This window comes from Ctenocephalides felis, unplaced genomic scaffold, assembly GCF_003426905.1.
Source record: "Ctenocephalides felis isolate EL2017-DRISC unplaced genomic scaffold, ASM342690v1 CF-g0.4_SCAFFOLD_03571, whole genome shotgun sequence".
In the NCBI taxonomy this organism is placed as follows: Eukaryota; Metazoa; Arthropoda; class Insecta; order Siphonaptera; family Pulicidae; genus Ctenocephalides; species Ctenocephalides felis.
Window position 1 is genome coordinate 19,334,600 of NW_020539725.1, and position 72,089 is coordinate 19,406,688.

General features: G+C 29.4%; 3 protein-coding genes and 2 long non-coding RNA genes across 6 annotated transcripts; 2 read left to right on the top strand and 3 right to left on the bottom strand.

Moving 5' to 3' along the window:
• Positions 1 to 1,678: 1,678 nt before the first annotated feature.
• LOC113385385 lies at positions 1,679 to 20,233 on the bottom strand. The gene is made up of 3 exons (XR_003367990.1): positions 20,109 to 20,233; positions 19,674 to 19,791; positions 1,679 to 1,792 (listed from the first exon to the last, which is right to left on the bottom strand). It is a non-coding gene; the product is annotated as an uncharacterized LOC113385385 (long non-coding RNA).
• A 1,081-nt stretch (positions 20,234 to 21,314) lies between these two features.
• Positions 21,315 to 22,157, top strand: LOC113385384. The gene is made up of 3 exons (XR_003367989.1): positions 21,315 to 21,664; positions 21,735 to 21,845; positions 21,929 to 22,157. It is a non-coding gene; the product is annotated as an uncharacterized LOC113385384 (long non-coding RNA).
• A 1,611-nt stretch (positions 22,158 to 23,768) lies between these two features.
• Positions 23,769 to 25,534, bottom strand: LOC113385205. Of its 2 annotated transcripts, none has more exons than XM_026623031.1 (5): positions 25,386 to 25,534; positions 24,985 to 25,322; positions 24,798 to 24,878; positions 24,669 to 24,725; positions 23,769 to 24,502 (listed from the first exon to the last, which is right to left on the bottom strand). In XM_026623031.1, exons 2-5 carry the CDS (start codon positions 25,319 to 25,321, stop codon positions 23,889 to 23,891), a joined length of 1,089 nt encoding a protein of 362 aa, XP_026478816.1. In that variant the 5' UTR covers position 25,322; positions 25,386 to 25,534; the 3' UTR covers positions 23,769 to 23,888. The 2 variants fall into 2 exon arrangements, with proteins under 2 accessions (XP_026478816.1, XP_026478817.1); XM_026623032.1 differs by having other exon boundaries at positions 24,985 to 25,331.
• A 1,731-nt stretch (positions 25,535 to 27,265) lies between these two features.
• LOC113385390 (ubiquitin-conjugating enzyme E2-22 kDa-like) lies at positions 27,266 to 28,809 on the top strand. Its single transcript, XM_026623236.1, has 2 exons — positions 27,266 to 27,727; positions 28,588 to 28,809. Exons 1-2 carry the CDS (start codon positions 27,350 to 27,352, stop codon positions 28,807 to 28,809), a joined length of 600 nt encoding a protein of 199 aa, XP_026479021.1. The 5' UTR covers positions 27,266 to 27,349.
• A 979-nt stretch (positions 28,810 to 29,788) lies between these two features.
• Positions 29,789 to 34,144, bottom strand: LOC113384962 (serine/threonine-protein phosphatase 2A regulatory subunit B'' subunit gamma-like). Its single transcript, XM_026622741.1, has 8 exons — positions 34,013 to 34,144; positions 33,574 to 33,943; positions 32,370 to 32,538; positions 31,701 to 31,889; positions 31,475 to 31,611; positions 30,492 to 30,705; positions 30,059 to 30,186; positions 29,789 to 29,923 (listed from the first exon to the last, which is right to left on the bottom strand). Exons 1-8 carry the CDS (start codon positions 34,056 to 34,058, stop codon positions 29,809 to 29,811), a joined length of 1,368 nt encoding a protein of 455 aa, XP_026478526.1. The 5' UTR covers positions 34,059 to 34,144; the 3' UTR covers positions 29,789 to 29,808.
• Positions 34,145 to 72,089: the final 37,945 nt, after the last annotated feature.

A 72,089-nucleotide genomic window follows, 5' to 3' on the forward strand; every position in this document is an offset into this window, starting at 1 on the left:
GGTTTTGAGAAACCTAGAGTGCTTTTTAATATACCCTTATAAAATACTACAAGGACAAGATCAATACATAGTCTTTCTAGAAACATACTCTAAGCTTCAACTGTTAACTGCTAATGCTTACAGTTCAAATAAAATATGTAAAACTAATCACATAATTATCATATCTCATAATAATTAAATATTCAAAATATTTGTACAAGATTTATTATATAGGCTCTGTATTGATACTTTTTTTCTTGATACAGGTTGCTGATGAACCACAATTAAGGATGGCAACCCATAAGAGACGATACCTGCTGTGGAATCAAAAAGACTTTTCTGTAAACTGAATTTATTAAACTGAATACGCGTAGAGACTTCAAGGTATGCAATTTATTTAATCATTTGCTTATTTATTCATCTTAATATTTTGATATCGTCATTAAGAATTTATTCATATTTTTTTCATTTTATTTAATTTTTTTTTATATATTTTAACTTTCCATTATTACAATAATACTTATAAGTCACTCAAATTAATTTATTAAGTCAATTATTTACACTATATCGCAAACATCATGTAACGTGTCTTAAAATACCGCTTACAAATACTTCAATGTTTTTTATTATTACTTACTTATTCATGAGTTTAAATCATTCATTTATTTATGCATACAAATGATATTTTTTGCATTTTACATTTTTTTACTTACCCATTTAATAATTATAAACTTTCTGTAGTTCCTCTACGATTATTTTGCATATCTGTTTTTGAGAAAACGTCGATTTACGGCAAAAAATCTGTTCACACACACATGCACACATACACACATACTCACACACACACATACTTTTTCCAAATTTGGTCTCATTCCATTCAGAATGGCTTGAAACGTCGAGAAAACATAAAATTAGCGAATCGGATTTTTTGATGAAAACATAAACTTCTCCTTCGGGAAGTTAAAAATCAAAAACTGTTCGAAAGATATTAGTTGGGAATGACACTGATTAGTTTTAGGGAAAAATCTACCGAACCATTTCCTTGTAATTAACTGTTGAAAAAAATTTAATCCGATTTTTATGGAACTTTTTTTGATGATATATATCATGGCCTTATAGAACTTACTGAAATATTTCGGCCTTACGACAAGTAGTTTAATTTTAAAAATTCATCAAAGTTTGAGAAAATGAGTAGTTGTTTGACGTTTGTTAAAATTAAAATTAGACAATTTACTTGGTATAACGATAGAGTACTTGGTCTCGATGAACACACTAAATCATTAAATTCCTACAGAAATAGGTTCAATTATAAAAATTGTTGATTTTTGAAAATTTGTTTTTAGAAAATACTCCGAGTTAACATGTTTGCTATGTGTAATAAATCCACTCGGAATACTTTTAACCACTCATAAGTTAATTTATTTTTTATTAAATCAATTATTTATACATTTGTGGAAGTTCATGTAACTTGCCTCAAAACAAAATACCAATACCAACTAGCTTAGTTTGTTCTTTTCAATTTTGCGATTTTTCATATAAATTATTTATTTTTTTATTCATTTATCTATTTGTTTATTTTTATTTTTATATATTTTTAATTTTAATTAAAAATCAAATAATATAATTTAAATTAATTTTAATTTTATTGATAATTGTCTAATCGGACCAATTCGAATTTTTTTGCGCAGGATGTCATTTTTGAGCCGTGTCCAATGGCTCCGCCGGCGACTTGATTGGTCCACGCGATTGTCAAGTTGTTCATTTGCGTGATGGGCAGTTACGCAAGAGGACCTCCAGGACGAAGGGAGAGGACCTAGGGAAGTACCCAATAATAATAAGTTTTTTTTTTTTTATTTTATTTTCATTCTGCAATCTATAAAAATAATTATATTTAGCAGAGAATGCTGACAAGTGTTTACAATTGGTTGTTTACAAATTAGTACATACGCCCAGTGGTGTATCTACTATAGTTTATATATAAAAAGAAAAAACTAAAGACAAATATAGAGAGAGAAAAAAATATATATATATAAAAATAAACTATAATAAATCTCGAGGTATTTTCCTTTTGAGCCTGGTCGGCTGGCCTTCCTGGTATAAGTTGCATGCTAGTTGGTTTGGATGTGCGTCAATTCTATTCTTATAATTACAGGCAAACATTGATATATGTTCTTGAATTGTAGGTATACCCGTGTCTTTGTGGAGAATCCATGTTGGCGTGTAGTGAGGAGCGTTTAATATTTGCCGCAGGAAATTGTTTTGTGCTCGTTGTATTATGTTTAAATTGCTCTTTTTAGCAGTACCCCAAATTTGTAATCCGTAGGTCCACACGGGTTTGATCACAGCCTTATATATAAGTAATTTGTTGTAAGTTGATAATTCTGATTTTCTGTTTAAGAGCCAATAATAATTTTTGAAGATTAGATCTATTTGTTGTTTTTTGTTCTTTATGTGTACTTTCCAGTTGAGTTTCCTATCTAAGTGAATGCCGAGATACTTTATTGATTCTTTGGACGGAATAATTTCATCGTTAAGTACAACTGCTGGGCAAGTTTGGGTGCGAAGCGTGAAAGTTATATGGATTGATTTTGTGTTATTTACTTCTATCCTCCACAACGAAAACCATTTCTCAGCTAAGCTGAGATGGTGCTGAAGGCTGTTGGAAGCTGCAGTCGGATCTTTGTTTGTGGCGATGATGCACGTATCATCAGCAAATGTGGCTAAACTCGTGTCAGTTGAAGTTGGAAAATCAGCTGTAAAAATTAAAAATAGTGTTGGGGCGAGGACACTCCCTTGAGGCACTCCAGAATTAATTTTGGTAATATTTGAGTCCGTATCGGCGATGCTGACAAAAAAGTTTCTATTTTGTAAATAGAATAATAGGAATAATAATAAGTGTGTTATGAAAACGAGCAAAATTAAACAAATCATTGTGTCGGGTTCTCATTCATTCATTCGCGTTCGCTTCCATTGTATTTAAATTTTGTGCAATTTCTTTTAACAATTTGTGCCATTGACAGTAGATTGTGAACGGCATACGTAGTTTGGCGCGATCGTATCATTTTTTTTTTAAGTACTACTTTGTTAGCATATATGTAATGTCATGATTCAGATAATTACTTGCATGCTAATATAATAGTTTGGGGTAGTAGTAAGTTATGTAGGTATCATTCGTAGTTCTAGTTTTGACTGACACACTAACACAATAATCCACTATTAAACAAGAATGTAATAATCTGAATCATTCGACATTATGTATTACTTATGTAATTATTAAACTATTATCAATTATGAACAACTGCTGCTGTTTGCAATCCATATAGCATTGCGCCAATTTATTCATATTCTGATATGCATAAGTTGTTACATTGATGCATTAACTTTGTTTCATCACTTTTAGGGCGTTCTTGGAGGCCACGATACAAAAATCAATTAAGGACAAAGTGTGAGCACTAAATGTTATCAATCCATGAAATATGTAGTTTGAATCTGGGTTTTCTATATTTAATTTTAACCTACACATAACTTTACCTACTTCAGCAGTATGTGTTATTTATCAAACATTTTAAAAGATGTATTCTAATCTCTTGTTTTTTTTTTTTGTTTCAGATTAAATTCTCCACTACTGAATCAACTGCCTCATTCGACCCAACCGACTCTAGTCAATCAAACAGTAAGCTCTTATCAAGTATCTATCAGGCTGTATGTATCCTTTCTAAAACATTTTAAGAGATGTAATCTAATCTTTTTTTTTTATTCCAGATTAAATTCTCCACTACTGAATCAACTGCCCCATTCGACCCAACCGACTCTAGTCAATCAAACAGTAAGCTCTTATCAAGTATCTATCAGGCTGTAGGTATCCTTTCTCAAACATTTTAAGAGATGTATTCTAATCTTTTGTTTTTTTTATTTCAGATTAAATTCTCCAATACTGAATCATCTGCCCCATTCGACCCAACCGACTCTAGTCCATCAAACAGTAAGCTCTTATCAAGTATCTATCAGGCAGTCTGTATCCTTTATCAAACATTTTAAAAGATGTTCTAATCTTTTGTTTTTTTTTTATTTCAGATTCAATTATCCACTTCTGAATCAACAGCCCTCATCGCCTTTAATCCATCAAACAGTAAGAACTTATTAAGTATCTATCAGGCAGTCTGTATCCTTTATCAAACATTTTAAAAGACGTGTTCTAATCTTTTGTTATTTTTTTATTTCAGATTCAATAACCCACTTCTGCATCAACAGCTTTCATCGCTTATAATCCATCAAACAGTAAGAATTTATCAAGTATCTATCAGGCAGTCTGCATCCTTTATCAAACATTTTAAAAGACGTGTTTTAATCTTTTGTTTTTTTTATTTCAGATTCAATTATCCACTTCTGAATCAACAGCCCTCATCGCCTTTAATCCATCAAGTAAGAACTTATCAAGTATCTATCAGGCAGTCTGTATCCTTTATCAAACATTTTAAAAGACGTGTTCTAATCTTTTGTTTTTTTTTATTTCAGATTCAATTATCCACTTCTGCATCAACAGCCCTCATCGCTTATAATCCATCAAACAGTAAGAACTTATCAAGTATCTATCAGGCAGTCTGTATCCTTTATCAAACATTTTAAAAGATGTGTTCTAATCTTTTTTTTTTTTATTTCAGATTCAATTATCCACTTCTGAATCAACAGCCCTCATCGCCTTTAATCCATCAAACAGTAAGAACTTAAGTATCTATCAGGCAGTCTGTATCCTTTATCAAACATTTTAAAAGATGTGTTCTAATCTTTTTTTCTTTTTTTTTATTTCAGATTCAATAACCCACTTCTGCATCAACAGCCCTCATCGCTTATAATCCATCAAACAGTAAGAACTTATCAAGTATCTATCAGGCAGTCTGTATCCTTTATCAAACATTTTAAAAGACGTGTTCTAATCTTTTGTTATTTTTTTATGTCAGATTCAATAACCCACTTCTGAATCAACAGCCCTCATTGCTTATAATCCATCAAACAGTAAGAACTTATCAAGTATCTATCAGGCAGTCTGTATCCTTTATCAAACATTTTAAAAGACGTGTTCTAATCTTTTTTTTTTTTTATTTCAGATTTAATTATCCACTTCTGAATCAACAGCCCTCATCGCCTTTAATCCATCAAACAGTAAGAACTTATCAAGTATCTATCAGGCAGTCTGTATCCTTTATCAAACATTTTAAAAGACGTGTTCTAATCTTTTTTTTTTTTATTTGATTCAATTATCCACTTCTGAATCAACAGCCCTCATCGCCTTTAATCCATCAAACAGTAAGAACTTAAGCATCTATCAGGCAGTCTGTATCCTTTATCAAACATTTTAAAAGACGTGTTCTAATCTTTTGTTATTTTTTTATTTCAGATTCAATAACCCACTTCTGAATCAACAGCCCTCATTGCTTATAATCCATCAAACAGTAAGAACTTATCAAGTATCTATCAGGCAGTCTGTATCCTTTATCAAACATTTTAAAAGACGTGTTCTAATCTTTTGTTTTTTTTTATTTCAGATTTAATTATCCACTTCTGAATCAACAGCCCTCATCGCCTTTAATCCATCAAATAGTAAGAACTTATCAAGTATCTATCAGGCAGTCTGTATCCTTTATCAAACATTTCAAAAGATGTGTTCTAATCTTTTGTTTTTTTTTATTTCAGATTCAATAACCCACTTCTGAATCAACAGCCCTCATCGCTTATAATCCATCAAACAGTAAGAACTTATCAAGTATCTATCAGGCAGTCTGTATCCTTTATCAAACATTTTAAAAGACGTGTTCTAATCTTTTTTTTTTTATTTCAGATTCAATTATCCACTTCTGAATCAATCGACTCTAATCAGACTGTAAGTGCTCATGAAGGATCAGTCGACAATCAACTGCTGGGGTTTTGGAACATTAATTCTTATAAATTTGCACAAGTGGTTCTTTTTGTAACTGTGTTTAGTCTTATGCATGTTCTTACCAGTAGTCTTACTAACTCATTAACAATACTAACATTTTAATAACGTAGTTTGATCAGTTACAATAAAAACCACTTGTTGCAGTTTACTTAGGAAGACTTAGTGAAACGGCTCAGAAGAAAACACTTGGTGAATTACATTTTTATAATGTATTATAGTAGACTGAATTATTACTAATTAAATGCTTTTGTTCACAGGGTAAGCAATGATCGCTTCAGGATGCTTACACACGTGCCTACATTGGACTTATCTTGCTGTCAGAAACATTAACTCAATGGTGTTCCTAGAGAAGATACATGCTGCATTCAATCAAGGGTTATGATTTGGATACTTATAATATATTCATCTAATTATTAAATAAATATATTGTTTTATTAGTTCAAATTGTTGTTTGAATTTTTATTAATGCTTATAATATGTTACTTATAATATGTTACTTATAATATGTTACTTATAATATGTTACTTATAATATGTTACTTATAACATGTTACTTATAATATGTTACTTAAATTATATAAATTATTTGAATTATTTTGATGTCATAGGTGTAATAGAAGAATGTCATCCGTCAGTTGTGATAAATCAAGACAAAGTAAACTGATTGGCTCCATTGTGAAGATTGCGGATACAGCAGTTTAGACATTAAAACATTCGTTGGGCAAAGAAATAAGTATTAAAATATTTTTATACTTGATATATATACTTAAGAATTATGTTAAATAATTTGTTTTATAGGCTTATTTGACGAAACTTTAGGCGATCTTCTGAATGATTTGCACTCTGGTCTCACTTTACTCGAACGTCTTGGATTTTGGTCTCATCTTGCTCGAATAGCCTGCGGCCTGATCTTGTACTTGTAAGCCCCTGGTCTTGTACTTGTAAGCCCCTGGTCACTTAGGCCCCTGCATTTTCCCTCCTATGGTTTCTCTCGCCCCTTGATTTGTATTCATGTAAATTGTTAACTAATGTTTTGTTCAAATAGTTTTATATTTAGTTTATAGTATTTTAATTATTGTACAATATTGTTTTATTACAATATTAATAAATATTTCTTACAGGTTGTATCGAATTGCTAATTTGACTAGTACTGCTGATCGTGCTGTCCCAAAACACTTGTCAAGATTCTGCTATGTGTTGCATTGAGAAGCCAATGCCAAGAACCTAAATGTTTGTAATACATTTATCTAAATATTGAATACAATTATTGTTAACCTTTTAAATTTGTTGTTTTATTCGTACCATTAATGTTTTCTTTCATTGTGAGCCTTTAGGCGCTCCATCATTTGCTAGAGATACAAACATATTAACTCACTTGCTCATGTAATTTTTTTTTTTATTCACCACTCACTGAATTACATAAATATTTATGTCTTTGTATTTTATAGGTAATATGGGAGAAATTCATTTATCAATTCTGAGCCAGAGTGAAGTGACCGGCAACCGATGAACCTCATTGTCATGTTTGGGCGTCTTAAACTTCTGGCCTCTGATGACTTCGAGGTCTTTTGTTATTAGAAAAATCAAGACAAAGTGAAGTGAACAACAACCGATTGGCTTTACATATATATATATATATATATATATATTAAATTGTTGATCTTAAAAGGAAGTCGATATTAATTGTTTGTCAAAAAGTGTAAAAAGTTTAAATATGAATCATGTAATAGGTTGTGATCTGATCTAATGTTGACACTGTTAGAAACGTTTGAGGATGAGACAACTCTCCGCGAATAACCTTCTAAAGATGCAACTTTCGTGATATAAAATCTTTGGAGTGAAATTAAATGAATGGGCGTTTTCTATAGAGTGTTGTACTAGGGTACTTTTGAAATTTTTTTGTTTATGGTGGACCACACTTAGTTCATGTTGTCTCATTCTCTTGTGTACATATTGGGAGGTTTGTCCAATATATTGAAAAGCACAGTCATTACAAGAAACAGAATATACTACATTAGTATTGAGATTGGATGGGGTGGGGGATTTAATGTTCGTAAAGAATTGGTTGAAGGAGTGTAAGGATGAGCCTGATACTAAAATGTTTTCTTCTAACAAAATTTTGGCAAAATAATAATATAAATCTTCAACGTATGGTATGCTGCAGTAAATAAGATTGGTGTTTTTGATGTTAGTACTGGTATTGGGAGAATTAATTTGTGTTTTTAAGAAAGTTCGTCTTTTTTGAATAACTGAATGAATGAGATTTTTTGGGTAACCATTTTCAATTAGAGTTATTTTTACTAGGGATAAATTTTGTGGATGGAAAGTTTGGTGAGACAACAAAATAGCATGGTCTGTAAGGGAAATAATAGTGTTTATTTTATAGTTTCTGGGACAGTATGAGGAATAGTGTAAGTATCTACCCGACCATGTCGTTTTTCTATACCAATTTGTTCGAATAAAGTTATTAGTGTTGTAAACGGATACATCCAAGAAATTAAGTCTATTGTTATTTTGTAGTTCATGTGTGAAAATTATATTATTGTTAAAATTATTGAAGAGATCTAGTACTGTGTTTATATGATTTTTGTTAATGATAAAAAAAGTGTCATCTACATATCTAATATAAAAGTTAATTTGAAATTTTAAAGTTGAGAAAACGGAAATTTCTAGTGTTTGTAAAACTAAGTCGATGATTCCGGAATATATATATATATATATATATATATATATATATATTGAGTATTTATTTAAGAATTAGTTAATTTACAAATTTACAATTAGAATTATTTAACATATTGACTCGTTTACTCGTGTAATTTTTTATTCATTGTTTACTAAGCCATGGATTTTTACTCAATATAAACATGTCAAAAGCACACATTTTTTTTCATTATTTAATGTCTAAGTCATGATTTGAATTTTTACATGTTTATATAATAGTAGTAATCATAATTAATAATAATAATGTTTATAATAGTAGCAATTGTAATTAATCTTTGTAATCAGTAAAAATTATTAATTATAAATGCTGTTCTATTGTAGTTAGAGTAAGAGTATGTTATAATAATATAATTATTATTTGTAATGTAACGATCTAACTTATATATAAATTTGTGTAATGCCATCAAATAAAATTATTTAACTTTATCTGTAAGTGTTTAATTTAATTTAATTTTTATCAATTTCAGTGATATTAAATTAGCAAGTATACACAAGTTCAATTATATATCAACTATTAACATTCGAGTCAATTTCAAGTAAGCAAATTTAGAGTTCAGTTTAGAAATCCACGAATTGAGTAAAAAGCCATGGATATATATGCATGAGTTTTTAGCATGAAACATAAAAAGAAAAAAATTATGTTTTTGACAAGTATGAGTGAAAATCCATGACTTTTTAAACCGTTCGAAGTGGAAAATATTAATATTTTAAAAGTATAGTTTGTAATTAGCTACTAATATGCTGAAATTATTGTATTATACAATGTTAATAAAGTTATTGTAATTATAATATCTTTTAATTGATATTTCATGTTTTTAATTAGCTGTATACTTTAGTTAATATGAGCACTTTATTAAATCGTCTTTGCAATTTTACTTAGAATTATTTAATGGCTCAAAGACTAATTATTTATTTCAACAACTCTGTGACAAAAAGATTAATTAATTAGTTACAAAGTAGGTGATATAGTATATTTTAAACGAAAATAAACTAACGGGACATATGGCCAAAAAAAAATTGCATTGGTATGGCATGTGTTGGCGTAATTGGTAGAGTGACAGCTTCGTTCCAAAAAGGTACCGAGTTCGAATCATACCTCCAGCCATAAAACGGAATTCAGCAGTACGACTAACGTTGTGTTGTTTATTTAATGGTTGAATAACACAAAGTTAATATTTAGATATAACAAACTAACAAGTCATGAGGCCGAAAAAAAGCAGAATCAATGTGGCGTGTGTTGGCGTAGTTGGTAGAGTGATGGCTTCGTATCAAAAGGGTACCGAGTTCGAATAATACCTCCAGCCATAAAACGGAACTCAGCGGTACTACGTCTAGCGTTGTGTTATTTATTTAATGTTGAATAAAACGAAGTTAATATTTAGATATAACAAACTAACAAGTCATGAGGCCGGAAAAAAGCGGAGTAAATGTGGCGTGTGTTGGCGTAATAGGTAGAGTGATGGCTTCGTACCAAAAGGGTACCGAGTTCGAATCATACCTCCAGCCATAAAACGGAATTCAGCAGTGCGGCTAACGTTGTGGTATTTATTTAATATTGAATAACACGAAGTTAATATTTAGATATAACAAACTAACAAGTCACGAGGCCGGAAAAAAGCAGAATTAATGTGGCGTGTGCTGGCGTAATTGGTAGAGTGATGGTTTCGTACTAAAAGGGTACCGAGTTCGAATAATACCTCCGGACACAAAACGCAAAACAGCGGGCATGTTGTTGAAGAGAGATACGCGCGACAATGCCGTATCATTCCCTAATAAACTTCGAATCATCCCCAAACACGGGAGCAAACCCGTGCTATAGGGGTGTGAAGGATCCGCTCGTGGAACATGCCCGGATCGAACTCGGCGTCACATGGAGGTCTCGGTGTGCGAGTCCCCGAGATACGCGCGACAATGCCGTATCATCCCCTAATAAACTTCGAATCATCCCCAAACACGGGAGCAAACCCGTGCTATAGGGGTCTCGGTGTGCGAGTCCCCGAAGCGTCGTTTGGTGCTTCAGGTGTAGGGGTGGAAGAGAAATGGGGTGACATAATAACCGTTGCTATGTAACCATACACAAAATTTGCGATTTTCGTTGCCATGGTAACCGTTGCTATGTAACCGTTAATCCTTGACACAAAATTTGCGGTTTTCGTTGCCATGGTAACCGTTGCTATGTAACCATTAACCCTTGACACAAAATTTGCGATTTTCGTTGCCATGGTAACCGTTGCTAAGTAACCCTTAACACAAAATTTTCTGTAAAATTATTTTGCAATTTTTGTTGCCATGGTAACCGTTGCTATGTAACCGTCAACCCTTAATACAAAATTTTTAGTAAAATTATTTTGCGATTTTTGTTGCCATGGTAACCGTTGCTATGTAACCATTAACCCTTGACACAAAATTTGCGATTTTCGTTGCCATAAAAACCGTTGCTATGTAACCATTAACCCTTGACACAAAATTTGCGGTTTTCGTTGCCATGGTAACCGTTACTATGTAACCGTTAATCCTTGACACAAATTTGCGGTTTTCGTTGCCATGGTAACCGTTGCTATGTAACCATTAACCCTTGACACAAAATTTGCAATTTTCGTTGCCATAATAACCGTTGCTATGTAACCATTAACCCTTGACACAAAATTTGCGGTTTTCGTTGCCATGGTAACCGTTACTATGTAACCGTTGCTATGTTATTATGAGTAGGGTTAATGGTTACATAGCAACGGTTACCATGGCAACAAAAATCGCAAAATAATTTTACTAAAAATTTTGTGTTAAGGGTTGACGGTTACATAGCAACGGTTACCATGGCAACAAAAATTGCAAAATAATTTTACAGAAAATTTTGTGTTAAGGGTTACTTAGCAACGGTTACCATGGCAACGAAAATCGCAAAATAATTTTACTGAAAATTTTGTGTTAAGGGTTGACGGTTACATAGCAACGGTTACCATGGCAACGAAAATTGCAAAATAATTTTACAGAAAATTTTGTGTTAAGGGTTACTTAGCAACGGTTACCATGGCAACGAAAATCGCAAATTTTGTGTCAAGGGTTAATGGTTACATAGCAACGGTTACCATGGCAACGAAAACCGCAAATTTTGTGTCAAGGATTAACGGTTACATAGCAACGGTTACCATGGCAACGAAAATCGCAAATTTTGTGTATGGTTACATAGCAACGGTTATTATGTCACCCCATTTCTCTTCCACCCCTACACCTGAAGCACCAAACGACGCTTCGGGGACTCGCACACCGAGACCCCTATAGCACGGGTTTGCTCCCGTGTTTGGCGATGATTCGAAGTTTATTAGGGGATGATACGGCATTGTCGCGCGTATCTCGGGGACTCGCACACCGAGACCTCCATGTGACGCCGAGTTCGATCCGGGCATGTTCCACGAGCGGATCCTTCACACCCCTATAGCACGGGTTTGCTCCCGTGTTTGGGGATGATTCGAAGTTTATTAGGGAATGATACGGCATTGTCGCGCGTATCTCTCTTCAACAACATGCCCGCTGTTTTGCGTTTTGTGTCCGGAGGTATTATTCGAACTCGGTACCCTTTTAGTACGAAACCATCACTCTACCAATTACGCCAGCACACGCCACATTAATTCTGCTTTTTTCCGGCCTCGTGACTTGTTAGTTTGTTATATCTAAATATTAACTTCGTGTTATTCAATATTAAATAAATACCACAACGTTAGCCGCACTGCTGAATTCCGTTTTATGGCTGGAGGTATGATTCGAACTCGGTACCCTTTTGGTACGAAGCCATCACTCTACCTATTACGCCAACACACGCCACATTTACCCCGCTTTTTTCCGGCCTCATGACTTGTTAGTTTGTTATATCTAAATATTAACTTCGTTTTATTCAACATTAAATAAATAACACAACGCTAGACGTAGTACCGCTGAATTCCGTTTTATGGCTGGAGGTATTATTCGAACTCGGTACCCTTTTGATACGAAGCCATCACTCTACCAACTACGCCAACACACGCCACATTGATTCTGCTTTTTTTCGGCCTCATGACTTGTTAGTTTGTTATATCTAAATATTAACTTTGTGTTATTCAACCATTAAATAAACAACACAACGTTAGTCGTACTGCTGAATTCCGTTTTATGGCTGGAGGTATGATTCGAACTCGGTACCTTTTTGGAACGAAGCTGTCACTCTACCAATTACGCCAACACATGCCATACCAATGCAATTTTTTTTTGGCCATATGTCCCGTTAGTTTATTTTCGTTTAAAATTTACTATATCACCTACTTTGTAACTAATTAATTATTCTTTTTGTCACAGAGTTGTTGAAATAAATAATTAGTCTTTGAGCCATTAAATAATTCTAAGTAAAATTGCAAAGACGATCTAATAAAGTGCTCATATTAACTAAAGTATACAGCTAATTAAAAACATGAAATATCAATTAAAAGATATTATAATTACAATAACTTTATTAACATTGTATAATACAATAATTTCAGCATATTAGTAGCTAATTACAAACTATACTTTTAAAATATTAATATTTTCCACTTCGAACGGTTTAAAAAGTCATGGATTTTCACTCATACTTGTCAAAAACATAATTTTTTTCTTTTTATGTTTCATGCTAAAAACTCATGCATATATATCCATGGCTTTTTACTCAATTCGTGGATTTCTAAACTGAACTCTAAATTTGCTTACTTGAAATTGACTCGAATGTTAATAGTTGATATATAATTGAACTTGTGTATACTTGCTAATTTAATATCACTGAAATTGATAAAAATTAAATTAAATTAAACACTTACAGATAAAGTTAAATAATTTTATTTGATGGCATTACACAAATTTATATATAAGTTAGATCGTTACATTACAAATAATAATTATATTATTATAACATACTCTTACTCTAACTACAATAGAACAGCATTTATAATTAATAATTTTTACTGATTACAAAGATTAATTACAATTGCTACTATTATAAACATTATTATTATTAATTATGATTACTACTATTATATAAACATGTAAAAATTCAAATCATGACTTAGACATTAAATAATGAAAAAAAATGTGTGCTTTTGACATGTTTATATTGAGTAAAAATCCATGGCTTAGTAAACAATGAATAAAAAATTACACGAGTAAACGAGTCAATATGTTAAATAATTCTAATTGTAAATTTGTAAATTAACTAATTCTTAAATAAATACTCAATATATATATATATATATATATATATATATATATATATATATATATATATATATATATATATGTAAAGCCAATCGGTTGTTGTTCACTTCACTTTGTCTTGATTTTTCTAATAACAAAAGACCTCGAAGTCATCAGAGGCCAGAAGTTTAAGACGCCCAAACATGACAATGAGGTTCATCGGTTGCCGGTCACTTCACTCTGGCTCAGAATTGATAAATGAATTTCTCCCATATTACCTATAAAATACAAAGACATAAATATTTATGTAATTCAGTGAGTGGTGAATAAAAAAAAATTACATGAGCAAGTGAGTTAATATGTTTGTATCTCTAGCAAATGATGGAGCGCCTAAAGGCTCACAATGAAAGAAAACATTAATGGTACGAATAAAACAACAAATTTAAAAGGTTAACGATAATTGTATTCAATATTTAGATAAATGTATTACAAACATTTAGGTTCTTGGCATTGGCTTCTCAATGCAACACATAGCAGAATCTTGACAAGTGTTTTGGGACAGCACGATCAGCAGTACTAGTCAAATTAGCAATTCGATACAACCTGTAAGAAATATTTATTAATATTGTAATAAAACAATATTGTACAATAATTAAAATACTATAAACTAAATATAAAATTATTTGAACAAAACATTAGTTAACAATTTACATGAATACAAATCAAGGGGCGAGAGAAACCATAGGAGGGAAAATGCATGGGCCTAAGGGACCAGGGGCTTACAAGTACAAGACCAGGGGCTTACAAGTACAAGACCAGGGGCTTACAAGTACAAGACCAGGGGCTTACAAGTACAAGATCAGGGGCTTACAAGTACAAGACCAGGGGCTTACAAGTACAAGATCAGGCCGCAGGCTATTCGAGCAAGATGAGACCAAAATCCAAGACGTTCGAGTAAAGTGAGACCAGAGTGCAAATCATTCAGAAGACCGCCTAAAGTTTCGTCAAATAAGCCTATAAAACAAATTATTTAACATAATTCTTAAGTATATATATCAAGTATAAAAATATTTTAATACTTATTTCTTTGCCCAACGAATGTTTTAATGTCTAAACTGCTGTATCCGCAATCTTCACAATGGAGCCAATCAGTTTACTTTGTCTTGATTTATCACAACTGACGGATGACATTCTTCTATTACACCTATGACATCAAAATAATTCAAATAATTTATATAATTTAAGTAACATATTATAAGTAACATGTTATAAGTAACATATTATAAGTAACATGTTATAAGTAACATATTATAAGTAACATATTATAAGCATTAATAAAAATTCAAACAACAATTTGAACTAATAAAACAATATATTTATTTAATAATTAGATGAATATATTATAAGTATCCAAATCATAACCCTTGATTGAATGCAGCATGTATCTTCTCTAGGAACACCATTGAGTTAATGTTTCTGACAGCAAGATAAGTCCAATGTAGGCACGTGTGTAAGCATCCTGAAGCGATTATTGCTTACCCTGTGAACAAAAGCATTTAATTAGTAATAATTCAGTCTACTATAATACATTATAAAAATGTAATTCACCAAGTGTTTTCTTCTGAGCCGTTTCACTAAGTCTTCCTAAGTAAACTGCAACAAGTGGTTTTTATTGTAACTGATCAAACTACGTTATTAAAATGTTAGTATTGTTAATGAGTTAGTAACACTACTGGTAAGAACATGCATAAGACTAAACACAGTTACAAAAAGAACCACTTGTGCAAATTTATAAGAATTAATGTTCCAAAACCCCAGCAGTTGATTGTCGACTGATCCTTCATGAGCACTTACAGTCTGATTAGAGTCGATTGATTCAGAAGTGGATAATTGAATCTGAAATAAAAAAAAAAAAGATTAGAACACGTCTTTTAAAATGTTTGATAAAGGATACAGACTGCCTGATAGATACTTGATAAGTTCTTACTGTTTGATGGATTATAAGCGATGAGGGCTGTTGATTCAGAAGTGGGTTATTGAATCTGAAATAAAAAAATAACAAAAGATTAGAACACGTCTTTTAAAATGTTTGATAAAGGATACAGACTGCCTGATAGATGCTTAAGTTCTTACTGTTTGATGGATTAAAGGCGATGAGGGCTGTTGATTCAGAAGTGGATAATTGAATCAAATAAAAAAAAAAAGATTAGAACACGTCTTTTAAAATGTTTGATAAAGGATACAGACTGCCTGATAGATACTTGATAAGTTCTTACTGTTTGATGGATTATAAGCAATGAGGGCTGTTGATTCAGAAGTGGGTTATTGAATCTGACATAAAAAAATAACAAAAGATTAGAACACGTCTTTTAAAATGTTTGATAAAGGATACAGACTGCCTGATAGATACTTGATAAGTTCTTACTGTTTGATGGATTATAAGCGATGAGGGCTGTTGATGCAGAAGTGGGTTATTGAATCTGAAATAAAAAAAAGAAAAAAAGATTAGAACACATCTTTTAAAATGTTTGATAAAGGATACAGACTGCCTGATAGATACTTAAGTTCTTACTGTTTGATGGATTAAAGGCGATGAGGGCTGTTGATTCAGAAGTGGATAATTGAATCTGAAATAAAAAAAAAAAAGATTAGAACACATCTTTTAAAATGTTTGATAAAGGATACAGACTGCCTGATAGATACTTGATAAGTTCTTACTGTTTGATGGATTATAAGCGATGAGGGCTGTTGATGCAGAAGTGGATAATTGAATCTGAAATAAAAAAAAAAAAAGATTAGAACACGTCTTTTAAAATGTTTGATAAAGGATACAGACTGCCTGATAGATACTTGATAAGTTCTTACTTGATGGATTAAAGGCGATGAGGGCTGTTGATTCAGAAGTGGATAATTGAATCTGAAATAAAAAAAACAAAAGATTAAAACACGTCTTTTAAAATGTTTGATAAAGGATGCAGACTGCCTGATAGATACTTGATAAATTCTTACTGTTTGATGGATTATAAGCGATGAAAGCTGTTGATGCAGAAGTGGGTTATTGAATCTGAAATAAAAAAATAACAAAAGATTAGAACACGTCTTTTAAAATGTTTGATAAAGGATACAGACTGCCTGATAGATACTTAATAAGTTCTTACTGTTTGATGGATTAAAGGCGATGAGGGCTGTTGATTCAGAAGTGGATAATTGAATCTGAAATAAAAAAAAAAACAAAAGATTAGAACATCTTTTAAAATGTTTGATAAAGGATACAGACTGCCTGATAGATACTTGATAAGAGCTTACTGTTTGATGGACTAGAGTCGGTTGGGTCGAATGGGGCAGATGATTCAGTATTGGAGAATTTAATCTGAAATAAAAAAAACAAAAGATTAGAATACATCTCTTAAAATGTTTGAGAAAGGATACCTACAGCCTGATAGATACTTGATAAGAGCTTACTGTTTGATTGACTAGAGTCGGTTGGGTCGAATGGGGCAGTTGATTCAGTAGTGGAGAATTTAATCTGGAATAAAAAAAAAAGATTAGATTACATCTCTTAAAATGTTTTAGAAAGGATACATACAGCCTGATAGATACTTGATAAGAGCTTACTGTTTGATTGACTAGAGTCGGTTGGGTCGAATGAGGCAGTTGATTCAGTAGTGGAGAATTTAATCTGAAACAAAAAAAAAAAACAAGAGATTAGAATACATCTTTTAAAATGTTTGATAAATAACACATACTGCTGAAGTAGGTAAAGTTATGTGTAGGTTAAAATTAAATATAGAAAACCCAGATTCAAACTACATATTTCATGGATTGATAACATTTAGTGCTCACACTTTGTCCTTAATTGATTTTTGTATCGTGGCCTCCAAGAACGCCCTAAAAGTGATGAAACAAAGTTAATGCATCAATGTAACAACTTATGCATATCAGAATATGAATAAATTGGCGCAATGCTATATGGATTGCAAACAGCAGCAGTTGTTCATAATTGATAATAGTTTAATAATTACATAAGTAATACATAATGTCGAATGATTCAGATTATTACATTCTTGTTTAATAGTGGATTATTGTGTTAGTGTGTCAGTCAAAACTAGAACTACGAATGATACCTACATAACTTACTACTACCCCAAACTATTATATTAGCATGCAAGTAATTATCTGAATCATGACATTACATATATGCTAACAAAGTAGTACTTAAAAAAAATATGATACGATCGCGCCAAACTACGTATGCCGTTCACAATCTACTGTCAATGGCACAAATTGTTAAAAGAAATTGCACAAAATTTAAATACAATGGAAGCAAACGCGAATGAATAAATGAGAACCCGACAATGATTTGTTTAATTTCGCTCGTTTTCATAACACACTTATTATTATTGGGTACTTCCCTAGGTCCTCTCCCTTCGTCCTGGAGGTCCTCTTGCGTTGCTGCCCATCACGCAAATGAACAACTTGACAATCGCGTGGACCAATCAAGTCGCCGGCGGAGCCATTGGACACGGCTCAGAAATGACATCCTGCGCAAAAAAATTCGAATTGGTCCGATTAGACAATTATCAATAAAATTAAAATTAATTTAAATTATATTATTTGATTTTTAATTAAAATTAAAAATATATAAAAGTAAAAATAAACAAATAGATAAATGAATAAAAAAATAAATAATTTATATGAAAAATCGCAAAATTGAAAAGAACAAACTAAGCTAGTTTGTATTGGTATTTTGTTTTGAGGCAAGTTACATGAACTTCCAGAAATGTATAAATAATTGATTTAATAAAAAATAAATTAACTTATGAGTGGTTAAAAGAATTCCGAGTGGATTTATTACACATAGCAAACATGTTAACTCGGAGTATTTTCTAAAAACAAATTTTCAAAAATCAACAATTTTTATAATTGAACCTGTTTCTGTAGGAATTTAATGATTTAGTGTGTTCATCGAGACCAAGTACTCTATCGTTATACCAAGTAAATTGTCTAATTTTAATTTTAACAAACGTCAAACAACTACTCATTTTCTCAAACTTTGATGAATTTTTAAAATTAAACTACTTGTCGTAAGGCCGAAATATTTCAGTAAATTCTATAAGGCCATGATATATATCATCAAAAAAAGTTCCATAAAAATCGGATTAAATTTTTTTCAACAGTTAATTACAAGGAAATGGTTCGGTAGATTTTTCCCTAAAACTAATCAGTGTCATTCCCAACTAATATCTTTCGAACAGTTTTTGATTTTTAACTTCCCGAAGGAGAAGTTTATGTTTTCATAAAAAAATCCGATTCGCTAATTTTATGTTTTCTCAACGTTTCAAGCCATTCTGAATGGAATGAGACCAAATTTGGAAAAAGTATGTGTGTGTGTGAGTATGTGTGTATGTGTGCATGTGTGTGTGAACAGATTTTTTGCCGTAAATCGACGTTTTCTCAAAAACAGATATGCAAAATAATCGTAGAGGAACTACAGAAAGTTTATAATTATTAAATGGGTAAGTAAAAAAATGTAAAATGCAAAAAATATCATTTGTATGCATAAATAAATGAATGATTTAAACTCGTGAATAAGTAAGTAATAATAAAAAACATTGAAGTATTTGTAAGCGGTATTTTAAGACACGTTACATGATGTTTGCGATATAGTGTAAATAATTGAATTAATAAATTAATTTGAGTGACATAAGTATTATTGTAATAATGGAAAGTTAAAATATATAAAAAAAAATTAAATAAAATGAAAAAAATATGAATAAATTCTTAATGGCGATATCAAAATATTAAGATGAATAAATAAGCAAATGATTAAATAAATTGCATACCTTGAAGTCTCTACATGTATTCAGTTTAATAATTTCAGTTTCCAGAAAAGTCTTTTTGATCCCTCAGCAGATATCGTCTCTTATGGGATGGCATCCTTAATTGTGGTTCATCAGCAACCTGTATCAAGAAAAAAGTATCAATACAGAGCCTATATAATAAATCTTGTACAAATATTTTGAATATTTAATTATTTTAAGATATGATATGAGTTGATAATTTTGTGATTAGTTTTACATATTTTGTTTGAACTGTAAGCATTAGCAGTTAACATTTGAAGCTTGGAGTATGTTTCTGGAAAGACTATGTATTGAGCTTGTCCTTGTAGTATTTTATAAGTGTGTATTAAAAAGCATGATTATACTCTAGGTTTCTCAAAACCTAAATAATTGGACTTGTATCTTACGAAATAAGAATTTCTTGTTTTGTTATCTTACCGATAGTTAATAAAGCAAAGAAGTCTACTGCAGCAAGCAAGCTAGTAAGATAATACAGGATTCTATTTCCAGAGTTGACTTACAATTACTTGATTATTGTCGACAGCTTCTATTTTATAGCAGAGCTGAAATATAAAAGGTAATACTAAGTTGGATTACTCTTTGTATGTCTATCTGAAATTAAATATTGCATGTATCTTTGACTAATTATTACAGTAATTCTTGTCATGAGAAATAAAATTATTTCAGTGTTTACATGACTTAGACTCAATGCATTTTGCCTAGGAAACTTTAAATCGTAGCAGCCGTCAACAATAATATATACTATGTCTTAAGTAAAAAATCAGGATCAGCACAGAATTTTCTTGTCATCAAGGGTATTATATAAAAATTCAGAGGCTTTTATAATTGAAAGAGGAAACTGCTGTAGAAATGTTAAAATGTATGAATGATAATTATAATACCTAAATATTTTTAATATGTTGAATACATTTCGTTGTGACCGTGACATTCAATTGTAAAAAGTACATTGTTTTCAAAATCATTAAATTAAAATTAATGGATCAGCTTCATTTACTTACAAAATATTTCATATAAAAAACATTGATTGTATTAGCATTACAGAATCTTTATAAAGAATTTTGGAGAATAATTGAAATACAACAATTTCGAAATAGAATCACATTATTATGGTCGAATCTGATTTATCATAATTATTTTTGTTCATCACGAGCCAGGATAGTTAAAGCAAATAAATGTTGTATTCGCTAGCGATTCAGATAAGATTTCCAATTGATGCGATATAGGCAAATATAGAAAAAATATATACACCACTAAAGCAACTCACTAATGAAATTGAAAGACGACCATCTGCATCAAAGCAATATCAATGGTCCTTCTCTCAATAATTTCTCAAACTGCATGAAAACACTCGATATTCATCTATGATCGTAAAAGATTTGACGCGCCATTTTTCTTCTCAAATTGTTACTAACCTCAATCAGAATCTGTCATTATGTAGTGTTGGGTATTTGTAGCACCCTTGGGAAAGATCATGTAAACACCTGCATAAGCTTCGAATCCACAAATAATTCTCAAGCCCATTACATAAAATGACTAATGCAAAATACTAATATATACTCGGCCATACAACCTTTTACTTTGACACGGTACAATGAATGGCAAAATAAAACGACTAACATGTGGCAAATGCACGTACGTACCACTTGATTGTCCAATGGCTTCCTATAACTGGAGTGTCTACTGGCTTCCCAAGATCTTCTTCCAGCGATGGCTGAGATTAAAATGGATTGTGCAATGACGCTCTGCGGACCAAGAAACCTTGCGCTTGCTTGAAGTGTCATCCGGTCTCATGTCACCTGTCATCAGGGTATACAACACACCACCATCACATCATTTCAAACTCGGACTGCTCTGATGGAACTATACTCTCAGACCTAGACAATATAATAATGCTCTCAGATGTCTCAAAAAAACTAGAGCTTATTATATGGATATGAAAATTTAGTTTTCGACAATGCTACAAGATACTAAAGGTAAATAACTGTTTAAATTTCTGATGGCTTTTGAGGTTTATATTTTATTATTGTAATAATTTATTTTTAGGATTGGTTTCTAAGCCTTGGTTTGCATCCTAAATTGCCTCGTATAGCTTATGTGATTAATATAAAAGAATATCGAGAGGCTTTTAACAGCAAAACAAGGAATAAATGAAAGGTATATGGCATAGTTATTAGTTAACAATTGTTAACTAATAACTATTATAAATTCTGCTTTAACCTTTCTCATTTGTTTTTAAGGTGGAATAGTACATACTGAATGGGCTACAATGAAATTAAGACAAATTGTGAATATTGAGAATGAAGATGTTGGAAGTATCTCGATAAAAAAAATATCAGAGCTTAATAATGCTCAACTATAATTCTAATAGTTGTTTGTTAGCAAAAAAAAAATATAATTGTATTTGAAAATTGTCATCCCAATTTGGAATTATGTAATAAAGTTTATGTATATTGGTGTGTCGGTATAGCTTGGTTAGCTTTAATAGTTGGACCAAAATTAGATGTTTTTATTTCCATCTGTTATTATTAATTAATATCATTTAAAAATAGTTTTATATTCAATTTGTGTTTCATTTGAAAATATGAAATTAATAATTGTAATGAATATAAATTTTATATATTTTTATTATTGTTTTCGAAAAATATTTGTTACTGTTTATTATAACATATTTAATATTGTTATTTTTAACATTTAAAATATTCTAGTTTTTTATGTTGTTTTTTTTTGTTTAATAGGTTACTTGAAATTATAGATTAATCTAGTATCTTAATTAAGATACATTTTACATTAGTAAGATTATGAGATAATTGATCAAAATGATGAACATTGAAATCACTAATAATTAAAACATTTTTGTCAGAAGCATAAGATTCTAGTAGATCAAGGAAAGCTTCAAAATTCTCAGTAGATATATCAGGTGGAACGTAAACGGTCAATACTAATATGCTTGAATTCTTGAGGATACACTTGCAGCCAACGATAACAATCATTGGAAGAGATTCACAAATAAAGTTCAATTTCAAAGGTTCACAAGTAATATATTTTTTAGCTGCAAGAAGTACACCACCACCACGATATTTATTGTTGATACCATAAGTTTGATCACATCTGAAAACATTGAAACTGTCGCAAAAGAATTCAGAGTTGTGAACACCGTTTTTAAGCCATGTTTCAGAAAAGGCGACGAAATCATAACCAAGATTACTAGATGCAAGCAGGCAGTCAGAAATTTTAGTGTTGAGTTACCACGAACATTTTGATAGTAACATGTAAAGACATTACTATTTGTGGGCGAAGTTAGTTTAAAGAAACAATTCGAGAAACGCCATTAATATATTTAATTTTAAGATTAACTTCACCTTTTTTCTCACGTTCAAGTAGCTGAGCTTTCAGTCTTTGATAATAAAGTTGTTGCCTTGGTGTCCGATCTTCAGTGATAAACAAATTCTTGAAGTGGGCATTATCTTTAATTTTCTTGCAGTTAAACAAAATTTTCTTTGATAAGTTATTATCCTTAAAGATAATTTTAAGCGGTCTTGGCTTAGTCCTTAGTGAACACAGATCACTATAACTGAAATTACAGACCATATACTTACAAAACACCATTGGAAAATTCATTTGCTCATTATCAAATCACTATTACTAATGTTTTTGTTTTCTATTTGCTCAGTTAATCTTGCTTCGAAACTAACTAACATTTCTTTGATAGTTTTCAAATTCATCTAATCTAAAACGGTTTATCTCGATAACTTCACAATTTCACACATATTTTGGCTCATTCCCACTGAATAGAGTACAACTAAAAAGCGCCAAACCAGGATTGCTATATTTTATACATATTGAATTAATTATGCACTAATATGCAGACAAAACCTAAAAATTTTTTAACATGTTTTTTTACTTTTTTCTCTCTTTATTCAAAATAATATCTATGCGAATAATCAGCCATAAGACACCAAAAAATTACAACTTCCACATTATTCAAAAGCAAAATCATAAGAAAAGTATTAAACAGATATGTCTCAATCTGATGATTAATCCATAAGTAAAAGTAAAACAGGTAACGTTTAACCTCTATTGTTTATTTTTAATGGCATAGCATAGTATAATTTATGATGGCAACAATATATAAAATATTTGAATAGCCACTAATTTTATAAATATTTTTTGATCAATAAAACTATTATAATGAAACACTTATTTATTCTCAATGCCCATTTTAACAAGCGCAAGAATAGGTTTCAATTTATGGGAAACAATTTTTATTATATCAGAACTGAGTTGATAATTTTGCAGAGCATCTGTTAATTGTGTAAGGTCTGAAACAAGTGCATTTTGTTGGTTCAAAAGTATGCCTGAAATATTTGGATTCAATGTTTCTATATTTGGCAGTTCTCCTATTGTTACTTTTTTTATATTTATGTTATGAGCTTTCGATGAAGAACTCGAAGGTGAAATTCTCACTTCTGAAGGTTCAAACAAAGTCGATAAACAAGTGTTATCAACAATGTTTTGTTTACATTTAGATTGCTCTTCAAAAATCGAATCATTAGCGTCTCGATTGGTTTTAAACAGTGGCTGCAAATTTTCTTTATGTTCTGATAATATGTGATACCTAACTGATTCTTTATATGCAAATTTTTTGCTACATAATCGGCAGCCATACTTTAGTTTATTTTTGGTTTTATTAATTGTGTTGATATGTTCTTGCTGTACATGCTTTAAAATCTCTGATTTAAATATAAATGTGATTTTGCATTTGGCGCAGCGATATTGAATTTTGCTCTTAATGATAGACGTAGTAGAAGGAGCTGAAATTAGGTTTAGAAATTTGACTATGGTAACAGTAAAGATTATTAAAATTAGGCATTCAAGGCCTTATATTAAAATTAGAAAAAACACAAAGAAAAAGAAAATGTTTGATTCTATTTATATAAAGCCAAAGAATGAAACTCTGTATGTAATGAGAACCAATACCTGTTAATTTGACAGGCACTGACATCTCCATAGTAGATTTTGCTATTTTTGTTGCAGCTAAATTGAATGGAAATAAAGTTATATAGTAGTACATTAATATTGCTAACAATTCATTTCATATAATATAACCTGTAGATTCTGCTAGCAAAATAGGTGCAGGTGCGGGTATATTTTCTGTGTGTTGTGATGGCTCTTGATTTACCAAGCATTCTAAAAAAAAATATCAAATGAGTAAGATATGATTATGATAGTATAGAAATGTGTTAAGAATGTGTAAAGAATTTACTAATAAAGTTGAAAGTTTTTATTTTAATACCTTTGGTTTTTTTTAATTTATATGTGAGATGTGTTACTTCCATCAAGCAATTTTCTTTTGCCAAAGGATCACCACTGAAACCTGGCATATTAATTGTTGGCAAAGATCCTAGTTTTAGATTTGACTTCCTCCAACTCCCAGGAAATCTGCAAGTTTCACTAAAATGTTCAGTGCAGAGTCGCTTAGCATCAATTTGTCCATGGCTCATTGCCAACAATTCTGGGTTACCAATTCTTCGAAGCCATTCTTCTCTAACATTTGCATAAAGTGGAAAACGATGTAAAAGTGCATGTTTGCGAGTATTTGTACAAGTAGAAACTATACACTTGCGACCCATACTGTAAAAACTGAAACTATTAAAATAAATAACACTATCTTTTTGAACGAAGGGTATGACTCACCTTAATTAATTTCAGTATTAAATATAGTGATATAATTTTAAAATATCTACTTAACGATAATCCAATACATCAATAAACAATATGTCAAAATATTCGAAATAAATAATCGACTACGTGAAGTTTCGCCTCTTATTGAAATAATCACAAGCCTAGATAATATAAAATTAAGTGTTATAATAAATTTAATATAAGGTATATTTATTAAATATTTTAATATAGGATAAATTTAATAAACGTAGTTTGAAATACTCATAAAGGTTAGGTCGGTTAAGATCTAATCTTTATGAGTATTTTAAAATTAAACTATAATCAATTCTAGTTAGACCATATACCACTATTATTATATTGTCTAGGACTATTATCCTCACTTTTATTATATTGTCTAGGATTATCCTCTAGAAAATATTACAAATATTAGAATTAAAGACCTTTCTCTTTCCCGATTTTTACGTTCAGAAGGGATACTTAAAGGGTCCTCCGCTCAGACGTGATGGCGCTGCTTTTGACATTCAAATTTATGGCGCAAAATTTGAAATGAAAATTAATAAACAATCGTCTTATGTTTTGTAATAATACAATAATAACAAAAATATACTTGATATAATTATATTATAATAAATATACAATCAAATCGAAATATAAATAAGTGGTAATCCAATTTTATACAGCTGGAAGATTTCTAAATCTTTTGTATTTCTTGTAGAAGCATATACATGATTGCATTACACAATTTCCTACAAATGGTCTTTTTCCTTAAAGTATAATATGATTAGACTAATCTGTCAATGCATTACGTATTATTTATGTTCTGTATCTGAGTTTGAAGCTGTTCTAATCACTTTGTCAAAAGGCTATGCGGGCTATGCATTTAAGAGCAATTTCATAATGAAAACTTTATTAACAAATGTACAAACACAAACGAAAAGAGGAAACACATAATTTGTCAACTGATACAAAAATAACACTGACGTTGCTAAAGGTGCGCCACATCTAACGAACGAACATGTCGAACAAGAAAATACAAAGAAGAACGAACAGGAACAGGAACGCCTCAAAGCAGTGAGGGCTTGAATCTTTTTGTTCGAGGATGTACCGTGAAACGTCAGATTTATTATTTAAAGTGGCGGGAAAGAGCAAAATTATTTAAAGTCATCAAATTTACAAAATTTGACTGACCAAAAATACACGAAGAACTCTAAAAGGGTGTGACCAAAAATTTTAGGTGGAAACGCCGCTTAACTGATTTTAAGTGAGGACTAATATAATACATACAATATTTTTATTATACCTTTAATATTTTAGTATGATTCTTCCAGACTGCAAAATCTATCAAAATCATTAAGAAATAGCCCGGCAGATATTCACCGAAAAATATTAAGTACGATTACGAACCATTATTTTACTTCGAATAAGCTACGTGGAACAAAAATTTTACACTTTTTTGCTAATTTTGGCCGGCCACCTCGCGCCAAACTATGATCAACGTTAGTCCTTATCGAGCTCAATCAAGCTACATCGAATAGCTTTTAAATTGAAGTTTTCCAGCCGCCCTTTAGAAAACGTCGACAAAGTGTTAAAAAATCGGCTCACATACTTTTACCAAAGTTGATCTCATTCGATTCAGAATGAGATTTGAATCAATTGATATTTGAAGATCATTTGAAATTAAGAAATCAGATTTTCTGGCGAAAACTCGGGAAGTTAAAAAAGACAATAACTTTAATAACCACATTTGATGATTCAGTCGATCGACTGAATCGATCAAATCTACTGATCAGTAGATGTGTGATCCTGGTAAAAATGTATTCCGAATATTTGCTTTCAAAATTAATAATGATTAATAATGATAGATTAAATTTCCATACGATGTTTTTGTTTTCTCTTCTGTCATTAAAAACATAAGATTTTTGAATTCAAATTAGATTAATCAGTATCAAAATTATGTGAAATTTAAAGAAATCAAAATGTCAAATATTGCATCGCAGCGCATAAAGCGCGAATTCAAAGAAGCCAGCAAAAATGTAGGCAATTCTTCGGAAACAATAAAAATAGAAATGATTCACGACAGTTTAACAGAACTTAAGGGAGAAATCATCGGACCACCGGACACACCTTATGAGGGAGGACATTTTATTCTTAGGATTGATATACCCGAATCGTACCCTTTTAAGCCACCGCACGTGCAATTTGTCACCAAAATTTGGCATCCGAATATTTCTTCTGTGACAGGTGTTATATGTTTGGATGTTTTGAAGGACGAATGGATTGCGGCGATGACTTTAAGAACAGCCCTGTTGTCAATACAAGCGTTGTTATCTTCAGCAGAAGCGGACGATCCCCAAGTAAATAAAAGATGATATTAGTCTTAATTGTCTAATGCGACAGCAATAAATATCATAGATATTAAAATTTTATCGAAATCTTATACAATATATATATAGAATTTGAATAGCTACAGAAAAAAGAGTACAAGATACCTTTGATAGTCAACTTCATATTTTCATTACTCATTATTATGTTTTCTTCAAATAATATTGTAACTTGCTATTGAAAGTCGGTGTATAACTATGGGAAACTAAATCACTTGCAACAGATTATAATCTCATTTAATAAGTAATACAGCAACTCTTATACTACTCCAGAGATTTTCTCGTTTAACACGTTCGCGGCGGGGCCGATTTTTTGGTATGTTTTGCTGTGTAGCCCGCCCCGTGCGAGTCACGTGTTAAATAATGTCATTTATATAAATAGTAGAGTTTAACTCTATATTTTCTCGATGTTTAAATCTAATTTGCACTGACGACTCCAAATCTCTTGTAGAATCTGTTTTTTCTTAAACTTCATTCTTCTTTTGTACTTAATTAAAGCAGTTCATGTCTTCCAAGGCTGGATATCATAAGGGTATCGTCATCTTATTCTGACATCATTTCTTATTCAGCAGCTTTGATTGTCATGAACCATGATTTATTTTTCAATAATACCATGAGGTCAACGGATTTTTCAAACTGAATTTACCACCGACTTCAAGTGCTTCGCTGACTAATCATTCCCCACATAAATTAATTAATATAAATAAAACTAAAAATTGCTTTGAATTGGGTCGTCAAAATTATATTCGGTATGGTTCCTTTTAAAAAAGTTTGATAAGATAAAATTAAAGACTATTTGCCATTATATTATATAACCTTGTTCTTATTTTTAGGACGCAATGGTAGCGAAACAATTTAAACGGCGACGTGATCTTTACGAATTAACAGCCAAACATTGGACAAATGTCTATGCCGGTGGGCCCCATATTTGCCCAGATTGCGATGAGAAAGTTCGTAACTTAACCGACTTGGGATTTGCAAGCGATAATGCGAGAAGCATGCTCTCATGCTGTGATTGGGATATTGAAAAGGCTCTGGATCAACTATTTGGCTAAACTCAATATATCATTATTTAATTTTTCACAATAAAAGTATTGCAATTTGATTTATATAGTGTGAAAGCGTTTTATATTTTATAATAATCAGAAGCAAAAATAAATATTTCAAAAAATATATATAATAAAAGTAATTTATTTTTACATATTAATAAAAGTAATTCATCGATCATTATGTATTTTTTATTTATTTAAGTATGAAATCATTTGGGAAGGTCAAGCAGAGAAGAATGTAATAATAACAAATTCAGAAGAATCTAATAAACTAGGTGGTCATATTTTCATTAGATCTAAATCTGAAACTTATCAAAAGATTTAAATCTGAAACATATAATGCTTTCAGAAAAACGCGCGACACAAGGAAACCCGGGACTGTCCCAGCCAAACCGGGACGTGTGGTCACCTTAAATAATTCTATGTTTATAACACATCCGCCTGAATTACATATTTTCATATAAAACCATAATAAATTACAAATTTCAATTTAATCAATACATATAAATATAACTATTTAATATTTAAATTTATTGTAATGATTTATGTTTATGCAAAACAAATTTTGAATGATTGAACGCTTTTTCATTAATTCTTATTTTGCTATAGTTTTATCTTTTCATATTTTTAAATTCATTGTCTATTATTCAAAAATGATGGAAACAGTACACAAATAATATTTGTGCAAAACTAAGAGTGACAAGATTTTGGGTATTGTACTAATATAATAATTTTGACGACTCACAGCAAAAACTGGATGGAACCTAACATAATTAATCAACTGATATCTGTGTTCGATTATGAAGCAATAGATTTCCATCAGTGTAAAAATTTGTTTGAAAAATATGGAAAATAAACCATAATTTCTTGATATATATTGAAAATCATTGAATTTCAAATATTAAAAAAAAAAGAAAGTAAAATTTAAGTTACTTAATTTTAATAGTTTAAGTTTTTTTATTATAAAATAAGTATTACAAAATGATTCCCCAATTAAATAATATTTTAAACCTGCATTGACTCCTCTTTCGGTGTGTCAGTTATAACTAGTTCCCTATTTTCATAAGCTAGAAATCCATGTAACTCTATAAGAATGCTGACAAGAGTATCACCTTGTTGGCTGAAATTTTTTTATTAGAATTTATATTTTAAAATAATATATAATAAATTGATGCAGTCATTCCATATCTTTTAAAAAAAATTAGGTTTCTAAAGAATTCTTAACATATCAAATTAATCAAAATAATTTTATTACCTGTTTATTATATCCTTTAGTGTGATACGAGTTGGATCTTCAGGCTTAACCATATCAAAAATTTCATCCTTTATATTTTCAAATAACACAGGCTCTGCTCCATGTGCTTGCATTTGTTCTTGTATTGACTGAAATCAACACATTAATAAAAATATTTGAATAAAAATTGGAAGATATATCCACATAATAACATATTTATTTTGCGTGTATTTATAATTAACCTATTTATCCAAGTTTACTTTATAAAATTTTATGAATTTGATTAAAAACGTGTCAATTCATTTGCCTCACACGATCATTTCAAAGTATATTGCAAACCCAGTAAGTATAGAATATTTATGATTTATGCACTTTTATTTTAAATAATAATATATGATATATTATGCTTTAATAACCATGATTATACAAGTTTATAAACGAAAAGTATAATTACCTTAAAGAAGTAATTCAGAGTAAAACCAGTAAGATATTTCTGGGAATCAATATCAAGTATTTTAAAAAAATATTGCAAGCTCTGTGGTTCATGCCTGTTTTCCATAGCTAGCACAAAATCTAAATATGTTTTGTAATCCATTTCGCCTTGATATGTCATACATTCTTGAAAAACTCGGTCCAAAAATGCTGATGTTAAAGTACCTGAGCCATAACTATATAAAAAAAATTCAATGAATATGATAGTTGAAAAATTCATTATATAAATATATAATAGATAATATGTATATAACATAATAAACAAATATTATATAATATTATATTATATATTATATTATATATTATTATAAGATATATATGTGTGTGTGTGTATATATTCATATACATATATTATTTTTTAGTTAAAACATATAATTATGTTTCTCGTAAAAGACAGTTAGTACATATGCAAACAAAGGAAATAAATTTATCTGAAATTCAAATGAAATGCTTTTGAATTTATTTTTTGGCTAAAGTTGTACAAAATTATTTGGTTACTGTTAATTTCAAAGAAGCATTTCGATTGATCAAGACACTTTTGAATTGAATTTTGAACTGAAAGAATTTTTTTAAAATAATATAAAATAAATTTACTACTAAAACTTAATAATGGGTCATTTCGTAGATTCCCTAAATAATTTCGTAGTTTTTATATTTGTTCAATAATCTTAAAAAAAGAAGAGAAGAAGAAACCAATCAGATGCCAGTCATCATTACTTTTTTAGTGCAAACTTTTACTATGAAACTCAGGCAAAAGGTAAAATTTACTGACACCTAGCCACAATCACTGGCACATTTTCTAATTATGCCTAAAACAAAAATAGTTACAGTATATTTACTGTTATTACGTAAGCTAATAATAAAGTTTTAGATGAATATTATATATGTGCTTGTGCCCTATTTTGCATTGAACGTACAATTATATGAGAATATTATTAAACAAACCTGGACAACTCGTCTTTACTCAACATTCCATTGTGATCTCGATCCAGTTTTAAATAATGACCATAAACCTGAAGTGCTGATGGAGCTGAAAACCAATTTGTGTCTTGGGATTCTTTTGGCAGATTATTATCACGCAACTAACAACAAAATATTAGATATATATGTCAATTTTGGAACAAAGGATAATATTTAAAACGGTATTTTATAAAACAACAATAATACATACTTCTAGCAGTTCCTCTAGAAAATTTGAAGCTAAAATATTATCAATTAATACTCGACCAGTTCTCAAAGGATCTAAAAAAAACATAAATTTACGAACTGCAGTACAAACATAAAAACTGTAAAAAGAACTTTCTAATCCCTTTAATTGTGGTAATGTAGGTATCAGCTCTTGAATATAAGCCTCCAACTCCTAAAAAAAATATATAAATATAAACTATATAAATAAAATAAACACTAAAACAAAGGTTTAAAAAATACTATAATTGATGCATTTATCCATGATCCATTGATCCATTAAATAACAAAGATAAATGTAAATACTCATTATGTAGAGGTTTTAAAATGGGAAAACTTACATCAAATTATTCAATAAGAATAATTAAAATATATAATAATTCAAGAAATTCAATATATTATAATTCAAGAAATTTGCAAGAAATTCTTAGTATTTATAAAATAAAACTTAGTTTATAAAACAAAAAACTGATAGTTTATCATATGAATAGTAAGAATTATCACATTTAACAATACAATAGTAAACATGAATAAATTCAGCATTATCATTAATTCTGTATTTTTAACAAAAAAAACTTTATTATTCTCTCTCAAGGTACAACTAAATCAATATATCCACTAGCTGTGGAAAATTATATAATATAGGTCTAGTTACCGCTTCATATAGACTGCCTTGCCCAGATACATCATAAAAATTCAGACCAATTCGAGATTGTCGTAGCCAAACTAATCTCATTATATGATTAAATAAAGTCATTATGTTAACAAATCCAGGTAAATCATCTTCCTGCAACTGCACAAAAGAACTTATGGTTAAATAATGCCTGCAACAAAATATAAATTTAAATATCATTATATTAAAACATAAAAAATTATAAATACAGAATTGATATTATTACTCAAAGCAATAAAATCAAAAAGAAATAAATATGCATCAGTTATGTATGTTTATATCACCATAAAAAAAGGCAATTTTAAACTACTCTCAAGTGACATTTTGACTTCTCATTTCATGCAATAATATAATTGTTAGTCTTTGTTTGTTAAAAGACCAAATAATATTTGAAGAAACATAATCAATACAAGTTGTGATTGATATCACTTAAATGGTTTATGATAAATTATGCTTTAAGGTTTTAACAATTAAAATAAAATCTATTTCTAGTGCTACGCATTTTTTATAAGACTATAATAATTTGTAAAAACATTAGAATATAAATGCTAGAGTAATTCTAGAAATTATTTCAGTTTTATATTGAAACACTTTTTAGATTATTAGTTAATTCAACTTTTTGTTTTATATTTTAATTTTGTTTAGGAATAAGAAATTTGCGCCTATACTGTGCATGTACACTGTCGCATTTTTATCTTGTATTGGGACAAGATTCGCTCCAGATATAAATAATACAGAATATTGTGTTAACAACGTAGATACAGTAGAAACTCGATTACCGGACTAATTGTTGCCTAATCGAAAATCCGGATAATCAAATGTATGAAATATAACATTGTGTATTTATTAAAAATAATAAATACATACATAGATATCAACGTAAATCAAAGTTTATTAAGAAATTAACTTTTACTTATGTATTTACATACATATTTTTTTAGATTACATTAAATACATTTACTAAACTCAATAAATTGCAGCATCAATCATGCAAAAATTCGACTTATAGGTTTGTACATATTTATAAATTGGTCACAGTTAGTATTCCGGATAATCACAAATCTGTATAACTGAGGTCCAGATAAACATGTTTCTACTGTATATGAGAATTCTACAAATATAGCTGTGTATAATTGACATAACTTCATTTAAAAAAATACAATCAAAATGTTACAAACAAATATACCTTGCCCTTTTATCTGCTAGCTCCATAACTCTGCAATATCCCTCATAATTTATAAATTGCTCTTCACCACAATTTCTTGTGTGGTATTTCTCCAGTAAACCATATAAAGATTTTAATTCATTATTATTAAGTACTAATGAACTTTTTTCTTGAATAAATAATGAACGGGATTCTTCATTAAATTTCTTAATAAGGTCTGATGATTTATAGTCATCACACATTATTTTGTAAAATTTTGGTATTTTTTGATAGGCACTTGAATCTTCCTTTGATAATTTTAATTTGCATTTGTCATAGCATAAGTTAAAAGTATTTTCCTCCAAAGTTTGTGAACATTCTTTGTTTTGTTCGGGATCATTCACGGATAATTCTGAAACAGATTTTTCTTAAACTATTATAAACTATTGAAAGATAAAGTAGAAACTTATTAGATTTATACCTTTATATCTACTTATTTTCTTTTTAAATATTTCTTTAATATCCATTATTATATAAAATATAAATTTATAAATAAAAATTTCGCTCACGCAACATACATAACCTAGAATTAAATCAAAACAAACACAAACCAAACAGGAGAAGAAAGTTGGCTACGTGACAGGTGCTGCATACGCTGACGATAAGATCATAGATAAATAAACATGAATGGATGCAAGAGAGTGGCAAGAACTCGACTGAAGTTAGCCGTGTATCAATGAAAAACGTAATTTTGTAAATTTTTAGAAATATTGGAATTCAATAAGTTTTTGATATTAAAATTTAACTTTTGAAAAATCTTGAAATAAGTGCAAGTGTGAAATATATTAGAAAAAAACTTTTTCAAATTATACAATATTTAAATTGTGATTTTGCTTGGTAATTAAAAACAAACGCATACTCAAAAGTATGGGTATAAACGCCAAAACTTATTTCTTTTAAACAATATTTGAATTTATGGTTCAATCCAGGGCTTCTTAAACTTTTGTCATTAGCGACCCCATTTATGACTGCAAGTTTCTTGACGACCCCATTTATGATTGCGAGTTTCTTGATGACCCAACACAAATATAAAAGAAAGATAAATTATTATTTTTAGATGATTTATTTATTAGGTAGCAATATACATATATACACATGTCCTTATATAGTTTTAGAATTCGTTAAAAAACATACAAAAAATTCAATGTGATGTTATAAAATTATATATAAATTAGACATAAAAATCTGTTGCGATCCCAAAATTTCCTTACCCATAGTTTGAGAAACCATAGTTCAATCCATTAATTGCAACATGTTTAAAAAATATTATAAAAAAAATCATATTATAAAATATTCAAATTATTGAATAAATTATAATATTGTTTGGTATTTATTATTATCAAAAAGAATCCTTACTCATTACATTTCATTTTTTTATTAGTTTCAATTTAAACTACAATTCAATTTCAATGTGTACTATTATAAAATATATTAGAGAGAAAACTATTTTATTACTTACTTATTTTATTAATAAGTAATTTCAATTCTTAATAGGTGTTATCGTAAAATAAATTAGAGAAAAACTATAATAAATTTAAATACTCACGTAGTTATACAACACAACTGTAGAAAATTATTCTAATTTGCATACATCGACGAGTAGCAATTTTAAACAAGGATTAAGTTCTCCAATAAATGCATTTTTCGACCATTTAAAAATAATTAGTCAATATATGTTATAACATAAGTAACACGAAAATGAGTTATATATATATTTTTGAGTTTGAGTTTTGAGTTATATATATATATATTTTTTTTAGATATTAATTCAAACACACACAAAAAACATTTTTACAAAAAAAAATTAAAATTCTTTGTTTCAATTTTCCAATGCATTTTATCTCTACGCTTCTATGCTAGCTAGAGGCTGTTACGGCGACGATATTAGAAGGCCGTGCAAAATTTTCCAGACTTGAAACTTAAAAAGACTTCAAACAATAGTTTATGAGTTTTACATAGTTTTATTTACATATCTTATGATTAAATAAATTTTATAATAAAAATAAATCGCAGATTTTTGTCATGTTGAAGTACCCAAAATGATGCAACTTTTGTATGGTGGACCTCTAAAGGGAGGTCCCAGGGGGTGAACTATGGGCATGGATAGATCGGCCTTCCAAAGTTACTGGGGTTCGGTCATACAGTTAGGACATTATTAAGGCGCTCTAAATGAGCCAAAACGGATTTTTTTAAAATTTGACCCAATCTTTGGGTGAATGCACAAGACATCAGAATTCATTTTAGAGATTTGGTTTCTTCGGCAAAGTATCTTATTTTGATCCCTAGATCATATGTGTATGTGACTTTTTCACCCATACAAATCGACCCGCCCTAATATATATATATATATATATATATATATATATATTTGTACGAGTGTATAATTTGATACTTCTTCTAAACGGCTATTCAGATTCTGATAATTGCTTTTAGAGTTTGTCAAAAGAAGTTTTTAGGATTTAATAAACGATAAAACTACAGTAATATTGTAGAAATAAATGGCAAAAATTACAAAAAACACTTATCATTGTTTGACATTGAAAACATTGGAGATGTCATCTGCTAGAAATGCCAGTTAATTATGAGCCTAAGTAATATTAGAATATAATATACAAGACAAATGCAATGTCTACATTATTATTGCTAAATTGCTAAAAAAATTTATTAAATTATTAGTAAGGATAATTAACAAAATGTACCTAATAATATAATACGTAAATTATAATTGCCAAAACTATTATATCATACGAGATTATAAAATTTATAGACTAAACTAGTGGTGTGGCATCGTGCCTTAAGGCAAATTGCTGGAACTTCCCGTATCGTAACGAAATGTTCGAAGAATACTGAATGTTTTCAAATAGATTATTATAAATATTGTAACATTATCTAATATTTATAAGAATTATATAAACTGAATTGCAGAGTTGAAATTATTTGTTTAAAGAATATGTTCGCGCCAATCAAAGCATGCGGCTATATTGATATATAAACAAAAAATCATCTATCAGAAATTTATACAAATCAATCAATCAGTCAGAACGTAATCAAAAACAGTATTAAAATTATTGTAAATATACTTATAACTTGTTATTAATATAAAATAAATATATACAGTTATAATCAAAGTATTTACAATTGGTCCTTCATAAGGCAAGCAATCACAACATCCTAAAATTTTTCATCGGTCCTTACGAGCTAGATTCAACATCATCCTAAATTTTTCATTGGTCCATACGAGTCGGATGTGACGTCCAGCAATCGAAGGAGAAATCAAGCATAAACCAAGTAAATCAAGATTAAATAAAGAGGAAGTTCAAAATCAAGATAAGAAGTTCAAATTTGGAGCTACAGCTACAAGCACAAGCAAAACAAGAAACCAGGTTATTCAATTACAATTCCTTCTTATCAATCTTTCCTTATTTAATTAATAAAGTTTAGTACGATGTGTGACAAGATGGAATCGTTAATAACTTTAAAATCACTCAAAACAAAGCAACTAGAAATTAAATCGCAATTAGCATATTGCGAAAAGATTTGCAATCAATGGTCACACATGCCTGTGTGTGAATTGAATATTTCTGAAATAAGCCGTTTTAAAGAATATGTAAGACCTATTTTTGACTTATTTGAAGATACGGTTATCAAAATAGCAACTTTACTTGATGATGAAGAAGAAATTGATAATTTATTTGATAACGAATTAGAAGAGTTTTTTGATAAATACCAAAAATGCTTGACAACATTATCAAAGCTTAGGCTAGCAGCCTTGAATAAATCAGATACTAGTTCGGAACTCAATTTAAATTATACCAAAACAACAAATAATGCAGGTAACATAAAACAGCCTCAATTTTATTTACCTCAAATAAACATTTCTAAATCAATTTCGGTATCAAATCATAAATCTAACTTAGAAGCTCAAGTAGATATATCTTCAGAAATACGCAAACCATACGACGATAAACAATACTTTACTGAAACGGAAAAACAACGCGAAGAGTATTCTATTACTAATACAACTAAGACTATTGACAGAAGTTTTGGTACTATAATTCAATTTGCAAAAAATATCAAAGACATAGAATATAGTAGACAAGTAACATTAAAACGTCATATTTCACTTGCAAACAGAAACCAATTCACCGAATATGATAACTTCATAAACGTAAGCATACCTAAAATAAGTTTATATTTACCTCATGAAGACGTGTTAAAGTCAATCAATTTAACAACTAATTTTCGCGTAATTTTGGAAGCACCTTGTAAATCCGATACAAGTGTGCTGTTAACTGAGCTACAACTTGTTAGACCGAATATCCGAAACGAAATCTGTTTCATTAAAACAAATTTTAAAATTTATACTTCAATACTAACGGTCGATACAAAGAGAGTGATCGAACAAGTTTTAGTTCAGATAAACGACAGAAAGATTAACCAAACAATTCGGGGAAAAACCTCCAATAACAACATAAACATGAATCAACAACATACGTTCTTATCAATACGATGTTCAGAAGAATCACCTAAACAAAGCATAACTGAACATCTAAAAATATTCGAAATCTCCAGAAATTATTTTAACGTTAATAGTTCATTAACTACAGCTGATACAATAATGAAATTTTTTATTAACAACCTCACTAACATTTTAACGCAAGCTAAACTCAATCTTTATGAATTGAATTCTAACCATTCAAAACTTTTCTTTCCAACTCCAAATCGTCTAAGCATGAAATTACATATCTATACATATAGCGCGCGAATGAATGTGTTTTTCACTTCAAATTCTAGCTATAAAATAAAATTGATAGTGGAAAAGTCTAGAATAGCACTATCAAAACACATAGCATTCTTATACCTCAAACTAAGTGAGGTACAATTATTAAAAATTCTTGCGCGAAAAATGAAACGGGCATTAAGTATCGCGTTTGATAAAAAATTATATTGGAGCGATCTTACTATCACTCTAATATGATTAAAATCTCTATTTTTATAAATATAAAATCGCTTTTGCGAATATATTTTATTTATTCAAAACAGAAATGTATGCAAAACTACTGGTTACGTACAATTTATTAAAATCATTGTAGTGTACTAAAGCTTTGCAATGCGCCAAGGTCCACCTTGACTTCTAACTAAAGACTGCATCGCACGATTAACAATTTTGCAATTTTTGCGATTGAAATATGAATCTGAATTGCAAGTTTAGCATGTACTCATTAAACTGGTACGTAATATGAATCTCAACTTTGTTCAAATACTAAAATGACAAAGAACAGAACATCACAGAGTTTATTAATGATTAACAAAATGAATAAATCACTTAATAAATTGATAAAATCAAAACAAGTCATGACAATCAAGCAAAACATCCTTAACTTAAGTACGCATTAACAAACCATTGCAAAAAACATTGGTTCTAACAATCAAGCAAGACATACCTAACTTAAGTACGCATTAACAAATATTTAAAACTAAAGACATTTACATCATTCTTAGGTGAAATGGAATTTTGCACGTTGGGGTTCAAATCAAAACTCAAACCTAAAACTTTAACTTATTACAAATGTCACCCCATAGCGCTGTCCAAAAATCCATTCATCTATCAATTATCGATACCATACCTACACATGTGTATTTAAATATTATATCTTTACTACTTATATTTGTTAACAAGATTAAATGAAAAAATGGAGGCTTTTCTATGTTATTTTATCGCATGTCTCTTAAACACAAGATATAATGAATATAGTATTATATTCGAACTAATATCTGATTTAGCGACAAAATGGTTGATGCATAAATCTTGCAAAATTTATTCATAAAACAAAACAATAAGATTTGCTATGAAATGTTATAAACTTTTGCAAATAAATCGAACTAAAACAAGATTACGAATAACATGGAAAAAGAAACTATATCGTGGAATCATATTCAATCATGGCTTATATTTCAAACCTCAAATTATTCACACTTCGGAAGAATTCAGACACAGATCGGAACATAGTTGAATATTGCTTAAACTCCGATACAAAAGATACTGATCACTTCCATATTCAAAAATCTTAAACCTCAACTTCAGCAACTTCAAAACACAAGAGCATGTGGAATATGGAGTCAGAATATGCAAACTTTTTTCGTCTGCAAATGCAACCATAATATTCAGTTTAAGGAGAAAATGTCACAGTGCTCCTATAAGACAATTTAGAGAATACTGAACTGATTATTACTGATTGGTCTTATAGCACTTAAAAAAAAAGAAAAGATAAACTATGATTTCCAATAAGAATCAAGAAATGCAGTTCATTAAATTTGAGTGTTACCAAAACCACTAACATCTACTTAATTAATTCACATTAATGAAGATTACCAATTATTTTGAAATCTATATTTCAAGGCCGGGAGAATGTTCGCGCCAATCAAAGCATGCGGCTATATTGATATATAAACAAAAAATCATCTATCAGAAATTTATACAAATCAATCAATCAGTCAGAACGTAATCAAAAACAGTATTAAAATTATTGTAAATATACTTATAACTTGTTATTAAAATAAAATAAATATATACAGTTATAATCAAAGTATTTACAATTGGTCCTTCATAAGGCAAGCAATCACAACATCCTAAAATTTTTCATCGGTCCTTACGAGCTAGATTCAACATCATCCTAAATTTTTCAGAATATTAGAACTATAGTCAGAATTAAAAATAAAATCTGAATTATTTTCGATATACAAAAAATTTAAAAAAAAATGAGAAAAAAGTTGAAACATTTTTTTTGCCAAAATCAATTATTTTGTTAAGACAAGCAGAAAGTTCTTTGAATCAATTGAAGTCCAAAATGTTCAGAAACCTTCAAAACGTCGGGAAATGTAAAAATTTTCAATTTCGATTTTCGGCCCATTTAATTTAATAATTGAAGCAATTATGTTGTGTGGTAAAATCAAGTGTGATATTGTTCCTTTACCGCAAATACTATATTATTTTTTCTGAATTTCTTATACTGCTTATGCTAAGACCACAAATGAATCACAAAGACAGGATATCAAATAGGATATTAAAAAGTATAGGATAGGATATTTAAAAAAATGGAACCTTTGAATTGTAGACGTGATGGGTACAGCCGTACAGGACAATGTCTGTCGGGTCGTCTAGTATATATACAAATATATATATATATATATATATATATATATATATATATTTATTTATTCATTGCAAATTTCAAATATGTATACGTATTCTAGAAAAGTATAATGTCGTTTTGCGCTTGGCTATTTGATAGGCAGTCGAAGGATCAACATGTTATGAAAATCTTTAATCTTTGTACCTTCCGACATAAACCTTGACGATGAAAGATTAAATATATAAAAATACTTCATTTCTAATAATGGCATTGAAAATTTATTTATTGATATTTATGATAACTTTGTAAGATATATTTTGCAAAAACGATATCTGGACAAGGTTTCAAGAGCGCATAGAATGCGCGTGGCGCTAATGAAATGTACATTATGTACTTTTATGTTTCTTTTATGTTGATAATAAAATTCGTTATTATCCGCGTTATTTTAGAGTAGAACTTTGGAATAAATATCGCTTGTTGACAAGCATATTTAGTTAAATCATTGTTTATGTCGTCAAAAATATTTTTTATTATTATATTAATATGGATAGAGCGACTGAAACTGAATCAAAAGTCCCGGCTTCGAGGAGCATGATGTCAAGCAGTAGTAGTAACATCGGTTTTCACTTGGAAATATAGATAGCAATATGTTTCCAAGTGAAAATAACTCATCCGGCATTACTGAATCAATAAAATATTCTCCCTATTATAGAATCTGTAAAATATTCACCCTATTATAGAAGTTGTAATAATAAAATTTATCACACAGAGGTGAGACAACTGTTTGGATTGTATCTGTAAAACCGACGTAGTATTAAGTCAATTTAGGCCAACATTTACATGAATAATATTTCATTGAATTAATCAAATTATATTTGAAACAATTAATACTAAAATTATTAACAAAATAGTTTAGACAGCTTATAAACCTAGACAATATGAGAATTCAATATATTCATATGATTTATTAACATGGTTTATAAAATACTATAACAAGTGCAATTCGGTACTGATATAAAAATTTAGTAAACAGAAATAATTAGAGGTATGATTTTTGTAAATATTTTGTTACTTGTAAATTTATCTCAGAATTGCGGAAATGCTATCAAAAGTTATCTCGAATTCGGATAATCCGGAATTATAGGCGCATTTTAATTTACTATAATAACTGCGAATTCGCCAAATTACTTTATTTGGCACTGACCACACAAGGGTTATCTTAATGATATATTAACTGAGCAATTATGGTGTGAATACATTTCAAATAAACAAAAAAAACTGTGAAACTAATATGGATTCGTAAAATATATGTGACATAAATGATCTTATATAAAAGCTATTTAGGGGTAGTAATCGGAGCGTTTTTGGTCTGAATTTTTTTACTGTGCTCCAAATTGCATGAGTTTTTGGAATTAGGTTCATCTTACCCTCAAGTTCAAAAGCGAAAATAATTCGGGTTCCGCCACCAACCCCCGAGGGGATGACACACCTTCTCAATTGTGTAATTACATTTTTTCAAAAATAACGTCGGAAATCGATAAAAGAACTAATTATAAGAAAAAAATCTTTTATAGTTTTTCAAAAAAACTAATACTTTTTAAGTTGCTGGCCACTAAAAATACATATATTTTTGATGACCTTTTAAAATGATGAATATATTTTACTAAAATATTTGCTCCAGTCAAGATCAAACTAGCGGTGTATGGCATCGTGCGTTAAGGCAAGTTGCTGGAACTTCCCGTACAATAATGAAATATTCGAAAAATAACATTTATTAAAAAAAATGCTTTTTCCTAAAAGCAATCGTTTCGTCAACACAAGCAGTTTTTTGAATCATTCAAATCGAATGCTCAGTTCTCTCAAAAGCACAATTTCTATTTTTTGCACTTTTTGCTCCGTATTTCCAAAACGGCTGTACTTGCCTTTGCCAAAAACTAATCATCACATCTCCCTATAAATAGGAAACTAATATTTTTTTATCTATATTCAAATCGGTTGATCCGTGCGCTCGAAAAGATATGCAAAAAAATTTCAATTTCGATTTTTTGACGATTACAATAACTTACTCTACGGGAAGTTAAAAAACAAAGTATATTTAGAAAAACTTAACTAACAAAAAAATTGATTTTAATTTATTACTAGTGTAAGTATTTAGTAGAGTACATAATATTTGTTAACTTTATTAAATTTTAGAATAAGATCTATACTACCAAATGATTCTTATAATTTAGAAAATAGATGGATAGGAAGGAAGTTTTCAAATCAAAATAAATGTTTCCAACAGTACATAGGTAATTTGACTTTTTTATTGGCTTTATAAACTTGTCTTTATGAAGTTTTTATAAAATTGACTTAGTTAGTTCATTTTATTAGTCTTACAATTAGATAATTATTACTAGCACGAGGCAAAGAGGCAAAGTCTGTAACTATATTAGTACCATATTATGAATATATGTACTACATGCATATATGTGTGTATAATAATTTTTATTTTGAACATAAAAAACTGTATTGTATGGCACAGATAATTGTTTTCAATCTGCAATCTTTACGATTATGATCAAGTATATTTTTAGATCGAGCGCAAATCTATTTGTAGACCATGAACCAAACTGGTTTTTTGATAAAAATAGATTTAGCCGAATTTTCATAACAAACATTATCAAGTTTTTGTACTTGAACCACTTAATTTGTGTCAACATCCATATTAGGTACACTGCTAAATTGTTTTTGTAATGTTCTACATATATATTTTGGAATAATTTTTATCATTGCCTTAGAATCTTTTCATTAACAAATAAAAAATAATTGCGCATTTTCAATATGCATATACATACAAAAAATGCGCGTGGCATAAGTTTTGTGTGTACAAAAATTATTTATAAGTTTAATTTTTATCTTCCCGAAGGAGAAGTTTATGTTTACATAAAAAAATCCGAATCGCTAATTTTATGTTTTCTCGACGTTTCAAGCCATTCTGAATCGAATGAGACCAAATTTGGAAAAAGTATGTGTGTGTGTGCGTGTATGTGAACAGATTTTTTGCTGTAAATCGACGTTTTTTTAAAAACGGCTGGACCGATTTCAAAAATTTAAAAGCCATTCGATGTATCTCGATGAGGACTAATGTTTGTCAATTTTGTGCGACGATCGGCCAAGCCGTTTCTTTAAGATAGATAGATAAAAAGTATTTATTACAATAGCTGATCATACATATGCATTGTTATTTACACATATTTTTCTACCCTTGGGTACTTAAGTGGTTAAATTACATTATTGATCTTAATATATACAGTGAATATTGTGAATATAGCGAGATTACAAATTGAGTGGCAAAAAAGTGGCCGTTTCTTTATAAATCGCAGAAAAGTGAAAAATTTTTCGACTACATTTTAGCCCGCAATTCTGAATCGATTTTTAAAATTCAAAAACCGTTCGAAAGATATTGGTTGGGAATCGTGCTGATTAGTTTTTGGTAGAGATCGGCCGGGCCGTTTTCTTGTAATAAGGTGTTAAAAAAATTTTTTTCGTCGATTTTTATTATTATTATTTGACGGTAATTACCATAGTCTTCTACATCATACTAAAATATTACGGCGATTCGACAACTCGTTTAACTTTAAAAATTAGTCAAAGTTTTCAAAAATTAGTATGGTCTTTTTGGCATTTGTCAAAATTAGAACTTTATCGACGTTTGCTCAAAAACGCCTGAACCGATTTCAGAAATTTAAAAACCATTTGATGCATCTCGATCTCAAAGTTTGAGATTTTTTTTTGTTACAATTTATTTTTGTTAATCAAGACTTTAATTAAACAAATAACATTTGTTAAAATTAAAATTAGACGATTTACTTGGTATAACGATAGAGTACTTGGTCTTAATGAACATACTAAACAATTAAAGTCCTACAAAAAAAAACTGGGTCAATTATAAAAATTATTGATTTTTGAAAATTTGCATAGAAAAAAATACTCCGACCGGGTTGAGTGTTCGATTTTCAATAATGTGTAATAAATCCACTTCGAATACTTTTAACTACTCATACATTAATATATTTCATGGATTAAGTCGATTATTTACACAAATCGGGAAGTTCATGTAACTTGCCTCAAGGCAAAATACCAATACCAACTAGTTTTTTTAAATTTTTCATATATTAATAATATTGAGTATAATTCAAACCCTAGCTCACTTATATTGAATTTTAGAAATAAATTACATAAATCTTTAAATGCTTTGAAGTCAAAAATATAGAGAAAATATATACAGTTAGCATCTCTGGAAAAAACACAAGCCCACACCCCCAGGGGCGGTTGTGACAGGCATGAAAATAGGTTGAAAACTATAGATATAAACAACAAAATGGTTTATAACAACTTTATTGTCGTTAATGACAATAATTTGTAATAGAATACAAAAATTTAAACAAAGCTTGTGAATATGATATAATAATATATGACAAAACATATGTTTTGAAACTAAGTTAAGAATTCTTTGTGAAATCCGTTTCTTTCTTATAATGAATTTTCCTTTTTCTTTTCCTTCGTATTTTTTAGTCTTAGTTAAGTTAGATTTTTTCATGTGTCTAATCTTAACGTGAATAGGGCAAGAAACAAATGTCACAACCGTACCCACAAAATTTATAACATTTGTATCCATAAAGAGATATTTATATCTACATTAGAAATTCTAATTGATGATAAGAGTAATATTTTTAAAATGCTCGAAATGACATTTATTTTATTTTAAACAACATGTAGCAGTCTTTAAATATTGTCCTAGTTTTAACAATTAGTCAATATGTTTTTGAGTAATTTAGTTTTTTTTGTATTTTCTAGTACCTAGCTTTATTAGAAAACAACCCGAAAATTGTCCTTTTCCATTATGGTGAAATTATTTTGTACTTTGGGTAGTGTGGAGCACAAAGGTTTAATTTGACTTTAAGCAATTATACAGTCTAAAATAAATAAACTATATTAGAACACATAACATGTATCAGACAAGCAATTATCGAGCTATGTTCCTTAAAATTTTCAGTTTATTTAAAAGTATAGAAATAAGTTTTTTTTACTATATTTTATGAAATTTGTCATATATTTTGAAAACAAATCATCATTATGACCGAACTAAATTATCTAAGCAAAAACGAATGACTGGTAACTACTAATGATCAACTTACAATTAGAGAAAAATAACAAATAAAGTGATATATCTGTATACTCATGAATAACAATTAACAGTTATTATTGAAAGAATTCGAACACAAAAACTAACTTTTGACTCTAAAATTAATGCGGTCTACAGATCATGTTAATGTAAGACACTGACTGAAAGAAATAATGGGAACTTGTTCGAGCAATCATACTTCATCTTTCTCCCTTTGAACCCTATCTGTAATGACAACTGTCACTACCAGAAAAGAAAATTGCTTATCCTGACACAACTGTACCCAGAGACACTGTCTTATAAAGCAAGAAATTTTGATTATTATTAAGATTTATATAAAATACAATATAATATAATTATTTTCATATAACCGTTTGGCCACTAAATAACCATTCATTGCATTTTTTTCACCACATTTCCGATAACGCTGGACCTGCTTTTACCAAAAACTATACAACAACACAAAAAGAGTTTTAGCTGAATCATTATCATTGTATGATTCATTCTCTCAAAAATATAATAGAATTCTTCTGCACTTTTTTAAGCCTAAATAAATTTAACATTATACAAAATTATTAAAAATGTAATATAAAATATTAAAATTGGTAAAAAAAAAAAATTATTAAACTAGTTGGGTGTATGGCATCGTGCCTTAAGGCAAATTGCTGGAACTTCCCGTACCGTAACGAAATGTTCGAGGAATACTGAATGTTTTGAAATAGATTATTAGTAACATTAAAGTAACATTGTCTAATATTTATAAGAATTATATAAACTGAATTGCAAAGTTGAAATTATTTGTTCAAAGTATATTAGAACTTTAGTCAGAATTAAAAATAAAATGTGAATTATTTTCGATATACAAAAAAATTTTTTTGTCAAGCAGAAAGTTCTTTGAATCTTTTAAATCGGACGCTTAGTTCTCTCAAAAACTGCCATTTTTTGCACATTTAGCTCCGTATCTTCAAAATGGCTGGGCCTGCCTTTGCCAAAATCTGATAAACACTTCTCCCAATCAATACTAATTGAATGTTTTTTAGAACATTCAAATCGGATGCTCCGTTCTCTCGAAAATTCGATTTATATTTTCTGCACTCTTTGCTCTTTATCTCCGTAACTGCTGGACCTGCCTTTGCCAAAAACTAATCAGCTCATCTTCCTATCAATAGGAATCGAATCTTTTTTGAACCATTCAAATCGGTTGATCCGTGCGCCCGAAAACGTGACTGGAAATTTGAATCCATACATACATACACACACACAAACACATACACATACACTTTTTCTGAGGTATGCCAAAATGTTCAGAAACCTTCAAAACGTAGAAAAATGTAAAAAATTTCAATTTCGATTTTCGGCCCATTACAATAACTTGCCCTGCGAGAAGTTAAAAAATAGCATTTAATATTTATCTATTTGAAATAGTGATTATCTATATTTCTATTAATATTTCTGATATAATAATAGTGAGTAATACTGCCCTAGGGTAGCTGAGTTAAACTCCAACTCGATTCAGGGAAGGAGTAGTTTGAAGGTTTTTCCCATTTCCAATTGATGGGATGGGATTATTACTATACCTTATTAGCTTATTACTATAAATATTATTTATAGTAGGTAATAATATTAGTGAAATATAAATATCTAGCTTACTCCTAATAACTATTTAAAGATTTTACTGAAGAAGCAATTTTATATTCAAGATTGTAATATATAAATTAAACCCCTTATCAAATGATATTGAGTATTTCAAAACCAAATACTGAATAATAAAATTAACTGCAAAGAAGATGACTGATGTCAACAACTTCTGCATTGTCAAAAGTTATTTCTGTTTTTGTATTTATCGATATTGTCTATAAATAGATGAAGGAAGACAACAATGTGCAACAATTTAATCAAACTGATTTCGATGTTTTGCCGAAGCGATTATTGCTTATTTATGTTTTCATATAAAGTGTTCAGACTGGTTATTCACGGGTCATAAACAAAAGTTATCTTCGTTTTAATTTTTTTGTGTAAATTGGGTCGCAATTCCATATTTTATTCTGGTATTACTGGATATAAATAAGTCAGGACCTGCACCATGCACGGTTAACTTCTAAAAACCACAATAAACTATTGAACTGTAGTAATGAAGTAAATATTTATATTGTTAATATTCATAAATTTGTTATCTAAGTCGTGTCGCACTAAAATTCAATAAAACGATTACTCGACATGAAGCTTTCATAATTAAATTTAGCACATGGCGCAAAATGAAATTAATTATGTTTTGAAATTTAATTAATTAGAAACTAAATTCTGTAAATATTTACATCTCGGAAATAAATAAAATAGATATAGCTTATTACCATAAGCAGTAAAAAAGTAATAAATTATAATAAAAAAAGTACATTTTAATAATTATAGAGAGAATATATTCTCTTTAATGCACAATTCAAAGTTAAGAACAAAGAAATAACGCTTATTTCGATTTATAAGAATTGGTTAAATGTATCATTTTGTAATTGCTCAAATATTTTACAATTAACTTAAATAGTAGATTCCGATATTAAATTAAGTTATCACAAGTTGGTATTGGTATTTTGCCTTGAGGCAAGTTACATGAACTTCCAGAAATGTGTAAATAATCGACTTAATCAATAAAAAACAAATTAATTTATGAGTGTATATAAGTATTCCGAGTGGATTTATTACACATCATTGCAAACGAACGAACGAACAAGTTAACTTGGAGTATTTTTTAAAAGCAAATTTTCAAAAATCAATAATTTTTATAATTGAGCCAGTTTTTTGTAGGACTTTAATTGTTTAGCATGTTCATTAAGACCAAGTACTCTATCCTTATACCAAGTAAATCATCTAATTTTATTTTTAACAAACGTCAAAAAAACTATTCATTTTCTCAAACTTTGATAAATTTTAAAAATTAAACTAGTTGTCGTAAGACCGTAATATTTCAGTAAGTTCTATAAGACCATGATATATATCGCCAAAAAAAGTTGCATGAAAATCGGCTTAAATCAACAGTTAATTACAAGAAAACGGCTCGGTAGATTTTCACCTAAAACTGATCAGTATTATGGAATACAGGAATGATATCATTCCCAACTAATATCTTTCGAACAGGTTCGGTAGTATGAGCTTAAATGTGGAAATTACAAAGAAACGGCTCGGCCGATCGTCGCACAAAACTGAGAAACGATAATCTTCATCGAGATACATCAAATGCTTTTTAAAAATCTGAAATCGGTTCAGGCGTTTTTAAGAAAACGTCGATGAAAGGTCTAAGTTTGGCAAATGCCAAAAAGATCATACTAATTTTTGCAAACTTTGACGAATATTTAAAGGTAAACCAGTCGTAGGGCCGTAATATTTCAGTATGATCTAGAAGACTATGGTACCTACCGTCAAAAAAATAATCATAAAAACTTTATTACAAGAAAACGACCCGGCCTATCTCTACCAAAAACTAATCAGCACGATTCCCAACCAATATCTTTCGAACGGGTTTTTGAATTTTCAAAATCGATTCAGAATTGCGGGCTAAAACGTAGGCGAAAATTTTTCACTTTTCTGCGATTTATAAAGAAACGGCTTGGCCGATCGTCGCACAAAACTGACAATAGTCCTCATCGAGATACATCGAGTGGCTTTTAACTTTTTGAAATCGGTCCAGCCGTTTTCGAGAAAACGTCGATTTAGGGCAAAAAATCTGTTCACACACACACACACATACATACTTTTTCCAAATTTGGTCTCATTCGATTCAGAATGGCTTGAAACGTCGAGAAAACATAAAATTAGCGAATCTGATTTTTTGATGAAAACATAAACTTCTCCTTCGGGAAGTTAATAAAGCATATCTCAAATATAATGACGTGAAAAAACAGCATAAAAGAGATATTTATATCTACATTAGAAATTCTAATTGATAATAAAAGTAATATTTTTAAAATGCTCGAAATAACATTTATTTTATTTTAAACAACATCTAGCAGTCTTTAAATATTGCCCTGATTCTAAAAATTAGTTAATGTGTTCTTGAGTAATTTAGTTTTTTTGTATTTTCTAGTATCTAGTTTTATTAGAAAACAACCCGAAAGTCGTTCTTTCTCATTGTGGTGAAATTATTTTTTACTTTCTCTAGGGTTGGGCACAAAGGTCCAATTTGACATTATGTAGTTATACTGTCTAAACTCAATTAACTATATTACAACACAATACGTATCAAACAAGCAATTATCGACTTATGATCAGTAGAATTTCCAATTAATTCAAAATTATAGAAATGTGTTTTTTTTATTATTTTTCTAAAATTTGTCATGTATCTCTTTTTACCCCATAGGTTGAGTAAAATGGGACAGCCATCGGGTAAATAGATTCAATGTCTCATTTTAAATTTTTAAAGAAACTTTAAGAAATAATAGCTAAACTATTTAAGCAATGCGAAACAAAAATTTCATGAGCACAATTTTTACAAAGATTACACAGTATAAAACCTTGATCTGATCCTTCAGGAATATTTATCAGCAGCGTTGGAATAACTATTAAATTAATTTATCTATTGTGAAATCGCTTTTTCAACTTAGTTTACTTTTCTATTTGCTATTTTCTTATTATTCACACCTTTGGCAATGTAAAGGTTCAGTTGATCTTTTTAAGTTTTCACCGAACCCACTTTTTTAAAAATTATATTTAAAAACCGGTTGAATCTAACTTAAAAATAATAAATACATCTTATTAAACAATTAAATAACGTATACTGAAAAATTATGTTCAGGAGCCATTAACTAAATAAAAAGGGCTCAAAATCGAAAAAATTATCAACGAAGCAAAATACTTTTGTTATGAATATCGATACATGACCGTTCATCTCTGGATACCGACGTCGTAAGAATTAAGATGATGACTGGTTAACATTTTTTTATTTTTACTTTAAAATAGTATGATTTAAAATTTATATACTTTTTCAGTTTTTTAGATAATAGTAGTGGACCCTTTTACGTGTGAACAACGCTTCGCTTTACCCTATTTCTAATTGAAATGTGATAAATTATCAACAAAGTCTATCAACAAATCTATTTTGGAAACATATTTAGATATATATTTTCCAGTGAAAACGGATACCACTACTGCTTGTTACCTAGTTGTACGTAGCACGAGAACAAAAAACTTTGTGGTTGCTTTGTGACGCACACGGCCACGACGAGAGCAACCCTTTTCTCTTTTAGGCGCAAAATCGCAGCGTCTCCTAAATATCAATGGAAGTAATTCTAGCATATTTATGCATTTACATTTGAGTGGTATGCAAAGATAAAAGTGGTTCTTGATTGTTATCCGTAAAATGGTAGAATATCATTAGATCTTTTAACCAATTTTAGTAGGTGCCACCAAATGAACGAAAATGACTGTCCCTTAGCACCGGACACTAAGTCGTCCCTTAGTGCCGGACAGTAAACATATTGCTATTTCTTGTGAGAATTTACGTAATTTATTCCAATTATTTAATTTTATTCTGTATAAGTGCTAACGGTCACTACATACCCACATTTTTCGTATTTCCTAGTCAAAGAATGAAAAGCTTATGAATGCACCAGCTGAGAGCATCGGTGTGGCCCAGCCAAAAGATTGGATGAATAGTGACTTTTTTTTGCAAAATCTAAGAATATTCGTCAAAGACACACGTGCAGACATTCCAGAGCATGGAGATGGCTACTTATGTAATCAATGCAGGTTATTTTAAAATGTCCAGTACTAGGTGCCACTGTTTAAAATCATATTTTTTGATATCAAAGTTTGATTGATAGTATTAATTATTTTTTAGCAAAGATTGTGGTTTTGTTAATTTAGTTTGATTTCTAACTTTGTTGTTTAATATAAATCATAATTTAATAAACATTTCGTAAAATATTTTTTGATTTAATTATAAATAACCTTAGGTGTCCGCCACTTGAGGACTTCCCCCTACTGCTAAATATATAAAATATAATTAGTAATTAAGGCTATAATTTCAGGAACATAATATTCATATTAGCAATTACGAACAAAGGTTATTTATTTAAAATATCAATACAATTATGAGATTATAAGGTAATTATAATAATCTCATATACAATCAAAATATAAGCAAGTAAATTTAATTTATGTATTTAAAAAACAGCGTTAGATGCGATTGTGAGAATTTATAAGCATTTTCGATAATGCAGTTCAAGATCATTACAAAAGTCTTGAACTTGTTCTATAGAATTTGCTAAGATTTTTTGCTTAATATCAAAGTTATACATTTATCAACTACCCATAGGATAAGTTATAGTAATCGCAAAAAAATCGAAAATATTTTTTTTATATATCCTTACGCTTCAAAGGTTTTTGAATATTTTGTTTCGTTTTCAAATTTTAAAAATATTAAAAATCGACTTTTTTCAGAGTTCTAAAATAAAAATGAATCATTTTTAAAAATTTTAATTTTTGGTAAGGCAAGTAGCAATTTGCCTTAAGACACGATGTCATGCACCACTATTTGTGATAAATTCCATAATGAAGCTTTTAAAATAAAGCTTAGACCGGCCGTTCTTTAGCAAAAACTAATGAGTGCGATTCCCAACTGACATCTATCGTAGAGATTTTAAAGTTTCTAATTCAGTTAAGGATTTTTGCGAAAACGTTGTCACTTTTCTGCTAATTTTAAAAAAACACGATTCGGCTGATCGCCACGTAATTCTATTAAACGCCAGTTCTTATAAGGTTTCGCCAAATGATTTTTTAATTTTTGCTGCTTTTTTTGAGAAATCAAAACTAAAGGTCAAATCTATGCTCACAAACCCATACACATTTATACTTTTTGCAATTTCAGCGTAAAACTATTCAAAATGACTTCAAACGTCGAGAAAACAAGCAAATCTGTTTTTCTGGCAAAGATATAAACCTCTTTTGCGGGAAGTTCATAACAAATTAAATAACATCTTTTATTACCCCGTTTAAAGATAAAGTTAGTTTCATATTTTTTAGTAACAAGGGTCAATTGTTGTTATAATTTGATAAACAACCTTGAGTTATCTGGAATGTCGCTAACAACAAGTCTAGGAATTTCAAAATCAATTAAAATTTGTCGATTCACCAAGTAGATAATTTCAACAATTATTGCAATGCTTTGCTAGACATATTTACTGATAGCCTTCAGTACAATTCATATGTCTGTTTATTCGACCATAAACATGCATCGATGAACCGAATAATGTCTATTTAAATTTATATTTTTCTTTCTAAATATTGTTTTTCAAATAGTTTGATAGAATAAATCCAACAATATTCAGAATTTTTTTATATAATTTCAATCATAATACAATTATAAGATTGCTGTGATCTACCGGCATAATTGTCTGACTCTTATTGTATGCATGAATTATATCAAATGAATAAATGATAAATTATAAAAATATAATTAATTACTCTATGTGCATTTCATAAGAACCAGTCTAGTTTAGATACTCAAAAATAATGATTTAAATTACATATTAAAAATATATATTATTCAATACGAGTATGTTTGAAGATTTTTTTAAACAGTCATTTAATTTAAAATTCAAGGTAGACATTTGTTATGAAACTATGTCAGCAAAATTTGAGACCCACAAATTAATACCATCGTATATTATTTAAATAATCGATCTCATATAGTCATCGTCAGATAAAATCGTTTAATTATATTTTACAAGCAGGTACAAATATTTTCATAATTTCAAAATTGCATATTTTTAAAATCCTTTTTTAAAATTTTATTAATATTGGAAAGATTTCGAAAAACTAAAAAGACATTTTATTTTTTGTAAATTCTAGTTCTTGAATAATTTAAAAAATTTTGATTTTTAAAATAAATAAAAAGTACTTCTTCATTAAAAGATGAAAGGCCATCGAAAATGATTAGAAAGTCTTGAAATGTTGACTTACAAAAAATTTCATTTTTGTTTTTTTATTAAGTTACTAAATTAATTCGTATATATTTAATCGGTATTAGTTATTATAATATTAATAATAATTTATACCATTTTTAAAAATTATTATTAAATTAATGTTACAATAAATAAAAAAAACATTACATTGTACTAAAAAAATCAGATTTGAACTACAACGGGACATGAAAATTAACTAACAATAAGCAAAAAAGTATATATTTCAACTTATTGATTAATAATAGAGTTTATTTCATACAACGCTTTTGGAATTATAAATATAACATTCTTTCTGAAAATAGAAGTTTTTTTATAGGCATGCTATTTTAGTTATCTTTGATCGCAGCCTACTTTAGCTATTTTTAATTGAAAAATAGTATTGTAGTAAGAATTTTTATATTTATGATATAGGGGAAACAAGAACTAAATCGAATATCTACTGGATAAATGTTTCATCCTTTTAATGTAAATTAACTTTCTACATCCAATAATCCTAATAATATAGAAGATACATAGTTACATAGAGGCAAAACTAGCGCCGAAAATGCATTTTAGAGCATTGATAAAAAAATGAAAATGTATTCTTTAAATTTGTATTATTTTTCTGTACTTTGTTAAAAAGCCCTGAAACCCGATCAGCATTGAAAAATGCTTTTACTTTAGTGGGAAAAGTGAAGTATATAAGCATGCAAATGTATTGGCTAATGCACTTGTTTATAATGACAAACAAATATATTATGCTATAAAACGCCTAAATGATCAGTAGGCTAAAAATGCGAAGATAATAAAAAAAAATCAATCTAATATAATTTCATGATTCCCCATAGCAAAGATCGTATTACATAAAACTCTTGGTAAATTAATTTGGTATTTTCTCTATCAATATATTTGCACCCCACAAACCCAAGTCTCTCCTATAAACAGATATTTACAGATTTCAAATAAATAGTTATTGAGAGCGCGGTTAGACTTCGGTTTCAATAATATTTATACATATGTGAATAATACTAACATTTTCGATATGTTTAATGTTTCTTAAAGTGTTCAGATAATTCATGATGTGCAAAATATAATCACGTGATTTTATTTATTTTATATTAATACAATCTGTCTATGAATATATACGAATATATTAACTTTAATGGTCAGTTTATAGTAAAATGCTACAATGTTACAGTTACATTTTAAATTTGATGTTAGGAATAGAATAAAAAATATATCATATTAATTAAATCTTAATGATTTATGCACAAGCTAAATGTTTAGTGCATGTTCTTTTATGTCACCTGGTTATATTTTCAGTAAAGAAATCCTTGGCGAACTGAATTAAGCAAATTTTTAGACTTTGCTTGTACTAAGAGGAAAATCTTTAAATCACATCTACCACTGTATAGATATTAGTATATTAGTGAATTAACCAATTCATAATATATCTTGGCGTCTAGAACATTTTCTTAAGTATTTCCGTTTTACATTTTTGCATATTTCTGCAAAATTTCTATTGACAGGAAGACATACATTCCTTCCTAAACTCAAAGTAAAATGTGCATTCGAGGCTGTTTATTTCAAGCCAAGAGAATTTGTATTACTATCAATTAATGCAGTATTAGTATTACTGTCAATAAATGCAGAGCATTTAGGCTAAAATGCAGATATCATTACGTTTCGACATTTGTGTCAGTAATTATAAATTCACAAACAATAAAAAGTAAACAGGTCCACCACCGATATCTCAAAAACAAGCAAAGTTAAGAATTTTTGAACAACAATATTTGGAAGTAGAAGGCAAAAAAAATGAATCACCAGCCATTGATTCCACCTCGATTCTAACGTCGTTGCTATTGGGAGATTAAACATAAAGTTTGAAAATCCATAACATTCGTTCGTTGTTAGCTTTATTGGTTGTCAACACTGTTGTTTAGTTTACGAGACCTTATGGATGGTGATAAATATTTGAAAAATAGAAAAAAAGTCACATTTCTACAATGATAAATTAGCTGCAAGTTTTACTGAACATATAGTCAGATAGTTGTTTGTTTGATATGTGGTATTTGTTAAGATATAATTGGTTTGGCTTTCACAAAATAATTGCTCAAAAACAAATTTGACCTTTGTGCCCCGCCTTACTATACGAGAAAAATAGTAAGTACAAAATGAACTCAAGGCGCTTCTCTGATGAGTGCCAAAGTTTATTTTCTTGAAAAAAGAGTTAAAATGCGATATATTCATGAAAAACTCTGTCTGTCAAATATGTGATAAAAACATATTGTCGAGAAGATTTAAGGTCAGCATGTAGAAAAGATCCATTTTTTCTGAGGTATGCCAAAATGTTCAGAAACCTTCAAAACATCGAAAAATGTGAAAATTTTCAATTTCGATTTTTGGATGATTACAATAACTTACCCTACGGGAAGTTAATAACTGTCATATAAGACAAATCAAAATATTCCCAAACAGATATTACTTGTCCAGAAAGGTGAAAATTCACTACATTCCAATCATTAAACCATATCTGTTCATAGTATGATTAATATAGTACAAAGTAATATCCACGTGCTTGGCATTTCCCGTTCATTTCCAATAAAAATCAGAAAATGAATTTCTGCTAATCCACAAACGCTAATCGCGGTAGATAACGTAGGCGCCAGTAGGCACCTAGGGAATTACCTCTGCCAATATCACGTTATTATTGTAATTGGAATTTTTGGTATTTCAATATTGATAAGGAACAAAAATTTTACGTATCCGTGCAAAATTAATTTCTGTTACAGCATATCGGAGTTCTGTTCAGGGGATTTTACCAGTAGGGGAAACTGGGTACGGTTGTGCCACTCGCTCTTTTCTTGTATCATTTGATTTTATGACTAATCCATCGCATTTAAAGACAATATTTCAGTATTTGAACGTAGACTAATGTTTAAAAAAATATTTAATTTACTTTTCACCCAGATTACTGGAAAATGAACAAAACTGGTTGGTATGGATATTTTGCCTTGAGGCAAATTACATGAACTTCCTGATATGTATAAATAATCGATTTAATCAATAAAAATAAATTAAATTTATGAGCGATTAAAAGTATTCTGAGTGGATTCATTACACATAATTGAAAATGAACGAACACTCTATCGTTATACCAAGTAAATCATCTATTTTTAATTTTAACAAACGTCAAAAAAACTACTCATTTTCTCAAACTTTGATGAATTTTTAAAATTAAACTACTTGTCGTAAGGCCGTAATAATTCAGTAAGTTCTATAAAACCATGGTATATATCGTCAAAAGAAGTTCCATAAATATCGTCTTTTTTTTTTTTTCAACAGTTAATTACAAGAAAACGGCTCGGTAGATTTTCACCTAAAACTAATCAGTACCATTCCCAACTAATATCTTTCAAACAGTTGTTGATTTTTTAAAATCGATTCGGTAGAATGAGCTTAAATGTGGACGAAAAGTTTAACACTTTTTCGAAATTTCAAAGAAACGGCTCGGCCGATCGTCAACAAAAGTGACCAGCGATAGTCCTCATTGAGACACATCAAATGGTTTTGAAATTTCTGAAATCGGTTCAGGGGTTTTTGAGCAATCGTCGATGAAAGGTTTAATTTTGACAAATGCCAAAAAAACGATACTAATTTTTACAAACTTTGACGAATTTTTAAAGCTAAACGAGTTGTCGTAGGACCGTAATGTTTTAGTATGATCTAGAAGACTAAGGTATCTATCGTCAAAAAAATAATAATAAAAATCGTCGAAATTTTTTTTTAACACTTTATTACTAGAAAACGGCCCGACCGATCTTCTCCAAAAACTAATCAGCACGATTCCCAACCAATATCTTTTGGTTTGGCAAAAAATCTGTTCACATACACATATACACACACACATACTTTTTCCAAATTTGGTCACATTCGATTCAGAATGGCTTGAAACGTCGAGAAAACATAAAATTAGCGAATCGGATTTTTTGATGAAAACATAAACTTCTCCCTCGGGAAGTTAATAAAATTTAACAATTATAGTCAAATAATAAATACTGCTTAATTACTGTTTAATGTTTATATATCTATAAATCTATATACGTTTCAAAAGTTATAATTTTATTTGAAGAGTAAATATGAATCATGAAAGACTAAAAATTTCTATTCTCATTTTTATGCCATTTTCATTAAAATTAATCTTTATGGTCAATATTTCTAATAAAATTTCAAACTAAAAACATATTTGATTAAAATAATTAATTATAATAACGTTAAACACTTAAGCGTTTTTTATTGCTGTTATGCAGTTTGAATCAAAAGTTTCTGATAAAGATTTGAACTTGAAAATGAAATACCTTATCTGGTAACATATGGTCGCTGAGAAATTGCAGACATCGTCGTCTAATAAAATCCTGTTCAATATAATTAATTCTCTGTCCTCGTTTATCTTTTAATCAGAAAACGCTCGTTGACTCACGTAAGTTCAAAAGATCGCTTTGTTCATAATTATATTACTTCATCAGCAATTAACACATGCAATCTGAGTTCAAATATTCATTTTCTATTTGTTACATAAATAACAAACATAATCGCATATGTGTGCTATCACACGGCACGGGACAACTTAATCGCGATTTCTTCAAAGTTATGATGATAATGATAAACTGACTAAATGAACTTTGAAGAAAGGTATTCTTATACCTTCGTCTTAATATATATTTATATATTTTTAATAGCAATCAAAACACTAGTAGGGTGCATGGCATCGTGCCTTAAGGCAAATTGCTGGAACTTCCCAAACCGTAATTAAAAATCTTGGTACGGAACCCAAAAAAAAATTACACAAAATATGTACACATTATTGTAATCTCTATAAAATATTTGATAATTTTGTGTAAACCTGCCAAAAATTTAATCAATTCTTCATCTTATCAAAACAAGTAAAATGTTTTTTGAATTATTAAAATCGGACGCTCCGTTCTCTTAAAAACTGAGTTACCATTTTTGGCACTTTCGATTCGTATTGATAAGGAGACGTGCTGATTAGTTTTTGGCAAAGGCTGGTCTAGCCGTCCCAAAGATACGGGGCTTTTTTAGTGGCAACCCAAACGGTTCACCCACCACTACCTCTGGGTGATGAATCTTACTACAATTTCTGTATTGTTGATAATTTTTTTTATTGTTGCAGCAATGCCGGGCAAGGGCCATTTTCACTTGTAAATATATTGTCAACTATAATTCCTAGTAAAAACCGATGTCAATTGACACCAAACTGTCTGAAATAGGCATTGGACCTGAAACCACTGTTTTGAAATCTACAATAATTATATCCTTTTTAATTAATTGGTAATTGATAGACTAGTAGATTGGTAGACAGGTAAACTGGCAGTCAGATGAACAGGTAGGCAGGTAAATTGGTAGATAGGTAAGCTGGTGGACAGGTAAATTCTAAGCTATATAAAATAGTAAACAGGACAGGTAGCTAGACAAATATGTGGACAAGTAAACAGATTGACAGGTTAATTTGTAGACATGAGAACGGGATGACAGGTAAAATGGTGGATTGATGAACTGGTTGATAGGTAAATTAGTAGACAGGCAAATTATTAAATAGCTAAATTGATGGACAGCTAAATTGGTGAACAACTAAATTGGTAGCCTGATAAACAGGTTGATAGGTATATTGGTGGACAGGTATGTTGGTGGTCTGTTAAACTGGTGAACTGGTAAATAGGTAAACAGATAAACAGGTACACGGATGCGTAGACTGATAAAATGGTAGATAGGTAAACTGATGAATAGGTAAATTGGAGGATTTGTAAACTAGTAGACAGGGCTACTGGTAGATAGATAAATATGTAGACTGATAAACTGGTAGACATGTCGAGAGGTAGACAGATGGTCACATAGACAGGTAGACTGGAAGACAAGAAAACTGGTAGAGTGGATGTAACACATATGCTTTTTTGTTCAAATTATAACTAACGACTTGGCCATAGAGCAGCCTCAGTTACCATATAAATTTGCCTTTCGAGTTCATATATTGATGCTTAGATATATTTTCAAAGTTTTTGAATTTTACTTATTTTGACGTTACGAATCGTCACATCCAATGTGTATACAGCTAAATATATCGCATTTTGACTAGACAAATGCGGAAATATCATCCAAATAGTTGTTTTCTTGACTTATTCGATCAAACTAGTATATATTTATATAATGTAAATCATAATATTTATGTGACATTTATTGATTTCATAAAAGGCCAGATAATATCACTGAACGTGAACAGGGGGTCACAAAACACTTGCAGGCTCTAGCTACTGAAAGAATATTATATTTAACCGTTATTGTTTCTTCTCTTCATATTGCTAAGAAATTTACATGTTTAATATAAAAGCTAATTAATATTATCATTTGACTTTCTCAATTGAGTCTCAGGCATGGCTAAGAAAATATGAAAGACACCATTTTTGGTTAAAAGCGCGGTGTGACTTTATAATACCAAATTCAATTGATTATTCAAAAAATCAACAACAATGAAACAACTTATATTAATGAAAACATTAAAAATACACGACATTTAAAAAGTCAGATAAAATTAGAACCGTATAGAAATCAAATTCATTCACGTACAAAAATTAAAAAAAAACTTAAAATCGCAAACTAAAAAACCGAACATATTTGGGATATTTTGTGGATATATAATAACTAAAAATTTAGAATCAGATATAAAAATCGGGAAGCCATGATTTATCAACAGTATTATTTTAAATATTTTTGATTCAACAGCATCATTGTTTACACTGCACGGCAGAATTTATTTAAGGTTAAAGGTCAGCTCGGCATTTGAGATAGGGAATAATTTAAGGTGACTTCTGTTTATTTATAAACAAAAAACTTTAAAATAACTTCAAATAGAATAATTCTCATTTTGCTTATGTTTAGTTTAAACCAAAGTTTATTAACTTCTTGAAGAAGTTTCACCAATCCGATGAAACAGATTGGCCGTTCATCATGAATTAGTAATCAATGTGAGTCCTGATCGAGGACATTAAATGGTTTTAAAATTCTCGAAATCGATGCAGATGTTTTTCAGAAAGCGTCGGCAAAAGTTCAAATTTCGGTTCACATTTACACGCCCATACTTTTTTCCAATTTTTGTGTCAGATTCAATAGACAGAACATAAAAGTTCGATTTGCTCCTTTGTAAGTTAATAACAATACCAAAAACAAAATCTACATTAATAATATCTTTATGAACAAGCCTTTTTGCTCCTTGAATTAGGACAACCATATCTGAAAATTGAAACTTTTTCACAGAGCCAATATCGATTACATTATATATTTGTTTAATCAATTATATATTATAATCAAGAAAGGCAATTTTCTTGATTTGAAACATAATGCTGTCTCAGAAGGGATATCTTTACTAGGATACATATTGATAGATATATATTTAAGTGAAAACAGATATAACTACTGCTTGACATCAGGCAGTCCAAGGCGAGTATTGAATCTGAAATCTCTGAGTCAAAGTCCTTTGTTATTATAACTGATCTACAGGAGAGCCTTAATGCAATATTTCTGAGGTATTTCTAATTAAAATTTGTGCAAAGGCAGTATTAATCATCCATTGCATATCCAGCCTATGACAAATGTTTTTATATTTACCAAAGATATCAATAAAGTAATTGCATGTCTTGCATGTGTGATGGCTAGTATCAATTAATGTATCATCTTTACTTGCTTGTTTATAAATAAATAATTTATTTATATAAGTATTGTTGTTTATAATAATATAAGAATCATTGTTTTCTAATGATTTCTCAATAACAAATACTGATTACAAAATTAGATTGTACCTGCTTAATAACAAATTCTATCAAAATATAAACAAAGTAAATATCTAACATATGTGGAACTAGGTTATCTGCGCATATACAATAGATTAATTACAAATTTAGGCGCGATCGACGTTGAATATTTTGGTAAATGATGAAATCACATTCAAAATAAACTGAATTTATAAGTACATAAAAATGGGAAAATATTTCTCTGTCGCGCAAGTTTCTGATGTCAAACACTACTTCGCGGTCATGAAAACACTTATCAAATGTCATACTTGTGTCGAATATCAAAATAAACATATGGTTTATACAATTTTTGCAAATATTGCAAACGCGATGATTCTAGGCAAAGGTTAAAGAAGAATGCACTTATAATTGTTAAACAATGTAGAATTTGTCTAGAGTCTTATAAACATGACATTGCAACGTATGTTAATTGTAGGTGCATGTTATTTCTAAACAAATCACTTATTTTCGATAGTCTGGGTATACGTAAGCATGTGCCTGAAATTAAATATGATCTGCTTAGAAAGGAATTTCATGAATTTTTCAAAGTCAACATCGAAATCCAAAGACGAAAGGGTTATATTTATAATAAGAGGAATCTAGCACAAACTTCCTGTTTATTGTATTTTTGGCATAAACTTTTCAAGACTTGCTAATATACGAGCAAAAAACTTGATCGATGAATTCGCTCAAATTAATAGAGCATTCAAAACAAACATTTTATATTTCACCCTTTCCATCATAGGCAAATATAACTTGCAGCTTAATTAGAACAATAATAGAGTTGTATATATATTTTATAACAACAATTTAATTTTTCGGAAAGTTTCTATTATCGTCTGAGCTATAAATAGTTTATAAGAAATGTTGTGCCAGATATTACATCCTGTTTTTGTTTGAATACTTATTTTATATTTTTTCTTATTTTTCTCAGATATCAGAAAAGAGTGACTATAATGTTTTACCAAATCTAGAAAAAATCGACTTATTGTAAGCTTTGAAAATATATACAAATCTCATAAGTAATAGATAATGCAATACTTATTTTTCATTTTGAAATTCATGATTTATATTCAGCGTAATATTTTACCAAAGCCCATAATTTGAAAATTGAGGATAAACTATATTTGTATTATGTGCATAAAATCAAATCAATGCTGCAATTCATCATAATTTTCTAATAGTGATACACATCAATCTGTGAAAATATTAGTTGTTATTGCAGTAATAAATTATGATTATAGTAATTATAAATAAAGTATTTGCACTACTTTAGATTTTTAAATATATTTAGAAAATGAATCATATAATTAACTTCCCGAAGGAGAAGTTTATGTTTTCATAAAAAAATCCGATTCGCTAATTTTATGTTTTCTCGACGTTTCAAGCCATTATGAATCGAATGATATCAAATTTTGAAAAAGTATGTGCGTGTGAGCCGTAAATCGCCGATTTCTGAAAAACGCCTGAACCGATTTCAGAAATTTAAATATCTATTTGATGTATGTATTTGATGAGGACTATCGTTTGTCAGTTTTGTGCGACGATCTGCAAAGCCGCTTCTTTATAATTTGAGAAAAAAGTGTTAAACTTTTCGTCCACATTTAAGCTCATACTACCGAATCGATTTTAAAAAATCAAAAACTGTTCGAAAGAAATTAGTTGGGAATGATGCTGATTAGATTTAGCTGAAAATCTTCCGAACCGTTTTCTTGTAATTAATTGTGGAAGATATTTAAGCCGATTTTTATGGAACCTTTTTGAGCGATATATATCATGGTCTTATAGAACTTACTGTAATATTACGGCCATACGACAAGTAGTTTAATTTTAAAAATTCATCATAGTTTGAGAAAATGAGTAGTTTTTCTTACGTTAGCTAAAATTAAAATTAGATTTACTTGGTATAACGATAGATTACTTGATCTTAATGAACATACTAAACTATTAAAGTAATACGGAAACTGGTTCAATTATAAAAATTATTGATTTTTGAATATTTGTTTTTAGAAAATACTACGTGTTAATGTGTTCGTGTTAGCTAAAATTAAAATTAGATTTACTTGGTATAACGATAGAGTACTTGATCTTAATGAACATACTAAACTATTAAAGTAATACGGAAACTGGTTCAATTATAAAAATTATTGATTTTTGAATATTTGTTTTTAGAAAATACTACGTGTTAATGTGTTCGTTCGTTTTCAATTATGTATAATCCACTCAAAATACTTTTAATCACTCATAAATTAATTTATTTCTTATTGATTAAGTCGATTATTTACACATATCGGGAAGTTCATGTAAGTTGCCTCAAGCCTAAATACCAATACCAGCTAGTTAATAGTTAATACTCTATCTAGAATCTGCAAATTTGAAGGCACGTTCATGATTTATTGCTCCTCGGTGGGTTAGTGGTTTGAGTTATGGGACTAGAGTCAGAAGATTCTCTTTCGATACCCAATTTGGACAGCCTGATGTCGAGCAATCGTGACATCGGTTTTCACTTATCTAGCAATATGTTTCCAAGTAAAAATAACACATATCCGGCATTGCTGCACCAGTAGAATAAACAGAAATTTATCATCAGAAGAAGGACAACCGCTTGGGTTGCTGTCCATAAAACCATATATTTCGTTATTAAGTCAGCACAATAGCTCAAAGTAGTAAGTTCTGATTGCTGTTAAATGTAAAAGAAAATATTCTAATGTAAAAAATGTCAATATAATAATTAAAATTTACATATATCTATAATTTTGATATTTTGAAACTCATATCAAATGTGTAACGTGCCTTTTGGTAAATTGTGCCTTTTGGTAAATTAGTACTATAACTTTCGGATTTACAAAAAATTTTATATTTATTGTATTTTTTTCAATGATTTTATTTTTTTATTATTTGAACAGCAGAACTATATTCATTGCTCTATCAGCTGTAGCGATGTATTTTCTACTACCTAGCTTTATTAGGAAACAACCCAATGGTCGTTGATTACTCTGTGATATTTACATATTTCTAATTATATAAAATAAATTTGTAATGTCCCGAGCAGCTATTTTTACCCAAAAACACTGTATTTACAAGTAAGTTGACCATCTCGGTTTGGCCGGGACAGTCCCGGATTTCCACCTTGTGTCCCAGGTTTTTTTAAAAGCATTATTTGGACCGGATTTAGATCTTCTGTCCCGGATATTCCGTTTTTTCAAAAATTAACAAAAGAATTAAAAAAAATTATGAAAACAAACGAATAAGTGCTAATTTTTTAAATTGATCTATAACATAAAAATGAATCGCAAAATGTGTTGGTAAGAGCATAACTCAACAACGCCTGGACCAATTTGGCCAATTATATTTATTAAAATGTTCGTTGAAGTCCAAGGATGGTTCTTTCGGCGAGTAAAAATCGAATAATTGCCGGGAAAACTTTTCTTTTTCACGTACAAACGATAGTATTTTCATATTTTTGCCATCGGATACGAAATATTTACTCAAGTCAATGGAGCGCTTTGGGTCTAAATTTTTTTACTGTGCTCCAATTCGTATGAAATTTTGAAATTAAGTTTATCTTACTCTCAAGTTCAAAAGTGAACAAAATTTAAACTCCTTTGCCATTTCCCGGGAGAATGTCATCCCTCTTAGTGGTGTAATTTCATTTTTTTCAATTTTTTTCGATAAAACAACTAATCATAGGAAAAAAATGTTATATTCTGTTTTTCAAAGAAGCAAATACTCATCCGTATGGTTGGATGTATATACATTTCGGTATAGACTGTAGTGTAAAAAAACATAATAATTTTCAACTAATTGGTAAATATCAGTATATATAATTAAAAAAAAATTAACTTTTGAATTGTAAACATAAGTACAGGACAACGTCTGTCGGGTAATCTTTATGAATAAAATTGAATAGAATATTATACAAGGCTCAAAATATATAATATCGAATATCATAGATAAAAAAGTATTGCATAGAATCAAATAATAAAGTTCTTATAAAAAAAAAGATTAATACAAAAAAAACTTATTATATATCCCCCGTCCCGGATTACAATAACCAAGAATTGCCGTTCCGGTTTTGGCTTATTGTTAGAAAAATATAGTCATCTTATTACACGTAAGAATGGGTATCGCTGCTGCTTGATATCATGTTGTACATAGCGCGGAAATCGAAACCTTTTCATTGCAAGGCCGAGGCTCTTACCACTGCATAACGATAACCCCTATCGAATAGAGATGTTATGTTTTTATACTAGATATACACATATTTATTAGTCAATAAAAATTTTGAGATAACAGAAAAATTGGCACATACATACGTTTATATATATATATATATATATATTATATATATATATATATATATATGTGTACATACACACAGATATATATATATATATATATATAAATGTATATATACATGTGTGTATATACATCATATAATATGGACAAATATCATTGTATGTTAAACGAAAACACTTTCTTTGAAAGCCTTGATTTGCGATAAATGCCAAGGAAAGTTAATGAAAATGAGGCCAAGTTAATTTTGATATCAAAATCAACAAACATAATTTTGTTATTTGCATAGCTAACTAATATTAGTCTACTTTCTATCTCATGTCATATAGACTTATTTTGCCAGTATATGTATTTCCGTTTCATTTATCGCAAAGTTCCAATAACCTTTTTCGAACAACGGGTGTTATCAGATGGCCCACGCCAATTAGTTATTTTAATTTGAGGTAATATTCCATAAGTAAAATATTTTTATTTTAACTGATTAGATTTCTTCCTAAAAAAATTCACGCGAGACTCGGCTGTCTAATTAATTTTAATATACAACGCGCGACGATAACGATTTTTTTTATTAACGAATAATAAAAACAACAACTCTATATAAAATCGTGGCAGATAGCACAATGTGTCAGATTTATATTTGAAAATACATACTGAATAAAATATTTGTGTGACGTAAGTAGCGACCTGTACGTTGAGATTCAATTCATTCATCGAGAGAAGTCGTATAATTTTGAAAAATTAAGGCGACTAAAAAGAAAATGGCCAAGTGATGGAAACAATGGCCAACAATACTTCAACAACAAGTTGTATAATACCTTCAAAATTACATGCTATTTTAGTAATTACTACGCAGAGTCTATTTACGTACATTTTATTGTTTTATCAAATGTACTTAGCTCCAAGCTCAAAGTTTGTCATGTCAATGAATTTTGTTTTGCACAATTTTTGTCCTCCAAATACTCCAAATAATAAATGATATTGATAGCCTTTTAAACTAATCACATTTAATTCTCAAATTTTATGCGTGATTTCACTGATTTCTGTGAACCTGGGTCTCATGTACTACTAATGCAAACATACCTTAGATTAGGCTTTGTGGTTATTAATCAATATACTCATGCAAATAAAAACTTATCACTTTAAATCATGAAATAGGTACAATACAAATACAAATAATAAAATACATTTATTATTTTTGTGGTTTAAAAATATGATTTTTAAAGAAAATCGTGAAAATCGAATACCGGTTTTTTGTGTAAACATCGGTTTTCAAATGCACCAGATTGATAAAAACTGTGACAAGAGGGATGGGTTCTTGGAATCATAGGATATCGATATATCGATATATAGACCGATAACAATGTCTATCATATAAACCAATTATTATTTTAACTAAGTTATTGTAATCATCCAAAAATTGAAAATAAATTGAAAATTTTTACATTTCTTCACGTTTTGCAGGTTTCTGAGCGTTTTGGCATACTTCAAAAAATGGATATGTGTGTGTGTGTGTGTATGTATGTATGGATACAATTTTTCGTCCACGTTTTCGGGCGCACGTTTTTTTGTATATCGAAAATAATTCAGATTTTAATTGTAATTCTGATATACTTTAAACAAATATTTTCAACTTTGCAATTTAGTTTATATAATTCTTATAAATATTAGACAATGTTACGGTATGTATTTATAATAATCAATTTGAAAACATTTGATATTCCTTGAACATTTCGTTACGGTACGGGAAGTTCCAGCAATTTGCCTTAAGGCACGATGCCATACAGCACTAGTTTCAATTTTTTATCAGCTCTACCTCTGGTTTCGAAAAACGGTTTTTTGTACAAAATATCCGGTTTTCAAATACACCAGTTTGATGAAAACTGTGACATGCTTTGGTACTTAGAAACATACTGATCCCCTTTGATATTATATGGTTACACGAAACTTGACTATTGGGTGAATTAGAGTTTAAATTTACAATAAAATTCCTCTGAATAGAAAATACTTGGTCTTTTACTTAATTGTAAGTAATGGCAGAATAGACGTGATCTTGCTTAATTGGCCCGTAGAGTATACCTGAAAGGCCAGCTCACCTGGTTGTTAGAAGAAAATTACCGCAAGTTCCCATTTAGTCCAGTTAAACTTAAATACTTTTGTTTCGCTATATTTTATTGATTGTTTTCTCTTTTGTTTTGCTATTTTTATTAAAATGTTATATATTCCTAGTGGTTACCCCACTTCAAATATATATTGTTAGCAGTCTCTGCTTATTGTTTGTAAAAAATAGATTGCAGAATAAAATTAATAATAAAAAAATTTAAGGATGTATCTAACAAATTATTCTTTCTTTTTTTAATTTAATAAATGGTTCTTTGGTTTGAAACTTATTATTTTATTTATTTAGTTTATAATTATTTAATAATATATAATCTACTATTTATTTTCGGTCCTTAGTCTAATATGGTATAGGTGACGGATACGATTCTAGCTTATGTATAAAAATATTTTAATATGGCAGCATTTGATGTCACTGATAAAATTAATATTAATAGTGACGTATTACCAGGCAAATATTCATTTTTTAGCAATCCGTGATTCACAATGACCAAAAAGCAAAGTGTGAACGTGTGTACGTTCTTGTGCAATATTTACTTCTATTTTTAGATTAGGCGCTGATGTAATTATGAATGGATTGCGAAATACTATGTTAGGTTTTCAAATGCGATATAATTTTTACGGCAATATAAACGATTTATTTTTACCGACGATAATTTGCTTAAATATGTTTGCAATAGTATTTTGACTGAGAATTTACAAGTCATGGGCAAGTCATAGCGTGACTTCGCATTTTAATATCATTACACAAATTGTAGTATAATTCGTTTCTATTACTGTAGTACATAAATTTAAAAATAGTAAAATTAAATAGTACTTGATACTTTGAATGTTTTCTCCAAATGTTAAAATATCAATGACTTTAACCCTTTGTGTAACACTTGTTAAAAACACTGCTGTACAGAGCAGCAAGCCGTCCAGTAAAGCTACTGAACAGGCAAGGCACAAAAACATAGATTAAGAAAGAGAAATTTCAATAATGTTGCTCATAGTGGTCAATGTCGAAATATTTGATGTGTTCTTTAGGTGTCATCCGTACCCACAGGTAGTGTTAGAACAAAATATCGAGTACTGAGTAAATATCGATACTTTGCGGTCGATAGTGAGTACTTTTGGTATCGATTTTCTAGCTCGATCTATTTGCCAATATCGATCTTTTTCGTCGATAGTACTCAAAAAGAATCGACAGCGTAATTTATGAACCCCACAAATCGACCAACTATGAACAGCACTCATTGCAAATGCAATACAATAGTCTCTCTAGGTGGTCGTAACTGTTCAAAGAATTGTCCAAAAACGATCCCTCAGGGCAATCAGTCTCAAAAACCCAAAATGAATATTTTTTTTTTTTTTTTTGTTACAATTTATTTTTGTTAATCAAGACTTTAATGTCTTATTTACAAAATTGATATGAACAAAAAAAAATACAAAAACAACAAAAAATGCAATACATTGAATATAAAATGAAAAAAGTTAAAATAAAAATTAAATTAAAACAGTAATACAAAAATAATAACATAAATGAACGATGACGTGATGATGTATGCCGCGTACTACGTCAGGACGCGTGCAGACATTGGGCTAGGTGTTTGGTAGATCGGAAGGCCATTTCTTGCTCAATCTTCTTATCGGTCTCTGAATCGCTTGAATTGTAGGATTTGTATGCTGGATTAATTTGTTGTTGAAAGATGAACTTCTAATCTTGATCATTTCGTTGACAGTTGAGATTTTCAAATCCTTATGTAGGCAAAAATTCGAAATATACCAAGGCGCATTAGTAAGGATACGCAGAATTTTATTCTGGCACCTTTGAATGATGTTTATGTTAGATTTGCATGAGCAACCCCATAGTTCGATTCCATAAGTCCAAATGGGCACTATGATAGTTTTATACAAAAGTACCTTGTTATCGAGAGAGATTTCAGATTTCCTCCCAAAAAGCCAGTAAAAATCTTTTATTTTCAGTTGGATTTGTTTCTTTTTATATTCAATGTGCGTTCTCCATGTCAATTTCGAATCAATGTGCATGCCTAAATATTTAACAGAATTGCATAGTGGAATTATTGAATTGTTCATGATGATAGGTGGACTGTTGTGATGTTTTAGAGAAACAATTATGTGCTGAGATTTTTCGATATTGATTTTGATATTCCAATCTATAAACCATTTTTCGAGACTAGATAAATAATTTTGTAACTGACAAGTTGCTGTTCTAATATCGGAATTGCATGAAATAATTGCTATGTCATCGGCGTAAGTGCATATGGTTAGAAGATCATCTGTGGGCATATCGTTTGTGAAAAGAAGATAAAGTACAGGGCTTAGCACACTGCCCTGTGGTACCCCGCATTCTATATTTCTGATGCTCGAAGTCACATCTTTAATTTTGATTCTAAATTTTCTATTAAGCAAATATGAGCTTAAGATATTGAAGTAGTTTGGAAAAGTTGTTTTGATTTTATATAGGAGTCCTGGGTGCCAAACCTTATCGAAAGCCTGACTGACATCTAAGAATACGGCTACGCTGTGTTCCTTTCTATTCATGGCTTCAAGAATACGAGACACCGTTCTGTTGCATTGTTGAATTGTAGAGTGATTTTTTCTGAAGCCAAACTGATGGTGAGGAATCCAACTATCATTCGGATGATCTTCTGACAATCTCTGCAACAAAAGTCTCTCTAAAATTTTCGATAATATCGATAAAAGACTGATAGGACGGTATGAACTAGCAGTGTGATGGTTTTTGTTTGGTTTAGCGATCATAATAATTTCTGCAGTCTTCCACGCTGTGGGCCAATAATTGTATTGAAGTATGGCGTTGAAAATATTTGTTATATATAAAATACCTTTTGTAGGCAATTCTTTTAACATCTTTGGAGTAATTTTATCCATACCCGGCGAAGATCTATTTTTTATCCTTTTTATTTCACATAAGACATCATTTGGTGAAAAATGTCCTAACGGTGTAGAATGTATGGGTTGATTTACGAAATTATTAATTAAATTATTCTGGGAAATATTTCGAGCGCTAAAAATGCTACTTAGATGATCAGCAAATGCCTCCGCTTTTTCTTCGTTGCTTTTTGCCCAAATGAATCCGTTTTGGTTGGTTATTTTCAGAGGAGGGTTTTGTTGTAGGGGTTTACTTTTGTTTCTGATTGGTTTCCATATGGAATTATCGTACCTATTTAGCTGCAATATATACGACCTGAATGTACAATTCTTCCATTCTTTCATTTTTTTCCTCAGCGTGTTATTGAGATGATTGAGCGATGTCTTATCCGTTGGTAGATGAGAATGTTGCCAGGTTCGTCTTGCTCTTCGTTTCTGTGAAAATGAATATGACCACACTAATAAATAAAGATGTTTATTTATTACTCTTATGTAAAATGAAACGGATTTTAAAATACGTTAAATTTTTTATAAAAACATATTCAACAAATGAAGTATGATTATTTTGCGTTTACTATATTTTGATTGTTTTTTACGCAAAATACTAATACATAGAAATTGATGAATATTATTATTTGAATTAATTATATTTCGATTCTTTTTTACGCAAAATAATAATATATAGAAATTGATGAATATTATTATTTGAAATAATTATATTTCGATTCTTTTTTACGCAAAATACTGATATATAAAAATTGATGAATATTATTATTTTAAATAATTATATTTCGAATCTTTTTTAACACAAAATACTCATGTTTTGAAATTTTTGAATTTCAACATGCAAACATATGGGTTTGAGTTTCTCTGAACCATTTAAACTTTAAATACCATCGCTCCGAAGGGATGTTTCTCTACAAGTGTCGAAGATAATATATCTTGACCGTCATTAACAATAAACTGAATGTTTATTGCTTTCCGTTTATTTCTTCATATTGCAGTTTTATGCAAACATGTAACGATTTTTTAAAGTTGGTAAAATTATTCATATAAAATATTCAACAATTATGAAATATTATTTTACTTAAAAATATTAAAAATA

Coding starts and splice junctions, on each gene's coding strand:
- LOC113384962 (XM_026622741.1), bottom strand. CDS start 34,058: ATGGATATTAAAGAAATATTTAAAAAGAAAATAAGTAGATATAAAG. Junction 30,706..31,474: donor AGTAAAGACGAGTTGTCCAG/GTTTGTTTAATA, acceptor TTTTTTATATAG/TTATGGCTCAGGTACTTTAA. Junction 30,187..30,491: donor CTCTGAATTACTTCTTTAAG/GTAATTATACTT, acceptor TGTTGATTTCAG/TCAATACAAGAACAAATGCA.
- LOC113385205 (XM_026623031.1), bottom strand. CDS start 25,321: ATGGGTCGCAAGTGTATAGTTTCTACTTGTACAAATACTCGCAAACAT. Junction 24,726..24,797: donor TTTGCTAGCAGAATCTACAG/GTTATATTATAT, acceptor CATTCAATTTAG/CTGCAACAAAAATAGCAAAA. Junction 24,503..24,668: donor AGTGCCTGTCAAATTAACAG/GTATTGGTTCTC, acceptor ACCTAATTTCAG/CTCCTTCTACTACGTCTATC.
- LOC113385390 (XM_026623236.1), top strand. CDS start 27,350: ATGTCAAATATTGCATCGCAGCGCATAAAGCGCGAATTCAAAGAAGCC. Junction 27,728..28,587: donor CAGAAGCGGACGATCCCCAA/GTAAATAAAAGA, acceptor TCTTATTTTTAG/GACGCAATGGTAGCGAAACA.